This window comes from Sceloporus occidentalis, unplaced genomic scaffold, assembly GCF_023333645.1.
Source record: "Sceloporus occidentalis isolate IW3139 unplaced genomic scaffold, rSceOcc1.0.p SCAF_5, whole genome shotgun sequence".
Taxonomy (NCBI): domain Eukaryota; kingdom Metazoa; phylum Chordata; class Lepidosauria; order Squamata; family Phrynosomatidae; genus Sceloporus; species Sceloporus occidentalis.
In genome coordinates, this window is record NW_028316985.1 from 46387463 (window position 1) to 46459551 (window position 72089).

Genomic DNA, 72089 nt, shown 5'->3' on the forward strand with positions numbered 1-72089 from the left:
TCATAGAGTTGGAAGAGACCACAAGGGCCATCCAGTCCAAACCCTGCCAGGCAGGAAATCTCAATCAAAGAATCCCTGACAGATGGCCATCCAGCCTCTGTTTAAAGACCTCCAAGGAGGGAGATTCCACTACACCCCGAGAAAGAGTGTTCCACTGTCAGACAGCCCTTACTGTCAGGAAGTTCCTCCTAATGTTGAGGTGGACTCTCTTTTCCTGTAGCTTGCATCCATTGCTCCAGGTCTTATTCTCTGGAGCAACAGAAAACAAGCTTGCTCCCTCTTCAATATGACATCCCTTCAAGTATTTAAACAGGGCTATCATACCACCTCTTAACCTTCTTTTCTCCAGGCTAAACATCCCCGGCTCCCTAAGTCATTCTTCATAGGGCACAGTTTTCAGACCCTTCACCATTTTAGTTGCTCTGCTTTGGACATGCTCCAGTTTCTCAACATCGTTTTTACTGTATCTATTGCAGGTAACCCTCCAAGATGACTGAATTCATTAACCAACAAAGATGTATTTTGTACCATTTTACCACCTGCAACTGTAGTTTTGTTATTTATGCTGCATAGTGCAAGTGTCAAAAAGGTTTATGTGGAAAAACAACCAAACCTCTTAAGAAACTTATAGAGGAACATCTACGTAATATTAAGAACAACAAAAACAGGTTTTCCCCTGGTAAGTCACTTCTTGAATAACATTAATTTTATTCATTTAGCCCACTTTTCTCCCCAAATGGGATACAACTGATTTAGTTTTTAGATTAGGGTAGGGAGAAATAATACTAATGATGGAGAGTTCTCCTGAAAAAAAGGAGGTGCAGTGGTTTCTAATTTAAAATTTTTAACATTAAAATATTTGGTCCCTAAAAGCCTGAATTTACAACTTGACCTCCTCCCATTCTTGTAAAAATTTTCAGAGTTTTCAGGGTAGTCCACTCAGTATTATGATGATCAGGGGCAGGGGACAACCAGACAACATTTCCTCTGTTTTTCATTGATACAATAGTAAGTGTAATGCACTGGCAATTAATATTCCAGCAAGATGCTTTTTGGACTGCACTAACAGGCACAAATAATGACTTGTTGAGTGACCACATACAAATAATGTAACTAGTTCCTTTCAGAAAGCAATAGTTCAACACTCTACCCCTTCTCATAGTACTGTGTGTGTGTTTCCCCACTGTGCACATACCACTAACAATTAGACTAGTAGCTGTTCTACCAAATTAGTTGTTGATATGTATTGACTTTCATTCCACAGTCATAGCCCTGGCAATCAGTTATTCCCCTGCCAATTTTATGTGAAGTCTTCCTACATCTGCTTTTCCCCTGTCAATATTCTGGTTCCTTGTTTACAGGGGTCTTGAAGCTTATGGGGGAGAAGTAAAAGGAGAAAGAGGGGTTTCATAGGAAAGAGAATGGTAGGGAAAGACATTTTTTCCAGCTTTTCCTTCAAAGCTCACCACACACCTACACACACAAAGTTTTTTGCCACACATGACTCTGTGTCATCTGTCCTTCCTAAAGAATTTTGGCCCCTAAAATGTCTGTTTGTGGTACTATGAACAGGGTTGTTGCTGTTGGCTGCCCTCAAGTCAGTTCTGATTCATGGCGAACCTGTGGATGAGCCATCTCCAATCCATTCTGGTCAATGTTTGATCCTAGATATGGGAATTCTATATCAATTTTCTCATTGTCTAGATTGAATTTGTGTATTTCTTCTGTGATCATTATTTTTGTTTTCTTTATGTTCAGCATCAGGCCTGCCTTTACACTTTGATTTTTGGCCTTCATTTTTAACTGTTCCAATTCCTGAATGTCTTCTGCTAATATTACAGTGTCATCTGCACATCTTAGGTTGTTAATGTTGCTTCCTCCTATTTTCACTCCTTTTTCTGATTCTAATTCTGCTTTTCTTATGTTTTAAGCATATAAGTTAAACAGAGCAATAGGATACAGTCTTACTTGACCCCTTACCTTGCCTGAACAGGGTAGTTAGTCAATAATTCCTGTAACAAATGGAAAAAAATGTCCCTCATAATAAGAAGAATATGGAGAAGTATTGCTTGGTAAACCCAAATGCTAACTATGATTAAACAGTAAGATCAACAATGAAACTGGAAAACTGAAATGAAGCTCAATTGCATTATTTTGTAATTTTGCTGCAGAAATAATCTGGTTTGAGACCGCTTTAACTGCCTTGGTTGAATAGTAGGGAATTCTGGGAGCTGTCATTTTGTGAGACATGACACCTGCTTGGTCAGAGAGCTCTGGGGCTAGACTAAAGTACAACTCCCAGGCTCTCCTAGCATTGAACAAGGGCAGTTAAAGCAATCTCAAACTAGACTATTACCGCAGTGTGTTTTGGACCATAATCACTGGGGTTGCTGACCCTGTAGTTTCAGCTTCTGTGCTACCACACACTGATGTGGTAAAGGAAAATATACAAAATACAGTTCTTTCCCCATCCCCCAGGCTGTTTTCTGACATTTTACCAATCCAGGTGTAGGGAAAAAGTAGAAACATCTGTTTACATGATCACAGGTGAATATTTTATTAAGGATTGCCCCATAGAGAGGAGCACACCACAGTTCCCAGCATGCAGAAGATAACACACACGAGAGAGTATTTCTGGCAATGCTTTGATTTGCTATTACTGCCACTGAGAAAGTATCTGCCATTAATCAGTGACAGATAGTAGTTTCCCTGCTAGTGGAATGGTGAAACTCCTCTGGGATTTAGTCTGAACTTGAAAAGAGCTATCAAAGGCAGGCATGGAAAGAATATTTGTAATTCTTCATTACAATGTCAAAACATGGTTTCCTGAAATTTGGGAACTCTAATGGAAAGAAAAATAGACTGGCAAGAACTTTGAACAACTGTCTCCTGATATTAGAAAGTCCTGAATTGTGGTGAAGGAATTATTTTGCAAAGAAAATAAAAAATGGATTGTTTTGTGTGTTCATGCACAAAAAGAGAGAGGCCAATCAATCTATCAACCATTTTATGGCTAGAAAACACTGTACAAGAAACCATTTTTTCTGTACAGTGCCGGCAGGTGTGTGTGTGAGCCAAAACCTGTAAGTTTTCTGCTGCAAAATAATTCCTCTGCAACACTTCAAGATGTTCAAATACAGGAAACCAAGCCATCACCTGACATGTTCATTATCTTTGGAGGTAGGGAATCACTGCTTATATATTGGTTGTCTATAAAGGGTGTTGTAGTCCACAGCCATATTAAGCTCCTGGATAATAGACACTGGAGTCCACTGAAGTCACCAGAGTGCCAGTTCTCCTACCATGCACATAACCATGTACACTAATGTATATAACATGCTACACATAACATGGCCTTCAGAAAGGTGTGTTTCCCCCTAAAACTATCATTTTAAGGGAGTAATCTCATGTCTAATAATTGCTAAGAAAACATTTAATATACTGTAGTGTTCTGTCTGCTGCCTTCACCAATAAGCATGTGAACATATGAATAACTTCATTTTTATTTGCTCTTCCATTTGCCTGCAGCTACAGGCATGCTGATACAATGCACTGAAGGGGAAAAAAGGAGAAGAAAATAATGTCTTATTTAATTTACAACTGTTGCCTCACCCATTTCACACCTGAATTTCTCATCCCTTAGGGCAAATTAACTTATGTGTAGTGAAGAATATTAGGGTGGTATTTCACTGATACAGCTGTCAGGTAATAGTTCTCCACGCCCAGCGCACGCACAAAGCTTGCAGATTTCTCCCAGTGCCACTTCTTTCACTGCAAGTGTTAACTTTCATTGCCTACAGTGCATACAATCCATTTTTGGTTATTTGATTTGTTCTTTCTTTTTTAAAAAAACAACATAGCTTTCCCACCGTTCCTCAGCCAAAATCTCAGTGCAGTATTTCAAGGTTAGTGTCAGAAAAAGGAATGAAAGTAGGGGGAAATACCTTTATGTTTCTCAGTTGAGTTACAGTTTGTTCTTGAGTAAGAGCAAAAGACCAGTCTCTGTGCTCTACTACAGCAGGGAATGCATGGGTGGGAAAACCATTGGATGTCATCTTGCATTAGACATATTTCCACAATGCTGTGGCTATGGCCCATTTCCCAATCTGAACCCACAAAGACATCTTAAAATCCAGGCGTCTATACCAAAGGAGGGAGTTCTGCAGCACTGGGAAGTGACCTGTTGAAGGATGATGCATTTAGTCCCCTCTCACAAGTGAGCAGCCCACCAGACGCAGGGACCTCTGATGGACCATCAAGGGTCCCTGGTGGTTCCTGCTGGTGGAAGAGGCTGGATGTGTAATCCTTCAATGTCCTATCACCAGTGCCACAAAACTTTCTACCTCATTATGTTTGCCTGGATTTTATGGTGGCTTTGGGAAGCATTTGTGGTTGTGGCAGTGGTGACTAAACAGTTACAAGGTCATAAGCAGGGTGACCAGATGTCATAACCACAAAGGAGGACATGTCACCACAAAGTGTAGGACATTCAAGAAAAATGGAAGACATTACCAAATAAAAGCTGAAAGCACTAACATAAATATAAATTCATTTCATATGGTTTATTTACAGCTATATTACATGTAATGTATTCTGTTATGCAATTCTGTTATGTATTTTTCTGATGAATTTATCTTAATTAAAATGTCTTGTTGGCTTGGAATATACTTTTAAAACCCTGAGCAAAATAAATGCTTAAAATTGTACTTTACTAACAACAAACCCTTGACTGAATCTACATTTAAATTATGACTTTCATTTGTATTTTACTCAATTGTTCATCCCTCCTGCTTCTTCCACAAGCCAAATCTCATACCTTCACTCTTCCTTCTCCTTGGTACCACTGGTCTGCTTCAACAACCCAATTCCTCCTTTCTTTTCCACACCTTCATTAGAAAACACACACACACACACACACACACAAACACAAACACAAAACTACCACATGGTCAGCGACCATCTTGTCACCCCGCCTCCTCTTCCCATACGGTGGGCTCATGCTGTTCAACAGTTTTTATGTAGTCATTAGAGAGTATTGTTGCAGGCTAAACATTTTGATTATGTTTATTGCTTGACAAAAATTGTCAAGCCCTTTGCAGCAGCAGAGGCAGTAATAAATCTCTTGAGCTACCTCTTGCTTGTCTGATGAAGCACCAGATGAAATAAGGACAGGTTTTATGGCTCAAAATAGAGGACATTTTGGAAGTCCTCTTGGATCCCTGGATATAAGGTTGAAATGTAGGACATGCTTGGGAGAAGGAGGAGCTTTTGCAATATCTTACAATATCACACCTGCTTTATGGGGTGCCAGCCATAGTTTTTAATTGTACTAAAGCATATTCCCCCTAAATGAATTGACCTTTTCTAATAACAGATCCATGTGCATCTCAACTGTGCAAAGTCAAAGAAGATCATAAGCCTAGCATACAATGAACTTTATCGCACAGGGCTCCAGGCAGGGAAGAGAATGGGACAAAAGGAGCCTGGCAGGGAATGGAATGAGGGGGGGGGGAATGCATTTTTCTGCACACAAGGAAATCCCTTACTCGTTCTGTTCCCCTCTCTTCTGCTCCCAATCTATTCCCAGAGGGGGCAATTTTGAGAACTGCTCTGAACAGTTCTCAAAAATCACCCCCTCTGGAACGGATGGGGAATGGAACGGAACGAGTGAGGGACTTCAGTGTGCAGTAAAATGCATCCCCCACTTGTCCCCCATTCGTTCCAAAAACTTTTCTCTAAACCTGGTAGCTTTTGTCGCAAACACAGCTACCCTTTGGATCACATATTGATTTGCCCATTGTAACAAGTAACTAAGTTTCTCTTTCACATCCCAGTATTTCATTTTCTTTTGGAAAGGCTCTAAATAACTTTCTCTAATACCAGCATAAATCTGGCACTCAAGTATATAATGAGCTAAATCCACCAAAGCTGGCTCTCCACAGTTACACAACCTTTCTTGAAATGGAATACCATAAAATCCTAGTGCTCATTCCCACTACAAAATATTTCGGTGTGGAAACTGGATTATTTTGTAATCGAATCTCTCCAGGGCCGTTTGCTCCCATTTTCCTCCCCTTTGTTATTCTCACTTAAGGGGAGAGAGGGAAAATGGCTGCCACAGAAAGAAGAGGAGGAGGAAGAGGAAAGAGAAGGCAAATTCCTGAACAAACCTTGTCACAAGAAAACCCCATGACAAACTTGCAGGCTGGTGGCATGGTGGGAAGGCTTGGCCCTGGCGGCTCCTCCTCTACCTCCTCCAGATGGGCTGCCCTCTAGTGCACCTTTTGCCTTGCTGCTGTTCTGCCAGAACCCTCCAGGAGACCCTCTGCATGGCAGTGGTAGTGGCGGTGGTGCCCCGTGTCCCTATCCTCCTCCTTCCCCTGCTGGCTTGCTTGCAAGCCAGCCTGGGGCTTAGTTGCCCTGGCCCTGTTTCAGCTCCAGAGGTCAAGAAAGGTAGAGGATGAGGAGGAAGGCAGTCAGGATGGAGGGAGGAGAGGAGCCAGGAAGAGACCCCCGGAGGAGCGGGCAAGCAGCTGCCTTGGAGGAATCAGGGCCACTCTGCTGACTCAGCCTTGTCCTCTCCTCTGGGACCGGAGGGCAGTCCATCTGGAGGAGGCGGAAGAGGAGCTTCCGGGGCCCAAACCTCCCCACCATGCCATCAGCCTGCAAGTGTTTTCATGGAGTTTCCCTTGACAAGGTTTGTTTAGGAGTTTGTCCTTCCTTCCTTCCTTCCTTCCTTCCTTCCTTCCTTTCTTTCTTTCTTTCTTTCTTTCTTTCTTTCTTTCTTTCTTCCTCCTCCTCTCTCCGTGGCAGCCATCTGTCATGGATCACAGCAGCCCCAAAGCTGGATCCCTAAAAGCAGGACCCAGGCTTGCAAATGAACATCAGATCCCTCATACCCACTCCCCTGAATCACTTCCCCCCCAAAAAAAAACCCTCTCCTGAATTGATTTTTTGCAAAAGAACCCTAAAAAAAACTAGTGTTTAAAATAAGTGAGGGGTTTTTTTTGGATTTGCCTCACTTTGACACAAATCCATGTGAACGCAGTTGTGTCAGAAATGGTTCACAGTGGGAACCACACACATATAAATCAATCAGGAAATCAATGTGTTCTCCAGTGGGAATGAGCCACAAGACACATTGCAGAAATAATCCAGTTTAAGATTGATTTAACTGCCCTGGTTCAATGCTAGGGAATCCAGGGAACTGTAATTTTGTAAGAAATTTAGCCTTCTCTGTCAGGGACCTCTATGCTTGAGTGGGAGAAAGGTTCCTCCCATTCCTCCTCCAGATGTTTCCTTCCAGCTGTTCTAGGCCATTGTTACCAATGTTGGTCAGTCTCTAGGACAATTAGCACCAGTAAGTGGCCTCAGGATCCACCCGGGAAGAGGTGCCTGGCTGGGGTAAAGGCAGTTGTGGCACCCGAGGCACCAGTTTCCATTGATCTGGATGCCCAGCCTCCCACCCCAAAACAAGGTGGCCAGGTGTTTTCTTTGTCCTCTATTTCAGCCTCCTGTCCAGGAGGAGTCCCAAAATCTCCTATTTGGAGTAGGACTCAAAAGCCCATTGAGTAACACAGTTGCTGTTTCCCTTGGAAAATAGGACATGAAGCTGTAACTGGACATGACATTTTTACAAGCTTTAAAACAGTGATTTTCCCAGTTTTTCGGGACAAATGACAACCCTATTCCTGCCCAACCTAGGAAAATTGAGGGTGGAAAGAGTGGGGATGATAACACCAACCCCATGGCCCCTCCATATTTCCAATTTCAAAACCTTATATTGAGCTTTAGATGTTTGTAGTTTGGCCCCTGATCTCAATATTGCTCATTCTTTTCCTGTTCTATATAGACATAGACTGGAAAAACCTTCCTGATGGCGAACCATTGTCAGGCAAAAAGATGGAAGCTGACTTTTGCCTCCGATCCTATCTAATTCTTAGAAACATCAGAATTAAAATTCTAATGAGTAAAGGCATATTAAATGATTTATGTAGTCAGGAACTGATTGAGATAAGAATGCTTTACATACACAGATGTCCACTGGAATAGAAATGTGTTAACTACCAGGCTATCTATTGGAATCCACTGGAATAATGATACAGCTAAGGGTAGAATTTGAAGAAGATGAGAAAAGGACAGTTATGAATACCAAAGTAAAAACAAAATGTTGGCGGGTTATAGACCACCGAAAAGCGGCGGTCTGGCTCCGCCACCACTTGCAGCGTCCGGGGAATGCAGCCTTTAAACGGCGCGACTCCCGGACGCTGCAGAGAAGGAGCGTGGAAATCGCGCTCCTTCTAGGGCCCTAGAAGAGGCGCCGCAAGTGCCAAAGGGCGCACTCACGGCATCACTTCCAGTGCGCCATGTGCGGACGCAGAGCGTCCATTACATCAATATGGCGGCCCCCATGTGGAAGGGGCGCTGCCATATTGTACGTATTCCATACGTACTAGGGTTAGGGGGGTGCGGAAGCACTGCCCCTTCCTAACCCTAATACGTATGGAATACGTATTTTTTGGCGGTGTGTAACCCGCCATTGACTCCCAATTTGATTTCAGCTAATTCAAAAGGATTAGCAGAATCACTGAAGGTGGCACAGTAATTGGAATCTAAAAGCAGCAGGGGAAGAGTTAACCTTCCTCAGGTCCTTTGGCAATTTCTGAGAGGTATTTTCCTCCATACCCTCCCCTATCTTGATGTTACCATTAAGGAAAAAATCTGTGTGGCAGAAAAAGATATGCAGGAATATATTAAAGCAGTTTTCTGCAACCAGATATGATGATTTATAGTATGACTTTCTCCAATGAAAAGGACTCAGGAGGACTTTCAGTAAAATAATATAAATGCCTAAAATGACAACACATAAAAATGTAAACTATAATTTAAAAATGCATCAGTGAAAAAAAAACCCAATCCAATTGAAAGTACCTTGCAAAGCAATCAAGGCCAGTTGCCAAAGGTCTGCCTAAATAAAAGGTCTATACCAGTTGGCAGAAAATGAGAGCAGGGAACAGGTCACTCTAGCCCTCTTAGGCTGCAGCTCTCATTATCCATATATAGTAAGGTCATCTAGGAGAGACCAGGTTCAGTCAGGCTTGTATTAAAAGTATTAAGACAAACACAGATGCCAAACTAGAGCCCTATTTAGTTATTTACTTTGTGTGTAGATCAGACACCCAGAAAGAGGAAGAGTGTTAGCCATGTTAATTCCATTGTAATTCCCAGTCACCCTGGAAATTATACACAGGGCAACAACTACCCATACCTCCACTCTCCATAGAGGCAGTCTGTGTGAACTGGAATTCTGGAAAGCCCATGTTGCATCGTTGATCTGCAGAGAATGACTGAATAGGGCTTTGGTGGAAATGGGAAGGAACAGAGACTGAGGACCAAGGAATCTGAAGAATGAATTTTGAAAGTATTTTTTTACCAAGGTATTTTGAACAAAAGTATTTTTAACAATGATGCCCATATAGCTTGCTCATTCGGCACACACATATAGGTAAACTGGAAAACATATGAAATATAATTATCCTCCTCAAGTCTGCTTCCTGTCTCACACTTTACCAAAATACGTGTAGACAAAGAACACAAGCAATCTGTTTAGACTTTTGAAAGAAATCTAAAATATGTACTATATTTTTAGTGTTTAGCCTGCTAGAGCTAATTAGAGCTAGACCCACTAATTAATCAGATGCTAAGGCAAACCTGAAAGACTTAAAGGGATCATAACCAGCTCACTCTTTAAACACACATAAAGCTGGCTCTCTGGGGCAATTCCCAGATTAAAGTAGGGAGCGTATCCTATGAACAAATAAGACGTTTTACCTCTTCCAGCTTGAATTCAGGATCCAGGATGCCCCCGAATGTTATCATAATCACTGCCTACCTAGCTGGGATGCCACTGCCCGGATACATCCTGGATCAAAGCCTCACTCAACCAGCACCTTTTTGAAGTCAGGGAGCTTCTGACTTCAAAAGTTGGCCAGCTGAGTGAGGCTTCAACCCAGGATGCATCTGGGTGGTGGTATCTCAGCTAGATAGGTGGAGATTCAGGTATAAATACATCCAGGGGCATCCTGGATCCTGAATTCAAGCTGGAAGAGGTAAGACGGCTTATTTGTTCATGGAATAAACTTATAAGTTACAAACCAGTGATGTGAAAATATTAGATACTGCAAGGTGGAATTATTTATCTTGGTGATCCTGAAAAGAGAATTTGATTAATTGATAATGCTGTATATAAAATATACACAGCTGGGAACTTTGGCCCATTCCCTCCCTATTGACCTTACAAGGTTGCTGGTGTGGCAAAGAATGAGGGGAGGAAACTATGTACACAACCTTGAACTCCTTGTATAAAAATGAAGCAAACAAGCAAATTAATCATGTCCCAAAATGAAATTATAGATTAATCCCGTGAAGAAGAAATTTTATGAAAAGATACAGCAATTAAGATATATTAAGTAGCTTTGAACATGTTAAGGAAGCTATGTCATGCAAGCAGTTTTCAGACCCATTACTTCATCCTCTTATCTCCATTTTCTTGCTAGCAACCTCACACTTCCGCTTCCTATTCCCAATATGTCATATTAAATCATATGCTGAAAAAGAACAAGCCTACGTTAACAAGTAAGTAACTCAGCTTGAGCTCCCTTGGTTGCTGCTAACTGCTATTTGGAGACAGCCTGTTGTCCAGACAACCATTAGGCTGTTACCCAAATGCAATCTACTGATGCATACACCAAGGGAATTGCCAGCTGTATTATTGAGAAGGTTCTCAGGAAATCCTACAGAGGTGAAACAATTACAGGAAGCTGACATAGCCATTAAGGAGCTTAGAAGGGAGTCAGGCAGGAGAGGGGGAGAAGGAGCACACAACACCCAGAATAATGCAGCTTTGGCTTGAGGCCATAGTTTTTTTCCTTAAGGAAATACAAGTGGGGATGGAAAGAGTATTTAAAAAATTAAACTCTACCTTTATATTTCGGTTGTCTTATTTGAGACCAATACCTGAGAACAAGTAGAGAGAGACAAGTAGGGGTATGGGGTGAAAAAGTCTCACATTCGCAAAAAATCAAACTTACATGACAAACATTAGGAAACTGGACTCAAAGCATGCATCTTAATTCCTTATGTTATATCCTTTGGGGGAAAGATAAGGAATTCCCTCTGGGATGGAGATAACAAAATTGATAGCCATTTGGCAGACCGGTGCTACTTAAGACATCAAAGCAAGGCATATCTCCTTAAGATAAAGCAAGGAAAGGCTCTAACTTGCTCAGCAGTCTCTTTGGACCTTTTAGGTGCACTCCAGAGGGAATAAAACAGTCTTAAACTGTATTGAATCCAAAGGAACTGCAACTGTTTAGTATTTTAAAATGTGCCTCTCATTTCAAAGGTCCTTGAGTTCCTTTCATATCCTTCAGTCTGCCCATTGGCATTAGGAATAGCTGTGCAGTGACAGCCTTTCACCTGAGTTGGTAATAGTTTAAATTTAACAAAACAAGGCAATACTGATTGGTGGACCAACCAGCCCTTTTGTGACATGACGCCTCATTCTTTTCCTGTGGTACCCATAGAGCAGAGGTGTGATTCTATGGCTCTAGCAGATACTGTTGTAGTCCAGTTCCTACCAGTCCTATCCATCAGCAGGGATCATGGGAGTTGTCATCCAGGAAATCTGGATGGCAACTCCCCTGCAGTAGAGAGAATGGGGATAATCAATGTCTAATTCTTATTCCTCCTAATATTTCCACAAGACAAGTGTTTTCTAAAACTGCCTTAGGATCTATAGTTCAGGAGAGTGTAGTAGTGCTATCTAGCAGAAAATTCAAAGCCTCTCCCCAAAATACAAATGTGGTATCAACCTGGTAGAACTCTGTAGTGAGACACACTTTTAACTTAGGTCTGTATAGTCTCTTGATGCAATTCTAATTGCTCTTAATTTGCAGGGTTTTTTTTTTTTTGGCAACTTTCAGGAAAGCCACCGAAGTCATCAAAATGACATGTGTACTGTGGGCAGCCATCCATGTTGCATAGTTCACCTGTAACGAAAGAGAAAAGTAATATCTCAGGTATTACTTTACACGGAGAAGGTCCCAGATTCAGTGAGACATCCCCAAGTCAAGCTAAGAAAGGCTCCTGCCTGAAATCCTACATAGCAACAGCCAATCAATAACAACTGTACAGTATGAGTGATAAATGTGTTGTACATAGGCCACACATGCCCCTATGCTCTCAGGAGCTTCCCACCTCCTCAAAACATTTTTCAGAGGCAGATTCTGTACAACTATGGATGATGGTTAATGGATTGTGCTCTATATGACATCACCCTTGTAACATTACCAGGGCTCTCTATCATGGTTTCACAACTGTCATCCCTAGGGCTTTGGTCCTGAATTCAAAAGGCCTGGGATAGTCATGACCTGACAACCCTGTGGATCAATGGTATTATAAAGCAGCTTCCTATGACTTTTCCTTCAAGAATGAAAAAGAGAATGCAAAAGAACAGTAGAGAGTGAGAGGACTGAGAAATGAAGATGGTGAAAGATTTCTGGGGTAAGTAAGAACAAAAAGAAGGATTAGTAAAGATATGTACAGTTGAGCCTCCTTTATTTGGAGTTCTGAAATCCAAAATATTCCAAAAACTAAAACTTTTTCATGAGTAGCTGAGACAGTAACACTTTTGCTTTCTGATGGTTCAGTGTACACAAACTTTGCTTCATACACAAAAGTATTTAAAATATTGTATAAATTATGTATATATGATATATATGAAACATAAATGAATTTTATGCTTAGACTTGGCTCTCATCTCTCTCTCTCTACACACACACACACACACACACACATTCTAATTTTTTTTAAAAAAATCCAAAATCCAAAACACTTCTGGTCCAAAGTATTTCAGATAAGGGAGACTCAACTTGTAATGGTATGAAGTGAGGTTAACTCACTTTCTGGTAGAGGGAGCCAAAAAAATCTTGATTAAACAAGACTTACAGGTAGAGAAAGGGTAATTGAGAACTGTGACTGTAGAATGAGACAGAAATTCATTGGCACAATTATGCTGTAGATCTTATGATTTTATTCATTTAATATTCAGTGGGAGTTTAATATTCAGTGGGAGTTAAGGAAAAGTTTAGAATACAGCTCTCAGAATCCCCACAGCCAGCATGGCTCTTGCTCCTTCTGCATTAGAAATCATATAAATAGTAGACCAAAATAATGTTTCCAAGTTCTGGGTTTTTTGTTTGTTTGTTTGAGGTTTTTTTTTTTGGAAGGGGTAATCCATTGCAAGAACTCCTGTACTACTATTACTGTACTACCATTCTTAACCCAAATACAGGCTGCATCTCCCTTATCTGTAATTCTGAAATCCAAAGTATTCCAAAAACCATTTTTTTCATGAGTGGCTGAGATAGTGATACCTTTGCTTTCTGATGGTTCAGCATACACAAACTTTGTTTCATGCAGAAAATTATTTTAAAATATTGTATAAAATTACCTTCAGGTTATTGGTATAAGGCGTACATGAAACATAAAAAAATTGTATTTACACTTGAATTATATCTCCATTATGTATGTATATGCAAATAATGATATTCCAAAATCCACCCCCCCCCAAAAAAAAAAAAAAAAAAAACCCAGAGAAATCCAAAACCCTTCTGGTCTCAAGCATTTCACATAACAGAGGCTCAACCTGCATAGCTATTAATTGTTGCATGTCTTTAGTGGAGAATGTTCTGAGTCTTTACTAATTTCCTTGCTATTCCTTTTTTTTAATTTCTCATTTTTTTGAGATATAATTATGAGATAGGCAGTAACTAAATAATAATGAAAAGTATAATTGCACTGTGTATCTAGCCAAGAATCTACAACATTTAAGACATATTATTAGCATTTAATTTGTAGTAGGGAGTGCTCTGTAGAATCCCCCCCCACCCCAAGTTAGCTTGCGGAGAACTGTGACTCGTAGCAAACTTTTAATGTAGGAAAAGAAGAATGAAGTTTATTAGGGGATTTTTCACCCCTATTTTTGTAAAGAAACAACTAATTAAGCCATTATTGGCACTGGCATTTCTCATTAATGTAAAAGTAAAAGTGCAAAAAGTAATATAGATCCACACAGCATTAATTATGTCAATTCAAAAAGTAATCTAGTATGGTATTTTTACTGCCTTTAATTCAAAATAGGCAGGATGGGGCCCCCGGGTGGAGAGCCCCACCTATTCAAAGGAATCTTTTTAAAACAGGCTTTTTCATTAATGGCATGCCAACTTCCATTTAACAAATATAATCTTTAGTGTGTATGTGTGTGTGTAGGGGATTTGAACAGCAACATTTGTAATGTATTATTTTTTTAAAATAGAATCCGCAGGAGTCAGTCAGCTCCAAAATGATTGTTACAGATGATATGCAATGGACCATGCCAGCTGATACAAGATGTTAACTGATTTATCGCAGAATTAAGATTGTCATTCCATACACCTTTACCTGAAAATGTTCTGTTGAAGTCAGTGGATCTGCTCTGAAATTTGACATGGAAAAAGTCTTCTTTGGTGTGTGGGAATTAGGTTTTACTTCTATAACTATGAAGAAGAGTGGGTGCAGAGAAATCCATACCCACCCACTTATTTACCCATTTATACAATTAGTTTTATTCAAGATCTTTGTTTATGAACAGGGTTTACCTAAAATATGTAAATGTTTTGAATTGAAATATATTTTAGATAACATATCATTTCAGTAGACTCTAAATGGATAATGTAGTCAAGAAATCAGAAAAAGATTGAAATTTGGAAGGGCAGCAGTGAAACAACTAGATAAGATCCTCAAGCGTAAAAATATTTAATTGAATACCAGAGGCAGGGTCATATATGCTATTTATGAAGTGAGATCATATATGCCATATTTCTGATATCTAAACAGGACTTGAAAATCTGAAAGTTAAAAAATCTGACAAGAAGAACATCCACTCATTTGAAATTTAAGAAACGTATTCAGGGGTAGCCGTGCTGGACTATATCAAAGTAGAGTAATATCCAAAATTCACAAAACAGTGATATCTATATTTGACCAACCAAAATGCACACAATACATGACACAAGCTTTCAAAGCTGCATTGGCTTCTTAGAAGCATAGAATCATAGAGTTGGCAGAGCTCACAAGGGCCATCTGGTCCAACCCCTTGCCATGCAGGAACTCTCAATCAAAGCATGCCCGACAGATGGCCATCCAGTCTCTGCTTAAAGAAACTCCAAAGCAGGAGACTCCACTACACTCCGAGGGAGTTTGTTCCACTGTCGAATAGCCCTTACTGTCAGGAAGTCCATCCATTGTTGAGATGGAATCTCTTTTCCTGGAGCTTGCATCCATTTTTCCGGGTCCCATTCTCTGGCGCGGCAGAAAGGAAGTTTGCTCCCTCCTCAATATGACATCCCTTCAAATATTTGAACAGGGCTATCATATCACCTCTTAACCTTCTCTTCTCCAGGCAAAACATCCATAGCTCCCTAAGTTGTTCCTCATAGGACATGGTTTCCAGACTCTCCACCATTTTACTCGCTTTCCTTTGGACACGATCAGGTTTCTCAATATCCTTTTTGAATTGTGGTCCCCAGAACTGGACACAGTATTCCAGGTGGGGCCTGACCAAAGCAGAATAGAGTGGCACTATTACTTCCCTTGAAGTAATTGCACTGTTGACTCATGTTCAACTTTTGGTCTACTTGGATTCCTAGATCCTTTTCACATATAGTCTCATTAAGCCAGGCATCCCCCATCGTATATCTATGCATTTCAATTTTTTGCTCTAAGTGCAGTACATTTCTCCGTGTTGAAATTCATTTTGTTAGCTTTGGCCCAGCTTTCCAATCTATTTAGGTCATTTTGAATTTTGATCCTGTTCTCTGGGGTATTAGCTATTCCTCCTAATTTGGTGACATCTGCAAATTTGATAAGTATGCCCCTAATTCTGTCATCCAAGTCACTGATAAATCATCAGGCAAACATGTTAAAAATCAGACTAAAAAAACTATAAAACTGCAATAGCCTGGTACATACCTTTTTTCCTCTGGAGGGAAGCCGCAGTCGCCAAACCATACAGCTTCCCTCAGTTGGAAAAAGAACCTGCAAAAAGTGGATTCTTTTAATGCCACAGGGGCGGCGTAACAAGTGTGCCACTGGCATATTCATTACGTAAGCGCCACATGGCAACATGCAGATTCCACATGGCACTTACGTAACAATGGCAGCACCGTGTATACAGGGTGCCGCCATTGTTACACCACCGTTATGTTCTAGGGTTAGGGTCCATGTGGTTGCCGCGCAATCCCTAACCCTAGAATTGGCCCTGGTATGCCGCTTATTGGCTGTATATACCGGCCCAATGTTAGTCAAAATGTTGCAATGGCCTCATTTGGCCTTTAACTTAACCACTACATTGGGTTCTTGGTATCCACTGGGGTTTGGTTCCTGGATTCCCAGTGGAAAGCAAAATTAGTGGATGCTGAAGTCCCATTATATACAATGCTGTAGTAAAATGGTGCCCTTTAAATAAAATGGCAAAATCAAGGTTTTCTTTTTGGATATTTTAAAGTCATGGATGATTGAATCTATGGATACAGAATCCATGGTTATGGAGTGCTGACTGTACTTTAGAACTTTACACGCGGTTAGATGCTTAGTGCAAATTCAAATGGTGTAGATGAGAAGAAGATAATTATTGCCCATGGATCTTGTGCCACCCCAAGGCCTTTACTGTAGACTCTCAAGACCCACAAGACTCCTCCCAAAAACCTGAATTTGAGGGAAAAATAATCATAATCTGAAAACTGCCCCCAAAATGCACCAACCCCTCCCCAAAACAAGGAGGAAACAGCCAAAAACAAAGGTAACTCAAAACTAGAAGTAACAAAAATGAAACTAAATCAAAAGTGCTTCACCGCTTACCCTTGCCTTTGGTGCAGTTGCTCATCTGGATGTCAACAAACAAAAAATGGGCAGGTCATTCCATGTAATAGTGTTTGCAAATGCTTCATTAATGTGTTCACGGTGAGAAAGGGAGTGCTGTTATAAAATCCTAAAATGCAAAATGGTGGGCAGGGAATGTGAGGATGTGTTTCTCTAACTACAAGTACTTCTAACTGTAAGTCTGATATGCCAGCTGTGCCCTTTTCTGGAAGTAAGGGATCTCAAGACTGTTGTGCACGCACTGGTAACCTCACACCTTGACTTCTGTAATGCGCTCTACATGGGGCTACCCTTGTGCCTGGTTCGGAAACTACAGCTGATTCAAAACATGGCAGCCAGGCTTGTGTCAGGAACATCTAGAAGGGACCATATCACTCCAGTTCTGAGGTCCCTCCACTGGCTGCCTATTGGTTTCCAGACCCAGTACAAGGTGTTGGTTATTACCTTTAAAGCCCTAAATGGCTTGGGTCCAAGCTATCTCAGAGACCGCCTCTTCCCATACAATCCTCCCCGCGCTCTTCGGTCCTCTGGGAGGAACTTGTTGCAGCCTCAAAAATCGAGGTTTGCAGCGACCTCCCGGACGAGATCCATCAATTAACATTTTTGGACAGCTTCAAAAAGGCTGTCAAGACAGATCTCTTCAGGCAGGCCTTCCCAGACTGAAATATCCCGGCCTCAGGATCTCCCCCCTCCTCAGTAATGTCTCCAAAGCCCCCCCTTTCTTTTCTTTAGAACTGAAGTTGCACTGGTTTATTGGTTGGTATTATTCTATTTAATTTATTGTTGTTTTAACTAGTTATTGTGGTTTTAAATTAGATATGCAGTTTAATAACTTTTTAAGGGGGGGAGGGAAATATATTGTTTTTATGCTGTATGCCATTTTAATGTTGTAAACCGCCCGGATTGGTTCGCCACAGGGCGGTATATAAATAAAAATTTATTATTATTATTATTATTATTATTATTATTATTATTACAGACAGTGTAGGGTCTTTCAATGGTTTTGAAAAGTACATGAAAGTTTAGGCAGAGCCCAGAAGTGGCACTCTAACCACCCCCTCCTTCTTAATTTTATGCATTCATTCACCATGGACCAAGTGGAAAGGTCTACTGTGAGAAAACCTAAAACTGTATAATACCTGATGCAAAATGTTTGTGCATCTCTAGGCCATGCATAATTGAAATCCCCATTCACAACTTGGAACAGAAACAAACATAATTATGGGAGCCACAGAGCAAAAATATATTGAAATATACTGGAAGCACATCACTGCCTTCAGGCGATGACCACAGCACGTAATCTCTTCAACAATACAATTTATAGTTTCCAACAGCCTCACCTTAAAAAAAATACCAACCACTAGCCCTCAGAAACTAATTAATACAACCCACATACAATAATGTTTCTTTGTCTATTTTGTCCTGGCAATTATGTTTCCATAATATCTCCCATTCTTTGTGTGTCATCTTTTGGTGTGCAACCTCTGGTGTGTTAACCCCTTGCAAACAACATAAAAATACCATTAAAATGAAAACCATTCATCTGTGGATAGGCTGCTAAAAAGTCAAATGAATGGAACCTAGAGCAAATCAGACTCAAACACCCACTAGAAAACAAAATGACTATACTGAGACTGTCTGTCATGCTCTGCTTCCAGAACATGAACACTGACTCAGAGGAGATTCTGGAGTCACATGTCTCAGAGACACACCAGAGTACAGTACCATTTGGTGGCACAGTGGTTAAATACCTGTACTGCAGCCACTCACTCACAAACCACAAGGTTGCAAGTTCAATATCAGCCAAGGGCTCAAGCTTGACTCAGGCTTGCATCCTTCCGAGGTTGCTAAAATGAGTACCCAGATTGTTGGGGACAATTAGCTTACACATTGTAAACTGCTTAGGGAGTACTTAAGTGCACAGACAAGCAGTATAGAAATGTACTTGCTATTGCTATTGCTCTGGCAGAGAGTCCTGCCCATTCAGATACAGAAGACCACTTACCCCTATCTACCTTCACCAAGTGGAGACAACAAAAGGAGGGCTTGAAAAGTTCTCAAGAGGATTTATAAGAAGCAGTAATTAATTAAGCAGCAACTGCATTGAGTGCTGATCTATAAATTACCAGTCCTGCACTCCAGGAGTTGTTGGAGATTATGTGACCTACCTGTTTCCCTGTTGTATTTCTGAACTCTGTGCTTGACCTGCACTATATTTGTTGACTGTGGATGCTGTTTATCTGGCTTGGATATTGCTGGACTCTGTTTAGAACTTAAGGGTTGTATTTACTAAAGTAAAGTAAATGCTGAACGGTAAAGCTATTCTGTGATTGTGCTTGCTCATTAGCTGCTGACTATCGTCTGTGTAACAATCAGCCTTTGGCTGGTTGCCTGGACTGTGTTTGGGACAATGTCATACTTCATACATTTCATGAAATGACATGACTTTACAACAACAACAACAACAACAACAACAACAACGCTTAGAAAAGATGAAGACAGCATTACCAATAGGTTGCTTCAATAAAGTAAGCCATGGCCCTGAGTTTGCAAGACCTGAGCAGGGTGTTCAGCACCAGGACTTTGGGAGGCTGCTGATTCATAGGGTCACCATAAATTGAAGCCAATGTAATGGCAAATAACAAAAACAATGTTAATAATAAGTTATAAATAATGACAACAATGATAACGTTAATCAATACTATTATAGCCAACTCATGCTTGTCAGGCGACATCCAGTACAGTACTGAGACTGTGCATCCCCCTATGCCTTCCTGAATGCAAGGACTGTAGTGGCACAAATGTGTCATATGCTTCATTTGGCTTGGGTGACTGTACTGCATTCCTTTAAAGAACAGCAAGGTTCAAAAACCATGTGACAATCTCTCAAACAGTCTTCTCATTTGAGAAAGCAAAATGAAAGCATATCCTGAGTTTCTGGCCAAGATGACAGCACAATTTCAGCACATTCCAACACCACCTGCTTTGTTCTTTATCTCAATAACTGCTTAATCTCCTTCAGTCAATCTGAGGACGGGTGATAATTTGCTTCTTTTTGATATTTCAGGTGTTTGTTGCTGAATTGGTCCAGATGGCACCCAAGACAGGAAAAAAGCATGTTCTTGAAGAGTTGCTGAAGAGACGAGAGAGAGAGAGAGAGAGAGAGAGAGAGAGAGAGAGAGAGGTATATCCAGTGGCATTATTAGGCTTGGTGTCACCTGGTGCAGTAACTCATGGAGTCACACACACACCCATTGAACCATACCACACAATTTGTTGTTATTGTGGGCCTTCAATTCATTTCCAACCTATGGCAACCCTAAGGCAAACCTATCAAAGGGTTTTCCTGGCAAGTTCTTTCAGAGGTGGTTTATCATTGTTACCCTCAGAGGCTGAGAGAGTGCAATTTCCCCAACCTGAACCCTGGTCTTCAGAAAACACCTCTATTTTCCAGACCGACTACTCTGGCAGTGAGGGAGGAGCATGTCTCTCCACCTCCCTCAGCCGCACACACACACATGGAGGGAGGGAGGGAGGGAGGGAGGGAGGGAGAGACCTACCTCCCAAACAGGATGCGGGGGGGGGGGGAATCTCCTTGTTCTCTGCTCTGACTGGGAGGGAGGACGGTCCCTTTCCCCACTGCCTCAGCCATGCGTATGTGCATAAACCTAACCCCCCAAACACCCCTCCTATCTTCCAGCCAGGCTGGGGGGGGGGGGGAAGGAGGAGATGTCCTTGCTCCCTGCTCTGACTGGGAGTGAGGAGGATCTCTATCTAACAACTATCAGGTCAAAATGCACAGGGAAGCCATTGAAATCCACAAATACCTGGACAACTTCAACATGAAAGAAGTAATCCTTAAAATGAACAAAATTTTGCTATTAGTCCTGAAAAACAGCAAAATCAAGACTCTTCAGATAGCCAAATGCATCCTTGTCTGCCTCCCCTCCCTCAGGTGTTCTCTGGACCTCTGGAGGACCAATTGGGAAGACCATGTGAGGGCCACCCAAGAGATCCCAGAACATGTCTGATGATCTTGTGTCACAAATCAGATGAGCCTTGATTGCTTTTTTCTGGCCACCATAAGCATGACCATCTCACAATGCTACGAAAAGTGTTGGGGAGGGCTGGAATACTTCTTTGAGTCTACTGGAATACTTGGGTGTGGGGGATGGGAGACAAAGAACAGGCTTCTTACTGGGGCCAGAACATTGACCAGGTTCACATCACTGAGTTTTTCATCCCCCTTCCAAGTTTTCATCCCTATTTCTTACCCAGTTGGGCACAGCTTATACAATGGATATGTTCACAGTAGTTTTTTAGATTATACTCATGAAGCATGGACTTTTAGAAGAACGCAAAAGTCTACGTTTTCCATGATTCATGACTGGGATATAAAGAAATGGACTGTAAGGATGGGGACAGAGTTCTTGGAGATATGCAGTCTACCACACATGTCTTTGCTCATTGTTAGCTCATATGAGAAGAAACCTGAGAGATGAGGCCTTGAGGCAGTAAATTTCTCCCTCCAAGGCTGTGGCTCATTCTTATTGCTCTTAAAGAGTTTAAAATTAAATTTATTAAATTTATTAAATTTAATTAATTTTATTTTATTAATTTAATTTAATTGTAATTTAACTGTTCTAAATAATGATTTCTATTTTTAATTGCATTTTATTCTTTTAACTTGAGGCTGAATCTTTTTAATACTTTAAACAGTTTAATTGTATTTTAATGTTCATTCCCTGTATGTGTTTAACTGTATTGTTCTTTCAAATTGTGAGCCATTTGGGTCCCATTTTTGGAGGGAAAGTGGGATACAAATAAATACTTAAAATATTTTAGAAGAAGCCTTTATGAAGACCTCCTTGAAGGAAAAATCTCCCCCTGCCCCCGAAAGAATTTTCTTGTTACTCACATCCCTTCTATTATTCCAACATTTACTGTTTTTCAAACACATATATTTAATTTGTTTCAGCAGCCAAGCTATACCATCTGCTCATATCTATATTAAGACATTTCTGTAATAACACCAAAACAGTCCATGGCACCGTAAATATCAAATTTATTATGGAATAATGAGAACTAGCATGCTGGAGTAGTTTGAATATTGGACTATGATTCTAAAGATGACCACTGGACACACTCAGCCTGAAGAAAAAAAACCCATGATAGATTCACCTTAGGATCACCATAAATCAGAAATAACTTGAAGGCACACAACAACAAGAAGAATTGGTGGACTACATACAGTAACTTCACCAGATGTCTAGATATTGTAATTATGTTGATTTAAAGTTGTACATACCATAGTACTGGTAGTTAATCTGTCTTGATGCTTATGTGTTCATGGCATACTTGTATTATTTTACAGATGTTTTAATTTTGAACATTGATATTTTAGATTGTACACCATGTGGTAGGTTTTTCATTATCATTTTTATTGTATTTTGATTCCTACTATGTAAAGTGTTGTATAAATTTTATAGTACTCTATACATAAATGTTAATCATCATCATCATCATCATCATCATCAATAATATCATCATCATCATCATCATCATCATCATCATCATCATCATCATCCACACACTTATGGTTTTACTCTACATTCTTCATGATCAAAGTGAATTTTTACTACCATTCCAAGGGACAAAAAAGCAGGCTTGGGAGACCAGGTACACCAGACCCTCCCCTCCCCCTGAGACCAGAAGGGTGCTGCTGCACAAAAAGACAAAGAAGCAGTCTTGGAAGACCAGATACATCAGAGCCTCCCCTCCCCTGTGAGACCAGAAGGGCAACAGACAAAGAGGGAGGCTTCAACAACACAGCCCAGGAACACCAGAGCCCTCCCCAACAAGAAGACAGAAGGCCACTGATGCTGCCAATGGGGACAAAGTGGGAGGCAAGGAGGAGGAGGGAAGGGTGGGAAAAACATCTAGGAGTGCAAAAAAGAAAGGAAAAAGGGAACCGAAGAAGGGAAAACATCAAGGAGTGTAAAAAGGGAAAGGAAAAGAGAACTGAGGGAGGGAAGAAGGGAAAACAGATATAAAATACAGCAACAGCTACTGGGCTGCAGCAGTAGTGGTGGTGGACACTGAAGTCAACTCTCACAGAGACAACAGTAGTGTGTCACCATGTGTCTGGACTGCGTGAAAGGAGGCAAAAGGTGACGCTCCTTGCCAGACCATTTCACCAAGAAAACCCTTTAGGCGAGACAGCTCAGTAACCAACAACTAGAGAGAGGAAGGCCAGACAGAAAACATGTCCAATAAAAAAAGCATAGTTAGAAGCAACACTACATGTGCAATTGGAGCATAGAATGTGAGAAGCATGAGCCAGGGAAAACTAGACATAGTAAAGAAGAAAATGGAACGCATGAATATAACAATACTAGGAGTGAGTGCTTAAAATGGATAAGTTGTCTGGGTCACTTTGAATCAGACAACTAAACATTAATCTAGTTAGGAAATGAAAAAAAACAAGAAGAAAAGGGATGGGTTTCATACTAAGGAAAAGATATACCTAGAGCACTCAAAGGATAAAACTCAAAGTCAGACTGTATATCACCAATCACCTTTGGGGGTAAACCTATAAACATCACACTAATCCAGGCATATGCACCAACCATAGATGCAGATCAAGAGAATATTGAGAGATTCTATGCTGCAGTGCAGGTGGTATCACCTGACAACTATTTTGTGATTGGCCTCTGTTGATAAAATAATTCTGCATTCATTTCTCTCTGTGATCCCAATGAAAGTGCTTCCACAAAGCTGCTACTTGAAGCTTTGATCTATGTGAATGGAATGTATGCAGCCAGGGTGACCAGATGTCATAATGCCAAAGAAGGACAAGGCACCACAAAATGTAGAACATTCAAGAAAAATGTAGGACATTACAAAATATAAGCTAAAACACCAATATAAATATAAATTATTTCAATATGGTTTATTTACAGCTATATTATATATGAAAGGGATGCGGTGGCTTTGTGGTTAAGACACCAGTTCTGATGATCAGAAGATTGGCAATTCAAGGCCGAATACTGCATGATGGGGTGAGCTCCTGTCACTAGTCCCAGCTTCTGCCAACCTAGCAGTTCGAGAGCATGCAAATGCAAGTAGATAAATAGGTACCACTACTCAGTGGGAAGATAACAGTGTTCAGTGCAGTCATGCTGGACACATAACCACCATAAATGTATTTATTATGTACACAACCATATTTTTCTGATGAACCTATCTTTGTAAAAATGCCTTCTTGGCTTGCAATATACTTATAGAACTCTGAGCAAGACAAATGCTTAAAATTGTACTTCACTTGCCACCAACCTTTGACATTTAAATTATTCCTTTCATTTGTCCATTGTGCTAAAATTAAGGTGGGGGGGGGAATCTTTCAACATTTGCATTGTGTCCTCAAGCAGCTCTTTGTCCAACACATTTTCTGGCCTTTTCTCATCCAAGAAACAAACATTCCCTGTGCTCTTGTGACAAGTTTTGTCTGCTACTACCCCTATAAAAATAACTTTAGAAGTATCCATCCTGTCCCTGTATTTGCAGTGAGGACAGGCTGCCAAATAGATGAATTTCTCAAAGGGGATCAGCAAATGTGGTGTTAGTCAACAAGCTTCTTAGTCATTCTCAAAATGGAGGACATTTTGGAATTCTTCCTGGACAGAAGGTTGAAATACAGGATGTGCTGGAAAAGGAGGATGTTTCTACCCCCACCATCTATCACATAAGAACAATGTACCAAAGTGTGCACAAACAAAAGCCTGCAAGGTAAATAGATAATATGCATACATGTAGCTTATTACCAAGGAATCAAGCAACTATAAAAACCCTTGAGAACTATCATGGTCTAGTAGTTTGGGTGCTGGAACCACAACTCAAGACCAGGTTTCAAATCCTTACTCAGTCATGGAAACTCACTGGTTGACCTAGGGCTCTATCATTTTCAGAGGAAGGCAATGGCAAACCCCCTCTGAACAAATCATGCCAAAAAAAACCTCCAGGATAGGTTCACTTTAGCGTAGCTGTAAGTCAGAAATGTCTTTAAGGCACACACCACTATCATCAGAACAAAGCGTCTTTAGAAGAAAGGGTAGAAAAAAAATACCCATTTTACAAGTTATGAACACAAATGATTTTTTAAAAATGTATTCCCCCCATATTCAATACAATAAAAGTTTGATACTAAAGGCTGCTGGTGAAGGTAAATATGGTGATGTCAGTGGTGGTAAAGAAAGGAGGGATAATGGTGGTATTTACACTGATGTTGTGGGGAAGAAGGCTACTGGCACTCTATTTGTCAGATACCTGGCTTCTGGGTCCAGCTCAGGCTAATAAGAAGCTTGTAGAATCCTCACACTGTTCATATAACTCATATATAATTCATATAACTGAATAATAATAATAATAATAATAATAATAATAATAATAATAATAATAAATAACTCACTAGTATTAATGGTGTGTTATTACTGGATGCCAGCCTAAGACCCTCAAATAACCCTAACCCCCCTTTAATTTTTTAAATAAATGATAAAATTACACTGTAAGACTGCTACTGAATTCCAGCTTCATTCCCTTTGTCAAATTTTTTTCAATAGAAAGCACCCTGTTTCCGTTACGTATCATGTCTTTACTCTCTCCTCTTTCACAGGCCACTGTGTGTTGAGTGAGTTTAGTTTAGAAAACATGCCATTGTTAAGAATATCCTTCTGCTACACAAAACAAAAAGGATAAATTTGTGACCTTCATCCAGACAGTACTGGATTTCTGCTTATCACATCTGCCCTCTGAGGTTTGTGGTTCTGGAAAGAAGTGCTACTGTATACCTGCTATCTACTGCTTGAGAGATCATCCCACTCTGCTAATGGCAGGGCTGGCCTTGGAAATGCTGAAGTGCATGTACAGTAGTCATAGTTAATGGTGTTTCTAATTCACAGTAGAGATGTACTGTGTTTGTTATCCCCCTCCCCCAAGCAACTCCCTTCTGTCTCTCTGTGTGTTTCTCACATTTCCTTTTTGGCAGACTTGCTTGTTTTAGCTTCAGAGCTGCTGCCAAGCTGATAATATGTGTTAATATACCATGAGATGAGAAACTCATGACCTGCTCGTTTTATAAAATATACTTGGAAGTCAGCTGCAATACATTTGCTACCCTACTGAAATGTTTCCAAAATCTTGGCAGCTTGGAAAAAGTTCTTTTTAAAAGTTATTTTGCTGAATTTCAGCAATTGATTCTTCCAGGAAGAATGGAAAATCATGTGGAAATTTACGTTACCTTTCCTTAAATGTCCATGTGTGCACGCGTACCTGCACCTTCAAGTCACTTGTCAACTTATGGCAGCCCTATGATTTTCATAGGGTTTTGTTAGGAAATGAATGTTCTGAGGTAGTTTTGCCATATTCCTCTGAAATATAACATATAGCACCTGGTATTAATTGGTGGTCTCCCCTCCAAATATTAACCAGGGGTAACATTGCTTACCTTCCAAGATCAAACAACATACAAGAAATGGTGAAGACTGTCCTCTTTCACTATCAATATAATGGTGTGCATCTTCCATTGCTGATGGTTAATACCAATCAGTGTTCAGTTTGGTCTCCTATTGTCATAGAGAACTGTTTTCAGTAATGCCATGTCAAGCATTAACATCTACTGTGTATGCAGAATGACCTGGAACATGTTGAAATACTTAACCAGTCTATATCTTTCTAAACATAATTTACCAATATGATTAAAATATATACCAACAAATCAGAAGTTGTCATTATACATACATTTGCCCAACAAGCTGAACTTCACCCTCCGTGCACTTCTCCCATCAGTAAATCGTCATGGAGGCATTGGGGCTCGCTTCTCCTGTGAGCAAATCATCTTGGAATGATGATCCCGTTATTACCAAATGGCAGCTCTAAGGACACTTTACTAATGGAAGAAGCAAGCCCTAATATCTCCATGAGCATTGTGACCATTTCCCACTGGAATAGTATCTTGTGTTTTTGTCCCCCCCCACTCCATTTTCCACCCCTGGGGGTGTAATGAATAGATTCAAAATGTCTAAGCCTTTTCTTTGCTAAGTTTGGCAAGCTCAGCCTTTGACGCAAGAGGATTGTTGTGTGGAATCTTAACCATGACTAAAGAATGATAGGAAAGTATCACCAAGAAGAAATTGTTCAAACCCAGTTTATGAGGTGGGTAGAAGTACCTATGAATGGTCTGGCCAAGGTGTAAATTGGAGACATCTATTTATCAACATTTTCTACCGGAAGAGGAAGCCCCAGGAAGCCCTGCCCTGGACAGTCAACGAGAGGAGGCAAGCACCCTCCATCCAGCTTCTGCTGTTAACTGCTACTTCTTGTTTTTAATCTACCAGTGGAATTGTAAGGGGAATGAACTATCCTTTTGCACACCACCAGCTGTGAGCAGATTCTGTCAGCCAGTTTCACCTATTTCAACTTTAGAGTTGAGGGAGATGGCAGATAAAAGCATGGATCCAGTGGGGGCAAGGTTGCCACCAAAGCGGTAATACTAAAGGGATATTGTCACTTTGGGAGAGCCACTTTGGAGGACCCACTTTAAAGGGACACAAGGGTGAGGGCCTATTGCGTTGCTTGAAATATAGGGAGGGCTGCATCCTGTTAATTTGCATTTTACTGTTATAGTATACTCAACTGTAAGTGTACAGCTAAAAGGATGTGTTCTGAAAAGAGGAACTGAGGGGGCAGAAATTACAGTGGCACAGAGCAGAGGAAGATACAGAAAAAGGAGACAGTTACATTTTAATCAAAGGAAAAGGGAATTAGTTGTGACTAAATTGTCCCCCAGCTAAAATAACCTGGATGGTCTTGGCAACAAAACCCCTGGGTTGAAAATGCCACTGGTGAATGCCAGGTCAGTAATTTCATTTTAGATGAGGATGCTGACCTGGCATGTTTCACAGAGACCTGGTTAGACGGAGGCTGAGGTGGTTGGATGTTAATGTTTCTTAGCTTTGTCCACCAGGTTTCTCTGTACAGCAGCAGTAAAGAGGTGTGGAAGTGGAAATGCAGTGGTCTATCAGAATTCCATCTCCCCTGACCCGGTGCCCTATTTTATCTGAAGCTGGGTGGCCTGGACAGATTAGGGATTCTATTGGTGTACCATTCACCCTGCTGACCTCCCTGCATCCCACCATTTTGGATAATTATTGGCCAATCTCTAAAATTCAATTTTTAGACAAGGGCCTGGAACATGTGATGGCCTCCTAGTTCCTGAAGTTCCTAGATGAGACAGATTATCTGAATCACCTGCAATTTGATTTCAGGCTGGTTACAGGACATATGGCTTTGGTAACCTTGGTAAATGATCTATGCCCCTAATGTGTTTCTGTTGGTTTTGCTGGACCTCTTTACAGCAGCTTTTAATACCACTGACCGTGGTATCCTTCTGGGTCATCTTTCTGGGATGTAACTTGGGGGTACTGTTTTACAGTGGCTTTGCTCCTTTTTGGAGTGGTGAACCCAGAAGGTGGTGCTTGTGGACTCTTGCTTAACCCCCAGGTCTGTGGGGTCCATTAGACCTTGATTCTATTCCCCATTTTATTTAACAAATACACGTAACTACTGGAGTTTTGGGGTTTGATGCCATTCATATGCAGATGACACCCAGCTCTTTCCACCTCAAATGAAGGAATATGTTTTGCATCTAACCCAGTGCCTGTCCTCACTAATGAACTGGATGAGGGTGAACAAATTGAAACTAAGGGCTTTATCACAAACTGCTTTTAAATCACAATTTCATTGGGAGTGAAGTATCATCAGTGGTGATCACATGATGCCACTTCCCTTTCAGACCTGTCTCGTCCCCCAGCCATCCCTTCTCATTCACAGGGGAAACCTGTGAATGAGCTGATAATCATGCCATGCCACAGGTGCAAAAAGCCATTTACGCAATTGGCAGTTACATGGTATCACTGTCCCCTCCTCCCCCTTCCCCCTCTTTTTTAATTTTTAATTTTTGTCCCCAAGGTTTTTGTGTCATTCCGGGGCTCTGCAGTCTTAAGTTCTTTAAAAATTAAAACATTAAATAGGGACTGCAAAACTGACAAAAGTTAAAGAAAAATAAACAAAAAAAGGTATACCAAGGAGGGAGGGGGAGCAGAGTTAGGGGACAGGATGGGAAGGGAGTGTGATGGGGGCAGCAGCCCACAGTCACGTGAAAGACAATCAGTGCAATGATGGCTGCAGTAACAGAGGTTGGTTGCCATTTTATTTTTAATTTTTCCTGTGGTTGCAGTGCAAAAGGGTTTCGTGTGGTAAAGCCCTGAATCCAGATAAGACAGAGGTGTTTCTAGTCAACCTAAAGGCAGATTAGGGAATACTGATTCAGCCTTTGCTGGAAAGGGTTACATTCCCCCTGAAGTTGCAGGACCACAGCATGGGTGTGATCTGGATTACATTCTGAGCCTGGAAGCTAAGGTTTCAGTGACAGTACATTTATACAGTTAAAACATGTGTGCCAGTGATGTCTGTTCCTTGGTGACATTTGATTTAGTTACATCCCGGTTAGATTACTGTAACAAGAGGACCTTATCCCACAGCTTTTATAACATGACTTACTGCTCCCAAATTGAAGCCTAATTCAGGCTGCATCCTAGTCCTATCGCATGGCTTTTGTCTCCCAATGTGCCATCCAAATACAGCCTGGCTGCAGCCCATGACCCTTAACGCACTTCGGCTGCCATTTCTCAAAGCTGGAAAGCTCCTGACTTTGAAAAGTGGCCACTGAAGCACGTTGAGGGATACAGGCTGCAGCCGGGCTGTACTTGGATGGCTGACTGAGAGACAAAAACCATGCAATAGGACTAGGACGCAGCCCAAATTAGGCTTCAATTTGAGAGCGGTAAATCACATTATAAAGCTGTGCAATAAGCCCCTCTGTGTGGGACTGCCTTTGAAGAATGTTCAGAAACTTCAGCTGGTCTAAAGAGCTGCAGCAAGAGTGGTAACTGGGATGGGTTACAGGGAAGACACAACTCCCTTGTTTCAACAGCTTCACTGGCTGCTGGTCCATTTCTAGGCATAATTCAAGATGCTGGTTTTGACCTATAAGGTCCTATACAAGTCAGGTCCAAGATATTTGGAGGACTGTGTTATCTCCTAAGAACTAGCCCCTGTTTGAGATTTGAAAGGGAGTCCCTTCTCTTTGCCCTACCACCCTCAAAGGTAGAATATGGGCAGGCTCTGGAACTCTCTTCTCAGAGCAGTTAGACTGACACCCTCATTATTTTCTTTTCACAGACAATTTTTTTTTTGTTTTGACAAGCATTTGATGAGTGATTCTATAAAGCCAGTCTCACCTACATAATGCACAGGATCCTACTATTTGATGTGTGTGTGTAATGATATTTTCATCTGGTTTAAATTTTTTTGATCATTTAATCTTTAACTTTTGTATCTTGTGAATATTTAAAAAGGCAGCATAGAAATAAATATAATTTAGTGTTGCTGCTGTTGTTGTTATCAGCAGTTAGAAAGTAGCAGTGCACTGCAGTAAGAAATCCAAGTTATCCAAGGAGCAAGATGGAAAGGGAACTGGGATCAGTAGGTCATATGATCAAAGTTAAAGCAAGATAGGGTAGATAAGTAAGAGACAAAAAGGTCTAGAAATAGTAATTGCTCAGTAGGGCACATTAATATTTTCAACATTTTGTTGTTTTGTTTTGGTATTTGTCTTTGGAAGTTAAATAAGGTTACATTTTAAAATCTGATTACTGAAGCATGTATCTCTGAGGAAATTCCAATGAGAAAGAAAGCACATGGTTTTGAGAAATGCATCCCCCTTAACATCTAGTGTTACAAACTAGATATGATGCTAAATGATATTAAAAAATAAATAAATTAAATCACGTTGTGGTTGACAGTGAATGGAATAAGAAAAATCATTAACCTTTCCCCCTCAGGTAGGTCTTAAGAAAAATGCCTCTTCTACAAAACAAATAAACAAACAGCTTCATTTATATACCGCCTCATAGTGAATTAACAGTGTCTAAGCGGTTTACAACTGTAAGATAATTGCCCACAACTGTCTGGGTACTCATTTTAGTGACCTTGGAAGGATGCAAGCCTGGGTCAAGCTTGAGCCCTTTTGCTGGTATTGAACTCACAGCCTTATGGTTGTGAGTGAGTGGCTGCAGGACAGACATTTAACCACTGTGTCACCAGGGCTCTGCTATATGCACTCATCCTACCAGTGGTGGATTATCTGATAAAGGAACAATATCAGGGATAAGGAAGTGTGTGTTGTGAATTTATTAAATCAAGTGAATCATAGGTTGGCTAGCTGTGGCTGCTATTCACTTTTACTTGTGGGTGGCATTTGTCACTACAAAATGTTTTGTTGAGGCAGTTCTCCTGTTTGTCCTTCCTCCTTTCTTCTCTCCCTTTCTTCCTTGCATGTTCCTTTCAGAAACCATTGTTCTGCAAATGTGAAAGCTAGTTCACTGTCTTATGATTTTGAAAGTTTGGAAAAGTTACTTTTCTGGATTGCAACTCCCAGAATCTCTCACCCAGCATGGTCAGTAACTATGCTGGTGAGCAGATACCAGTAGTAAAAGGAAAGCAACTTTCCCAATTTCTGGTGATTTTTCATTGATTTAATTTTGGTTAGTGTTTAGTTTAGTTTATTTTAGTTTAGTTTAGCTTAATGAATATATACTGACTGTGCTCCTGTTTGAATTGTTTCTAGTGGACCAGTTCTGCTAACTACATCTTTTAAATTTATGCACTGAAATTTTTAGCAAGGCTTTGAAGAATATATCCATTATGTGATTGCCTCTGTCCCTGTGGCATATTTCCAGCTAGAAGTTTAAACTGGACTTTCAGCACATTATTACAATGTATTTTATACAAAAGTTGAAGAATGTAATTGTGTTTTGACCACAGTCCTACTCTTGATTTTCTTCTGTTGCATCACATACATTTTTAATGTATCACAATGGTATATGACAGAATATCTTAGTAGTATAGAAGATAGACACACATTAAGATTTGCATATGTTCTGACAAAACTTCTATAATTGAGACAGGATGGTAGTATTTTGTAACTGGTTATGAAGGGCAAAGCTCTGACAGTCACAACTAAGGCTGCAATACTGTGCAAACACATTTGGGAGTATGTCCTATTGAAATCACTACACATTTAAGTGAAATCAGTGACATCTCATCTCATTCCATTCCAATACTATTCAAGGGGCATGATCAGAATTAACCTTTGAAGGGTGTCCCAGAACAATACAAAGGGTAGTCCAGTGACTGTGCAAAGAAAGACTGGTTGGTAGTTTGTTTTGTTTTTGTTTTATCTTACAGAAAGTAAGATTAAAAGAAAAATAGTATAGCTTTCGTTTTAAAAAAATTATTCTTAAGGATGAATTTCTGGCTGGGATACAAATTATGACCAGTTCAAAATCCTATTGAAAAGAAATTGCCCTGCTATCCTTTGCTTTATGTGTCCACTAAACTAACCTCAGTATCCCAAAGAATTTATTTTCCATAAAATGTTACAAAGGCCTTATTCCTTGGCCACTATGCAGCCCACAGACCACCAGCTAATAGAGATAGCATCCCCTGAGGGCTGTTTCAAAATCAGTGAAGTATAAAGTTAGTCTGTGGTTTTCTCTGATATGCACAAACAGATACTTTGTACAAGGTTGATGCTAGACCAAAAAGCACATTACACTTATGACCGACTTTGGACCCCAACCTCCCAAGAGAGGCTGTGCTATTCCAGTCTTGGCAGGAAAGAGTTCATCGCTGTGAGAATCAATGCTTGAGTCAGAAAACGTGAAAATAAATGAGACGAGTACTTACGCTCCTTCTTTGGGAAACACCATGCAAGTGGTATCCCAAGGCTGCAAGCCAATAAGAGGCTACCTGGGGGAAATCCCTGCACAGCCATGCCTCCATCAGCACTGTCTGTCCTGCACATTCTGGCAAACAGTCTCTCCACCCAGCATCCCTCAGTCTCATGCTCATCTCCTCAGAGGTCTTCCTCATCTCACATCCTCCATTAAAAGTGCTGATTATGACCTTTAAAGCTCTATATTACCTAGAATCATAAAGTTGGAAGAGTCTTCAACTGCCATCAAGTCCAACTCCCTGCCATGCAGGAATACACAATCAAGGCATCCCCAAAAGATGGCCATCCAGCCTCTGTTTAAAAACCTCCAAAGAAGAAGACTCCATTACACTCCAAGGCAGTATATTCCATCAGGAACAGGTCTTACCATCAGGGAGTTCTTCCTAATGTTGAGGTGAAATTTCTTTTCCTATAGTTTGAATCCATTGCTCTGGGTCCTATTCTTTGTAGTAAACAAACTTTGCTCCATCTTCAGTATGACATCCCTTCAGATATCTGGGCCTTGACTATCTGAAAGACCTAATTAACTCATTTGCACTTTTTAAAAAAAGCTGTACACTGTTTTAATTTACTATAAGCCATCTTGGATCCTGTGCCTGGAGAACAGCATTTTCAACTTTGACAGGTGACTCACTTCTCTTCCTCAAGGGTCTCCTGTAGGCTTGCCAACTTCTTCCTTTGGCACTAGGTGGGGGCCCATGAATCAAGAAAGGCTGCTGCTGCTGCTAGCCCCTGGGCCACCAGGAACTAAGGGCCTGAACAGACAGGCCAAAATAAAGCTGCTTTGGGTCACTTTGGAGGTATGCTGTTTAAATGATGCATGGGTCCTAAGAGGCCGGAAGCCATGCCAAAGCCATGCTCCAGTCCTAAGGACTGGAGTGCAGCTTTGGCACAGTTTCTGGCCTCTTAAGATGCATGCGTAATTTAAACAGCATACCTCCAAAGTGAGCCAAAGTAGCTTTATTTTGGCCTGTCTGTTCAGGCCTTAGTTTTATGCCTTGTAAAGAGCCGCCCCAAGAACATCAGGGAGCATCAGAATTGCTGGGTCTATCCTGCTACTGCCAGAAAGGGATACAGTTGAGTCTCCCTTATCCAAAATACTGGGACCAGAAGTGTGTTTGGTTTTTTATTTATTGAGATTTTGAAATATTTGCGCATATATATATATATATATATATATATATATATATATATATATAGTGAGATATCTTGGAGATGAGACCTAAGTCTAAACATGACATTCTTGTATGTTTTGCATATACCTAATACATATAGCCTGAAGCTAATGTTATACAAAATATTTTAAATCACTTTGGACATGAAACAAATTTTGTGTACACTGAACCACCAGAAAGCAAAGGTGTCACATGGATAGTTTTAGGTTTTGAAGTATTTTGGAACTGAGAATTCTGGATAATGAATATTCAACCTGCACAAAGCAGAGAATCACAGTCAAACTGCAGGAACATTAATGCACATTTACATCTGCATGGAGATATTGCAGGAGATGGTGTCTTGACTAGGTGGTTGGGATTTTGGAGCATATTCTCCAACATTTCACAGATGAAATCTGGGATACATATGACCAAGCAACATCAGCAGTCAGCCAATATGACAAAAGTTATCAATGAGGAAAAAGCACACCAACTAGGAGATGCTGTAGCAGTTTGCTCTTGCCTAAGTCTACAGAGACATGCAAGATGCTACCCACAGTTCTCTCCTTTCTGCTGAATAAATTGACTGTAAATTACTTTTGCACTTGAACTCAGTTTGCATCAATCTAAGTAAACTGAAGAGAAAGGGGGAAAGTGAGAGGAGGAGAGACAAATCGGGACAATTTAGAAGCATCTGAAAAGGTGACAGAGGATTAATCTGGATTATTCCTGCCAAGATTGTACAACTGGAGCGTATGTTGGAGTATTTCCCATACCTCAGTGAAACTAATTAAAATGGGAAAATATTACCATAATTTTGCGTTATCACACCAAACACAGGTCAATGCAAGTTCAGCAACATAAAAGGCACCATAATAACCCCTCATTTTTTAATTTGTCTATGTTCAAAGTGAGTGTCTTTATCTGTGAAAACACCAGCATAATTAAGGTTAACTATGTGTTTTGGTTACCTACAACAAGAAAGCAAACTTTCAACTGGGGAAAAATACTACAGAGATTTTAGATATTTTGTAACTGACTAAAGACTCAAATTTCAAGTTTTTAGCTGGCTAGAGCCAAGGTTCCAGTCAAGATGTTTCCCTGCGCTTCTCAGGGAATAAAGAAATGATAATTATAGTGACAAATGACAGCCTCTGGTTTCATTACCACATTCACAAAGAGGAGCTGTTCACTGGTAAAACCACTGTACTATTGCTGCACAAACCAGTGCAACTGAACATTCTGTTCAGAACAAAATATAATCTGTTCTAAGGAATGCTAGCAAGATTTCAAAAAATGTTAGCAAGACAAATGCTTATATGCTGAAGCAGAACTTGGTAAAGCTACTGTTAAAACATGCCATTCAGGCTGCATGTGCATTGCAGGAAAAATCCAGGTTGGCACCATTTTAACTGGCTCAATGCTAGGCAATTCTGGGAACTTTAGTTTTGTGAGACATTTAGTCTTCTCTGTCAGAGAGCTCTGGTGCCACAAGAAACTACAGTTCCCAGAATTCCATAGCATTAAGCCATGGCAGCTAAAGTGGTGTCAAACTGAATTAATTCTGCAGTGTGGATGCAATCTCAGGCAGGTTTTTAGAGTCAAAGGCTTTTACAGAAAGGGCTGTAAGAACTGTGTTATTTTCAATTGTATTAGCTTTTTAAAATCTTTTTTAAAGTATATGTTTTAATAATTTAAAATGTCATAGTTTACCTTTAATAATTTAATTTGGTTTTAATGTTGACATTTTGCATGTTTTTGATTGTAATCTTTTCAGTATGTAAGCTGTCTTGAGCCCCAGTCTAGGGGAAAAGGCAAGAAATAAATAATGCTTTATTATTATTATTATTATTATTATTAGTGGAATAAGTGGACTAGGAGACAAACAATATGACTCTACATATGGCAGCTTCCTACTGGTATATAATTGTGGCAACATGTTGGCTACTGATGCCCAAAGGTGAAGTCCAAGGACTCAACCATTGTTAAACGGCAAAGTTACCAACCATAAAGTAATTTTGCAATACCCAGAATCCTGGTAGGGAAATAGGAATGCATAACTTTGGTATTCAGAATCCCTATGTTTCCCTAATTTAAAGACACATGGGCGCCATGAAAGCTCCTAATCCTCATTTCCTGGGCAGTGGTGGCTGTGACTGATGGAGATCTGTTCCTCTATTGCTCAGGTAGCAGCTAACAGATGTTTCCTCCACACCCCTCACACAAGTAATCTCCACTGTGAGGGAGAATTGCAACAGGGACCCTGCTTCTACCTATCACATAGGGGATCACTCATGAGAGGGGGTGGAAACATTAGTCAGCTGCTTCCCAAGCAACAGGGGAACAGACCCCCATTGATCACAATGGATGCTTCTCAGTATGTGGTAATGGAAGGGACTGGAATTCACTGCATAGATGCATAACTATGCAGTTACACACTGGTAATTCCCCAGCAGAATTCTGGACTATATGGTGTGTGTATGTGGAGAAAGAGGGAGAGCATGAGGGAGAGAGAAATATATCTTTCTTTGAATGCCAGTTATGGAGAAAGATGGGATATAAAGTTACTACTACTGCTACTACTACTACTACTACTACTACTAAATAGCAGAGACCAGTAACAATGAAGAAAATGAAAACAGAAAGACCAGTAGATTAAAAGAAATAAAGAAAAATTGGTTCATCCTGCCTTGGCAAGAAGGCAATGCTCAACTGACCTACACAGTGATTAATAGTCACTTTCCAAGAAAATCTCAAAACATGCTTATCAATACATACAAACTCCCCCCCCCCCCCGTAAACACACACATTTTCTTTGAAATTTCATATGCTAGGGCTGTGATGGCAAACCTATGGCACACATGCCAGAGATGACACGCAACACCATTTTCCCTGGCATGCAGCAGGGAGGAGGAGGAACAGGCATGCACCTCTTTCTCTTCCTTCTGAACATTCCCCCAGTTTCCAGCTGACTCTCAGGAGGCAACTGGAAGCCAGGGATGGTGGTGGGGGATGCTCCCTGGCTTCCAGCTGCCTCTCTGGAGGCAGCTGAAGGCCTGGGGTGGTGTGGATGGAGGAGGAGGAACAGTCATGCTCCTCTTCTTTCCATTTCACCCCCTGGGCCTTCAACTGTCTCTGGAGAAGCAGCTGAAGGCCCAGGAGAGCAGGGCAAAAACGTCCCACCCTGGAACTCCCACCCCTGGAGGGCAGAGGTCCCGTCTCTGGCACCGGGTAACATCCAGTGTCATAAGACCTTTTAGTCTTTTATAATCAGATGGAAGCCAGGGAGTGTCAGGAAGGAAGAGGCCCCTAAAAGGTTTGCCATCACTGTGTTAGTGTTTCGGTTTCACAGATATGGTATTTTTGCTTTCAATACAGTTTTGCTAATATATTCATCAAAGTTTGGTGCTATTCAAGTTGAAGCTGAATGAGAGAATCTACTATGCATGTGTGTAATGCAATATGAGAGCAATGCTGGAGCACCAAAAGTGATGTAGATGGCAGATAGCAGCAGTAATGTGGCATCAGGAGGAAAAAGACTGAAGTGAGAAACAGTGAGGGATGCCAGTCAAAGTCATTGCTTCATTGTTTTTTGTGGATTTTTCAGGCTATGAGGCTGTATTCTAAAAGGGTTTATTCCTGATGTTTTGCCAATAGCTGTGGCTGGCATTTATTTCATTTTTATAGATGGTCACTTCAGTATCACCCCAGTTAATAGTGGATGTACTGCATCCAGCTAATAGTGGATGTACTGCCTCCAGTGCAGTGCATTCCCCCTGTGCCCTCTTAGTGATGGCACTGCCTCAGAACCAGGATGTTTTTGAAAGCTAGCATGGAAATCTAGTATGTCTCGTGTCATAGGTGATTTAACAAGCCAGCCTGCTGAGAATACTTTGGCTCTCAGGAGCCACCAGGAACTGGGTGCTGAAGAAATAGACTCATCAGAGCTGGTAGATTTCTCCTCCTGATATAAATGACTTTGTGTGCCTTCTCTTGCTGCTGGCATATGATCCGGGTAAAATGGAATCACTAGTGTAATGAATCATTACTACAACATAGTACCTCAACAGAATTTTATATAAATATATTACAATCTTCCATTGTTCTGCTTAGGTCCTGCAAATTAAGGTCCATTACCTCTTTTATTGAGTCTAGTCATCTAGTGTGCTGTCTTCCTCTCCTTCTGCTACCTTCTATCTTTCCTAGCATTGGCGCTTTACAGACCACCCAAAAAGGGCGGTCTGCCGCTGCTTCCATTTCCGCCACCAGGAAGCCTCAGCCTCCAAACCGGGGGGGGGGGGGGTGTCCTGGCAGCGGGAAAAGAAGCCGCAAAAAGCGGCTTCTCTTTGCATCGCAGTTGCGACGCACGCATGCACAAATGGCGCACGCGTGACATCGCAAGCGCAGGGGGACATGCGGATGCTAAGCGTCTGGCACATCAAAATGGCGGTGCCCATGTATATAGGGTGCTGCCATTTTGTACGTGCTCGGCATGTACTAGGGTTAGGGCATCCGGAAAGGATGCCCTTTCGTAACCCTAGTACGTGTCGAGCACGTACTATTGGCGCGTCTGGAACGCACCATTATTATCTTTTCTAATGAATCATGCCTTATCATGATATAGACAAAATGTGATAGCCTCAGTTTCGACATCCTGGTTTCCAGGAAAAGTTCCAGGATGATCTGTCCTAGAATGTATTTGTTTGTCTTTTTGGCCATCCATGGTATCCTCAGCAGTCTTCTCCAGCATGACATCTCAAATGAGCTAATTTTTTTACCCTATCTGCTTTCTTCACTGTCCATCTCTTACATCCATACATTGTGATATAATGGTTTGGACAATTCTAACTTTAGTGCTCTATTGAATATCTTTACACTTTAGAATATTATCATAGCTTCCCTTCCCATTCCTAGCCTTCTTCTGATTTCTTGACTGCAGTCTCCATTCAGCTTGATGCTTGATCCAAAGTATAGATCTTTAACTATTTTCTGATTTCCTCATTATCTAAGTTGACGTTATATAGATCCTCCATGGTCATTGTTTTTGTTTTATGTTCAGCAGTAAGCCTGACCTTGCACTTTCTTCTTTGACTTTCCTTATTAATTGTTCCAAGTCTATGATGTTTTCTGTTATTGTTATGGTGTCACTGCATATCTTATATTGTTAATATTCCTTCCTCTTATCTTCACTCCTCTTCCACCTGAGTCTAACCCTGTTCTTCATATGACATTTCCTGCCTATAATTTAAACAAATAATGTGATAGTATGTAGTCTTACCTGACCCCATTGCCAACTGGGAACAGTTCTGTTTCTCCATATTCTGTTCTGACAGTAGCCTCTTGTCCTAAGAACAGATTTATCATCAGGAGTATAAAATATAGTGCAATACAAACATGTATATATGTCTCTTTGTGTATATGTATCCATATTATATATAAATATTATAAAAATACATATACAAAGGTATATAATATAATACTGTGTAATAAATACAACATAATATAACAATGCAATATCAGTTTTACTAACCCTTGGTTATCAGATAATTGTAGTGACTCCTTACATTATTCACTTGCTATAGTCTTTGCATTTTTAACTGTTCTTTCTTGAGGCAGCTCTCAGTTCAACTGTCTAGATTTGGTAAAATATTGCTGCATGAACTCATGAACCTCAATGACTTTACAGAGTGGCTTGTCAGTCTCTGAGGGAGTGCCAAAAGCAGTGAGGCATTGAAAAGCAGTAAGAGTTTTTTTAGATGAAGGAAGGAAGCTTACTGTGTTTTAAACAGATATTCACATTGCTTCTTTGTGGTTCTTCTTTGCTGAGAAGCAATAACAGAGAAAAGAGCTAAGACAAATGTGACTAAGTGAACAGAGCTACCTACGATTGGGATGAGAGCAATTACTACAATTGCCAGACCTGAAGTCTCCAGGGATCAAGTGGCACACATGGGCCTCAAATGGCTGCCTGAGAAGGACAACAAGGCTGGTAGAAGGACAAGAGGAGAAAGACTAATCTTTCCCCTGTTGCCTAATCTTCCCTTTTTCAGAAGGCAGTCCCATCATCTTGGAGCAGCTGCCAAGAAGGCTGTCTATTCTACCCACACCAAGGGTGGGATGAAGAGAGGGGAATTTTCTGTACATCTCAAAGGCCAACTAGCCTCACATGGAAGAATGCACTATTTCAGATAGCCTGGATCCTTTGAATTATGTCAACACTTGGCATTTAAGTTCTGGATTCCCCCCCCCCCCCCCCCCAGTGAGTGGACTCTAACAAAATCTAGATACAACCACATAAATGTGAATGGCCTTTTAAAACAAATAATAGTGGTATACATGAAAGAGTTTATGAGAAGCAATGGAAAAGATTTCACACTGCAAAATAGCATCAATGACATCACTGGATGACATGGGTCAAAATGATCACCAGGAAATTAGAAAGCTTATTCCAGCACTGGTGAGATTGACTTCTATTACATCTGGGATCCTTTAGTCTTGGCCATATTTGGCCTACTTGAAGTTGTTGAATGAAGAAACATGGCAACTGTGGAAACCTAAGCAGAACGAATGTCCTCCGAATGGATATGGATATGTAAGCAAAATAAACTACCAAGAGGAAGGTATGTCCATTGCTCTGTTCTAAAAATAACAGGTATTAAAATAGAGTCAAGAGGGGTGTTTTTTTTCCACAATGTGTCCCAGCAACAAGAAGTAATATTGCAGTGAGTAGTAATTCCTAGGAATGTAGGGGAGTTGGCCAGATGTTCTAAACTTCCTAAATTATAAACATTGGCAGTATAGAAACAAATGTAGGAAACCTTTGCATCCCATAAATCTGAGATGCTAACTTCACCAAGTGAAGGCAGCAAGGAAAAAGATGTTGAAACCTTGAGGAGGAAAAAGAAATCCAAAATCTAAAATAACAGGGCACAGTTAAGAATAGCTGGAACAGTTTTCTCTATCAACCATTTTACCCATTCCACTTCTAACAGGCCTAAAATAAATGAAAATAACATCTTAAGCACTCATCTGTGATGTTTGGCATCACAACAAATATTAATAATCCCTTCCCACACAGGTTTTTTAAAATTACATTTAATTCCAGAAGGTCCTTCTGATACTGTGCAAAGTGTACCACAAATACATTTCCTCCATTCGTTTGGGAACTTAGGGAAGCTAATTAGAGCCTTGTTTATTCTGGAGAGCATCTGCATATATCTGGCACAACCAGTTACTACAATTTATTTTTCAAGATACTGTGTGTGGTCATGTAGAACCTTATATGCTCGGAGCAGTGAGAAATGCTTTTAACCTAAATGTTTTTGATGTATTAACACTCAGACATGAGAGTAAAAGAACATAATCACCCAGTAACCAGTTTGACAACTCTGATTCTGGCTGACAGACTGTATTTTATTTTCTTGTGCATGTCTTCTTTGTGAGACTACACTTTCAGTGTGTACTTCATCTCAACATTTGCTGCCAACCTCACAATCTAATGTGATCTGTTGAAGTCATAAAAGAGTCCACTAAGTTAGAGTCCAACCAGACTTAGCTAGAATACAGATTGCATTGATGGATATTTATACATCCATAAAGAAAAATGGTTTTGAACTAAATTTTCGAATGTTCTGCCAAATCAACTACTCCTTTAGACACTGATGTAATAACTCAGCCTCTGCATTTGAAGGTCCTCCTAACCCTTTGGTTGAGTACAACCCTGAACTTCCACTTGAATGTCTTACTTCATAGCATCTATGCACATCTGTTCACAGGCAGGACTAGGAAGCAACTCATTTTTAATAAGTTACTTTGACAACTTTGCTAGTTTTATTTTGTCTGTAAAATACATGTCTGAGATTTACTATTTTTTCAGTGGAATAGGAAAGGCTTGTTAAATTTCTGTAACTTTCCATATGTGTGTGTACAGTAATAGCAGTAGCTATTGTTGTTATGTGTGTGTAGAGTGAGCAATCATTAGAGGAAGGGTCAATTGGTGGCTACCATGTGCTACAGCTGGAAAGGAGTGCTTTCTAACTTCTTTCTTGTTTTTCTCAGAATTTCCAAGATGTATTAGCCACTTTGTCAAAACAGATAACATTTTACTGTGTTTTCCAAAGGCACAATGGTAAGAGTAACAATAACATTTTAATATCAAGTACCGTAACTATGAGAGTTATTTCTCTGGAATGCAGTAAAAGTATTAAGTAATTACAAGCTTAGTAAAATCCTAAACTCTGCTCACAGGTATGTAAACATTGTTGTTGTTATTGTTGTTGTTATCCACCTTTGAGTTGATCCCAACTCATCGTGACCCTGTGGCTGAAACACCTCCAAGACTCCTTATCCTCCAATGCTCTGCTTAGGTTTTGCAAATTCATACCCATGAACTCCTTAACAGTCATTCCATCTAGTATGTGGCTTTTCTATCTTTCTACACCCTGCCACCTTTCCTAGCATTATTGTATTTTCTGATGAGTCACGCTTTCTCATGATGTGCCCAAGGTATGACAGTAGAAAAGTAGATGCCAGGGCATAATTTATAATCTAGTCTTCCTACCACCACTAGTCTTCTTGTTGTCATGTGCCTTTCCAATTTATGGCAACCCCAGTGGGCTATCATGGGGTTTCCCTGACAAGATTTATTCAGAGTCAGTGCCATTGCCATAATCTGAGGCAAAGAGAGTGTGATTTGCCAGAAGTCACTCAGTGGGTTTTCATGGCTGAGCAAGGATTTAAACCCTGGTCTCCTGGAGTTCCAGACCAATACTGAAACAATTACACCACTCTGGCTCTGCACTAGTCTACTGTATGCAACATTAAAAAAAAAAAATAGCAAAATGCTCATTCCTGATTTTCTCCACATTGTCATTTTTAAAAGTGAATACAAATTAAATACAAATTAACAAAAGATAATCGACAGTTTTCCTAAAGAAACAAATGATTTTAAATTCAAAAGGGAAAGAAATTGAATTTTTGTTCAGTGTACTTCAGAACAACCAAGACACAGTCTTTTCATCCCAACAAGAAATAAGCCTTAGGGTTCCCCCCATGTCAACTACTTCCTACAAAATCCCATGCCCAGAACTCCTTTTCTGACTGTATAACCGATCCAGTTCAAATAAAGGCTTCTAAGGCCCTGTGCAGACCAGCCATTAAGGCTGGCGTGGGAGTGGAGTTGGGGCGTGGTGTCCACATGACACACACCCTGACTCCGCCCCCAGGGCACCATGACACCATACACTGCTCCACATGGCATGCGGCATCACAGCACTCCTCTGGTGCTGCATCCACATGACGCAGTGCCAAAGGAATGCCTTAAAGCCACAGCACTGCGGCTATTGTGCCCTTTGCAGGGTGCAAAAAGGAGCCACTTTTTGCGGCTCCTTTTTGCACCCTGGAAAGGCTAGATCGGGGCTGCAGCATGTGGTTGCTGCTGCCCCCTGTCAAATAAAAAGCTGAGTGTCTAATTAAGGGGAAGAAAGGAAAATTGATATTTACAGTAATTAAATACAAAGCTTGCTTTTGCTTCTAGTGTCTCACTGAAAAAGTTTAAGCATAAATCTTCATGTCAAGCAGTTTGTCCTTGGGATCAGAGGTTACAGCTAATATAAAATAGGAAATAGTTCTGGATAGGTTTATAGTGATATGTTCCAGGGTGTTTTATTTGTGTGGTAAAACTGTTTGTAAATGTATGTGTAAAGCTAATCAGATAATCCTAGCACTGTTAATCTTCTTTCTTTCTTCTTAGATGTTTTGAGCTGAAATTATACCTTTAAATATTTGTCTAGATACAAGCCTCTCTTGGTTCAGTTGGCTTATTTTTTTAGTGGACATGTGTAAGATTCTGCTGGGTGAGTTAATCACTAGCTACAAATATGGAAACTCCTTGTGTATATTAAAATTAAGTGTATCAGACTATGCAGCAATCCAATGTTCAATCTGTAAAAGACTGATTTAAAAAGTATAAGAAAGGCCTGAAACAGATGGGCTGAAAGCAGCGTACCGGCACCAAAATTAGGGTTCCAGAGCATGCAGCAACTGCACACTCTGGAACCCTAATATGTATGGATGGCGCCATCTTTATGTGGCGCTGTCCATATGTGATGCATGTGCACGATGCAAGCGCAGCGCCACATCCACACCACTGTGCTTCACGCTTGTGTCTTGGATGTGTCACAGTGCACCAATGGTGCACTGGTGACGTCTCAGTGTGCCAAAAACAACCCATTTTTTCTGGGTTCTTTTTGTTCCAGAGGGAAGCCGCACAGTTTGGCTGCTGTGGCATCCCTCCGGAGGGAAACTGAGTGCCTCCAGTCCGTCCCTTTGGGGTGGTCTGGATTGCCCCAAAGTTTTGTATATTGATTCTGTCCTGCACTACAGATACTTGAAGAATTTAACGTTTTCAGAAATGGTCAAATTTAATCTGGATGCTGGGAGATACCAAGCACTCCCTACAACTGAAGCAAGGTCTTTCCTTACATCTTCTTCAGAAGCCATATTTTGGATTTCAGTTGGTCTCATTTTAAACCATCTCAGTCAATCTGTACACTTCCCATCTCCCTCTAGCTCTCTCTTTCACAATATCAATACTAGCTCATGGATGATTTTAATGAACCATTTCATTTAGTGATAATGTACAAACAACAAGCCTTTTAGAGTGCTATAAGTACACCTGATCCCATTTGGTAAGTTACTGAGCCATGGACGTTTTCATGCTTGACAACTGTAGCACTATGATTCCCACGGCTATATTTTCATGGTTATTTTTTTTAACTTCCTACTACTTCATGTCTCTCCCTTATTGTTTTGTGGTCTTCAGCCAAGTGGCCAAACATTTATCTTGGTCCCCCCCCCCCCACACACACACACTACCTTCTTATAAAGAGGTTTTGTGTTTACACTATTGCACAAACTAAAACAAGAAAATATGTTTTTCAAAACCTATGAAAAATGTAAAGAAATAGTAACACAGACCTGATCCCATTGTTAGTCCCTACTACAGTAGACCAAGTGATTTAATAGCAATGTGCCCTTTTACATTTGCTGCATTTTAAATAGATTATCACACATACCTGCCACCATTTAATAGATGCAAACTGGGACATGTGTTGCCAAACAATATCAGAGTGTGGTCAAAAAGGCAAAAGTTGTTAATGAAGAACATACAAGTTAGGAGATGCTGCTGCATTTTGCTTTTGCCTGAGTCTACTAGGAAGGACAAGCTTCCATCTGTTCCTCTCCTCTCCTCCCTGATGAATTGAGTTCAAGCTACCTCTGTACTTTAAACTCAGTTTTTAGCCACTGAAGTAAGCTAATGACAAAGGAGCAAAGTGGGAGAAGGAAAGAGAAAAAGAGACATTTTAAAAGTAGATGGCAGTGAATTAAGTAGGACTGTTCCTGACAAAGTGGGACAGATGGAGGATATGCATGATTATGACCAGGCCTCTCTCCCCCTTGGCTATGTTCCCACGGCTGTCTGGTTGCCGGGGGAACAAAGCTTGCGGTGCTGCAACAAAAAGGAGCTGCCTAGAGCAGCTCCTTTGTTGGGGACACTGCAACCAGGAAGTGGCGCCTTCATGACACCACTTCCTGTGTGCCACGTTTTGGCACTCAGTGGCAGCGGCGGCATCATGTAAATGGGAGGCCACCATGATGACACTGCTGCCACGTAGTAGGGTTGCGGGGTGTGAGGACGCTCCACCCCTGGGCAACCCTACTACGTGTCCAGGCTGGCACAAAGCGCCGATCTGGGCCAGACCTTAGATAGTGAGGAATCGGGTGTTAATTATCACTCCTGAGAGGTCCACAGGAAAGAGGGTGACTCAAACAATGATGTTTATCACACTATACTCTTAAAGTGCTACAATTCCACTTTGACTCCTCTAGCTGCCTCCTGTTGCATTCTGGGATTGGCAGTTTTAAGGAGGGGTATTTAGAATTCTCAGGCAGAGAAGTTCTCTGCCTGAGAATTCAAAATACCCCTCCTTAAAACTGCCAATCACAGAATGCAACAGGAGGCAGCTAGAGGAGTCAAAGTGTAATAGTAATGAAATGAAATGAAATTTTATTTATATACCGCCGTCCCCATGATCACAGCGGTTTACAGCAAAAAATACAATACAATACAAATTACAAATAGCATATTTACAAACAGGATAACAAGTTCAATATAAGGATAACAGTAATACAAATCCAATATTACAATAGTACAATGGATATAAATCACAGAACAAACGCCGAGATGTTACTGTCCGTAGGCGGCATCTCTGGGACGGTGCGCAGCTGCGCAGACAAGCCCGAGCCCAGAGAGCCGCCCGGCCGAGGCAGCGGCCCCAGACCGCACAGTCCTTGGAGGAAAAAGGGGGCGGGACGGAGGAGGAGGCCAAACTAGCTGGCTTTATGCGCTCTGCTGCCACCGGAACGCCCTCCCTCCGCCTTCCCCCCAGCTGTGGCAAACACTCCTTGGTCCTGGCAGCTGGAGACGCCGAGATGTTACTGTCCGTAGGCGGCATCTCTGGGACGGTGCGCAGCTGCGCAGACAAGCCCGAGCCCAGAGAGCCACCCGGCCGAAGCAGCCCAGAGAGCCGCCCGGCCGAAGCAGCACTTTAAGAGTATAGTGTGATAAACATCCATGTCTGAGGATTACACAGAGAGAGTAGAATGAAGCCCTGCTCTATAAGCAAAGTGATTAAATCTGGGATGCATATTTATACCTCATTTCATATCCTTGAGGGGTCCTTTCTGCTGCCAAACAGTGTAACAAAGGCTTTGATTGTTTTCACATGAAACAAACAAAAAGAGTCTAGAAGGCTTGATGGTTTTGGCACCAGAGAGTCAATGCACTGATTAGATTTTAAACAACCCCTAAATGGGCAGGCAGGAATAGGTACCTGAGCTGAGGTGAAAGGTATGGTCTCTGATTGCTTTGCAATGAGACTCTTTTTGTCTTCATTGGAAGAGGAAATGCAAAGAGCTGGTGGAGGCTCTTTGCAGGTCAGTGACCTCTCAAAATGTGCCAAGTGCTAGAACTCCCACACCCAGTGGTAGTGGGATAGAGTATGCCAACACTGGTGATAATGGGAGGAGGAAAAGACCAGAGTCCAGTGCTATGCAACCCTTAAATAATTCAGCTGATTTCATAGTGCACCAGCAGGATTCTGGTGACAAATTCCTAGCATTTGAATCTAAACCCATTTATGTCATGGGAGAAGGACAATGGGGAAATAGTTTGAGCTGAATATCACATTATACTGCTATAGCATTATTACTCCACTTTAACTGCTATGGCTCCCTTTGTGGAATCCTGGGATTTAGGCAGCATCTAGAATTCTAGCCAAAGAGATCTTAGGCCTCACTAAACTACAAACCCCAAAATTCCACAGGAGGCAGTCATTGCAGTTAAAGTGGATCAATAGTGCTATAACCGTATAGTATTGGTTTGTTATATTGCACTATACAGTTCATTGGGGCTGGCCCTAGTTTTAGGCAAAAATAGGCAGCTGCCCAAATCAGACATGTAGGATGTCATGAAACAGCAAAAAGAGCTACTTAATTTATTATAATTACATTTCTAATGTTAGAGAGATGAGGTTTTCCTTATGGACTTTTTTTCTTTTGTATCAGAATCGTATGGCTGGCTTTTGGTACCCTGTACTTACTGGTTATATGGGTGGGAGAGGGGATTTCTTGCTCTTTCTCAGGAAGAAAAAAGTGGCAGACCAGCTCTGGCAGTCAAAATGAAACTAGACTATACCATGATTTTGGAGATATGATAAGCTGGGTTCATGCTGTGGATACCTGAAGCACAGCTTCAGTGTCTAATGTGGTCTGTTTTTCTAAAAAGAGCCAAGCTTGGAAACACTACCGTTTTGGACAACCAATGAAAAAGAGCTCTGCTAGACAAATGCCCATGTAATGGTCCACCTAGGCCCCATTTCCAATGGGTTATAAAGCGAATTAAGAATCAGATTATAGGGACATCGTTCCCATTTGAATTCACGTCCGATTCTAATTTGGTCGATTTCTCTAGTGAAAACAGGAATCAGCGGTGGATAACCCGAGTTATCCTGACACCACTTTTCAAGCGGTTCTTTTTATAGATGCCATGTTTGATATGGGGCAAACTAATGGGAATGACAGGGTGTTCAAATAGGTATTTTAGTATTTTAATCAATACTGTACTGTCGACATTTCTTCTTATATTCAGTCATGTTTTGTTTCAGTTACCTACCTGTAAAGAAAAAAATCTTTGTTTTAGTAATCATAAGGCGATTTTAACATTGATAGGTAAAGCCAAGCCAACATTTTTGTTCTTCACTATCGAAACCAGATAAATTTTCGTGGACCCCCACTTACAACTTGTGAACAACCATTTTTTTTCATGCCAACGTAGACCTCCGTTTAGTCTCCCATCCCGTGGACCCCTGGGGGTCCACCTGGACCACTTTGGGAATCACTGGTTTAAAGTAACTCCTTTTTGATCTGGTCCTTTGGATGGGAGCACAGCCTCGGTGTGGCTTCCAGCCACGTTGTGGACATGAATCATCTAAACGCCACGCCCCCAAAATGGCTTTTGGTTTCTGTGTTGTTGTTGTTGTTGTTGTTGTTGTTATTATTATTAATTTATATCCTGAGTTTCTCTCAATATACGAACTTGAGGCAGCTAACAAATTTTAAAACAGTTCAAAAAAAACAAAACACAAACCATTAACATGTAGATTCAAACTTTGAAAAAAATAAAGCAATTTTTAAATGTTAAAAACATTACACAATAACATTTCACATATATTAAAAACACTATACAAAACTCTATACAAACAGTGTTTAAAGTCCAACCCTTGTCAGTTTGAGAAAGCCTGGTGGCATAAAAATGTTTTTATCTGCTGCCAGAAGGAGCACAGAGATGGGGCCTTCCTGGCCTCTCTAGGGAGGAAATTCCAGATCCTGGGAGCAGCCACTGCGGAGGCCCTCTCCCTTGTTCCCACTAAACAAGTCTGAAAGGTTTGTGAGATGGAGATAAAGGCCTCTCTTGATGATCTCAGTGTTCTTGTGGTCTTGTAAAGGGAGACCAGGTTAACTCTCAGATAACCTGGACCCAAGCCATATAGGGCTTTATATGTCAAAACTAGTACTTTGAACTGTGCCTGGAAATGGACTGGCAGCCAATGAAGCTGTTGCAACAAGTAAGTTGTGTGCTCCCTATAGCCAGGTCCAGTTAACAACCTGGCTATAGTTCTTTGGGCCAGCTGAAGCACTTTTCAAAGGCAGCCCCATGTAGAGCACATTAGAATAATCCAAATGGGATGCAACTAAGGCATGTACCACTGTGGTCAGATCTGACTTTTCCAGCAATGGGCACAGTTGATAAGGCTTTCCCATATCAAATGGGAAAGTCCACAAAACTTTAAGGACAGCTATAACTTCTACCATATCACAAGGCTTTTACCAGCCTGGAGAACTCCGGGACCGGCCTACTCAAAGCAGTAGTTCATGGACCAATGTCAGGCTGCTAGAGTTTGCACAAAAGGGAGGGAAAGGTAGCCAATGGGTACAAATTTAGTAGCAATTCCCGATACAATGGAGAGAGAAATGGCAGGTTCCTCACATCACGCAGCTTGAGATGCAAAGCCCTACACCCTAACATGCTAGCAGGATGGTTGGCTAGAAAAGCCTGCCCCCTGCCCCATATTACACAATGCAATGAGATGTTTCTCACAAGCCCATTTCTTTGTTGTTGTACAAATGAGAATGAATAAATTGTGACAGTAGCTAAAAAAATGTGCAAGGCTTCCATCTCAAAATCTCCTTCATAAAGATATTACAGCTGTTTCACACCTACATCACATTATTAATCCTAGCTTGATTAGACACACAAAGGAGTTTGTATAAGCATTGATTTATCAAGATCCAACATTCAGTTTCTCTACTGTGGTTGGGAATAGCAATTGGATTTAGGCCTCTGGTATATCTGGTGACATCAAACAGTCCATAAGGCATAATGGGATGACTATTTGGATTGGACACAATCATTTTAGGAGTTCACAAACTGTGCAAGAAGTTTAGTTGAACACCTAATTTTTCTTGGTGACATAGTACAATTTGTGAGAAAAGCCTCTGTAATTGTAATGTGACTCTGCTCAATCACTTTTTTAAAAAAAGAGAGAAAGAAAAAAAGAAATAGAAAATGGTAAAATCTCACATGGACCTTATAGCAAGCCAAAGATACACAGAAGCAAATGTGGGGTTAAACAGAATACCAACATAAATCACTTCAATTGTTTTTGGATTAATATTGAGCAGACTCTTTGAGGAAATTTGAATCTCTTCCAACATTCATCCACAGGAAGATGCAGATGAAGAAAATAAAATTAGAGCTATAAACAGTGTTTGATTAAGCTGCCAATTTTTTTAAACTTGTAAACCCACTCAGAGAAATTAGAGTGGGAAAGTTATAGAAAAGAAAATCTTTGCAGATTTTTATCGCACAACACGTTCTACATCAGTTCAGTATAGTACAAATATATTTAATGCTATGCTGAAGTATTACATGAAGTAAGGTACTTTAAATTTCAAAATATTTTTTCCTCACTGGTTTTAAGCTGAGTTGTGGCATTTAGTAGTTACTGGCAAAAATAACTTTTTGTGCCAGTCACAATGTATAATGCATTGCCTCTTTAACCCTGAGCCAACTGATGTTTCCACAAGGTCATTTTCCTACAGAAGCTACAGCAAGCATACAATGGAATTGCATTGTGTCTTTGTAACAACTGTGAGAGCATGTAACAGGAATTCTTTTCAGTTTTTCCTATAACTAACATGGTAGACCTCTTATAAGAAGGTTTCCTCAGAAATACACGGTTTAGGAATGAGTGTGCAAATTAAACCCACATTTACCTTCAAATGACCAAGCACAAAACAAGGTACTGTACACTAAAATGCAAGCTACACACCTGAGGACAAATAGATGTCTTTTGCCACTTGAGAGAATACCTAGTAAATATATCATCTGCTTCAATTTGTATGCTGTTGCAGAAAAACAAAAAATAACAGAAAAAAAATGCAAGCACTCATGGACTGAATGAAGTCCATCTGATAATATACATTTGACAAAGTAGACTGCAATTTATGAAAAATCGTGCTACAATAAATCTGTGTAGCAACTGTTTCTTTGCTGCACTGAGGGTGAAACTAGAGGCTGTACAGAGTTATATAACTTTAACCCAACTCTTTAAGTGGGGAGGGGGGGAACTGATGTCATATGATTTCATAGCAAATGTCCAGGGCCTCATTCAGAAGAGCAGGTTCCCCCCTCTACAGCAAGCCTGGCTTCTCACTCATAGAAATAACTCAAGTAATACACATGACTATCTAAAGAGAGGATGTAAGGTCATTCAGTGCAGCTGACAGTCTTGAGCAGAAAATCAGTGAATGGGAAAGAAATGCTCAACCATTTCCCTCCTGAGCAGTTTTCCCACTGAAATTCCCCTTCAAGCTTTTTGAAACCTTATGGATGGCTAAAAAGTCATTTCTGTTTCAAGTATATAATAATTATTTCCCTTTGTGATATTGTATGGATTTGCTCCTCAAAACATGATCTCTTAGACACATGATCTCTTCATTTATTTAACTTGACTCCCTGTTATGAGGTTGATAGGTTTGTTTGTTTGTTTGTTTTTTAAAAAAATATATCATTTTCACATTGTGTTGACAAATTCAATAAAAAGAGCTATATCAAAATCCTTTCCAAGCAGCTTTTTTCTTCTCATGGAGCAGGGAAAAAAATGCAGCCAAGATGTAGAGGCCAATTAATTTCTTGAACTTTAGGCAGCAGGGTGGGAAGGTCTCATCCCAAAGCCTGATAGACTTAAATGTTGGCCTGTATGTGAAAAACCTTCAGAAAGAATCTTCCATTTTTAATGTTTATTTTTTTTTAAAAAAAAAAATTAGTAATATAAAACAAAATATAAGTTGGAAAACATACACATCTACACGCTACACACAAAGCACTAGCCATACTAACATACTTCATATAATAACAATACAGTGACAATAAAATGGCAAAGAAAAGAAAAGGGAAAGAAATATGACAAAGTTATGGTTCCAGCTGTTAAATGTTTTGACTTCCTCTGAACAACTATAGGGCTGTGCAGACAGCCCCTAAGGGGCAGCCTGCAGCCACCACTTTTACAGCCAGATCGGACCTGCGGCAACTGCATGCCATGGCCTCAATCTGGCCTTTCCACAGTGTGAAAAGGAGGGGCAAAAAGTGGCTACTTTTTGCACCCTGGAAAGGGCACGATAGCCATGGTGCTGTGGCTTTATGGTGCTCCTTTGGCCCTGCATCCTGTGGACGCAGCGCCAGAGGAACACTGTGATACTGCATGCAGTGCAGTGTGGCATGTAGCATCATGGTGCCCTAGGGGTGGAGTCGGGATGTGCTTCATATGGATGCCGCCTCCAACCCAGCTTTTAAGACCGGTCTGCACATGGTCTAAGGAAAATAAACTACAACTTATTTATCCAAGCTACTGTTCTGCCAGTCTGCTTGACCAAGCTCTTCAAGTGGTTGCCGCAAACCCTCTTAGATCAATGGGAACTGTTAGAGTCCTCCATTTCCCCCAGGACCCTCAGCAACTGAAGCTGCAATCCTTCAGGGGAAGTGGAAAAAAAGATGTCAAAGGAAGAATTCAACAAGATAGATCACACGAGAATGATAGATATTCAACATCTTCCTGGCTAACTATTTACACTTAACAGCTTGAGCTCCAGCCCTTGATCCCAGGGTGGAAAAGATGTTTGTTCCACTGGAAATTACCATGGCATCTGTCTCTATCCAGCCTGGAGGGAGAGAAAAGACAGGCCCAGCGCCATTGGGCCTACCCTCAAGAAGATGAAGAGCCCTCCCTTCAGTCCATCTGCTTTGGTCCAGGCCTCAGAGGGAGAGAAGAATTGCTGAACCTGATCCCCTTCCCCACCACCATTCCATAGAATCATAGAATCATAGAGTTGGAAGAGACCGCAAGGGCCATCCAGTCCAACCCCCTGCCATGCAGGAAATCCAGATGCAGGAAATTCCCTTCTCCTTTTGTGTCGTATCTTTTTAGAGTGTAAGCCTGAGCACAGGGAACCGTCTTATTAACAAGATTGTATGTACAGCACTATGTAAATTTACAGCGCTATATAAATCAAGCGTAATAATAATAATAATAATAATAAATCCTAAAATTGTTATTTTGCCCTAATAATTTATCATAAAGTCAATTTTCAATTCCCATTCTTTTAGAAAGCTGCTCACCGATCTTTCTTTAATCAAATTTGTCAGTTTATCCATTTCTGCAAAGTCAGACAGTCTTATCAACCATTCTTCTTGTGCTGGAGTATTTACACCCTTCCATTTCTGTTCATACAGAATTTTTGCTGCAGTAAGCATATATTCAACATTTGTCCCCATTCCTTCTCTATCTATTCTTCCAGTTTTCCCAACAAAGTTCTGGTTTCAACTGAAATTTAAGCTTCAGGATATCTTCCATTGTAGAATGAATCTAAATCCAGTATTTTCTTGCTTTGTCACAAGAAAGCAGCCTTTTTTGTTTACATTTCCAGCATATGTTAGTGGAACTCATACATCTAGAAAGAATCTTCCATTTCATGCTGGGGCATTAATCTTTTACTTATAGATGTCACAATGATTTATGTGGGGCCCAGTCTCACAACCTAATTATAGTGTCATATTATACTTCAACTGCCATTGCAACATCCCATGGAATTCTTGGATTGTTAGTTTAGGCAGGAGCATTTAGAATGGCCAGCCATAGAATTCTAGCACTTCACTAATATACGGGATTCCACAGGAGAGGAAATTGAAAAATAAGATACTAGTGTGTGACAGTGCTGAATTAGAACATATCAACAAGTTTGTTTCTGTTCATTTAGACTTGAACACTGAGACAATGGTTTCCTGTCTGACTACATGTGTCATCAGACCTATCAATGCAGGAATATTGTTATTTATCAATTGCTGCTGTTGTGAAAGGCCACTATGCTTATCTTGTATGCACTCTATAGGATTACCACAACTTTTCCTTTTTGCATTGCAGGACCATCTTGGCACATTTTTACATTTACCTTGATTTTATTTTATTTAAAACATTTACCCCCTCCCTTTTGTTAGGAACCCAAAGCAGCTAACCAACATAAGTGAAAAGGGACAGCAATAAAATCAATAAAACACCTATTTTAAAAACACCCTGATTTAAAATTATGGAAGCAACCATTAAAAATAATGGTTTTAAATAAGCACAATCACCTCAAAAAAAGGAGCATCTGCTCATTGCCTAACAACTTTCTTTAAAAAGGAAGACTTTGACTTAGCTACTCTAGAGAGTAGCTAAGATGGCTCTCTCTCAGGAAGGAGTTCCATGGCACAAACATTGTGTATGAGTGTAGAATATATCTGTGTGTGGGTGTGGGTGTGGGTGTCTATGTGAGGAAGAGGGAGGGAGGAACCTACGCTTGAACATACCAGCACTGATTCTAGCAAGTTAATGTGAAATTGTCAGGGTAAATCAATTCCTTATTGCTGTGTTATTAATGCGTCAGTTTTAAAGTTTTTAAAAAACCCATTGGATTGCTAAAAATAGTCCAAGGTAGCCCAAATTCTCAGAATAACTTGAAAACCAATGGATTAAATTAATGCAAAATGCTAAATCATTACTTTTATAAGGTTAACATTGATGGTGTATAACAAGTAAAGTACCATGCCCCATGTACCCAGTTTCCTTCTCTGTGTTCCACCAATAGTGGCAACCTACTCTACATGAGTGCAGGAAAGGATTTTCTCTCTTGTGGTGATCTAACTATAGCATGCCCTACTGTTAGGAGGCCTAATTGGTGCTGATGTTTGCTTCTGACCTATGCCTGTCAAAACAGAGCTTTTTAGCAATGTCTTTAGTGTGATATTGCCTAAATCTGTGCAATTTTTAAATTGTCAGTTGGCTTCAGTTTTATTTGGTTAATATATTTTTAGACTTTTAACACTACTCCGTATTGTTTTGATTTTTCTTCTTCTAAATTTTTGAATTTTAATGATCTGGGAACATGTGATATAGAGAGAAGTATAAGTATGTTAAATTTTAAAAATAAAAATGCCAGTTGTTGAAAAATTTAACACATAAGGGCTAATTTTAGTAAATTATTTCCAAGTGATATGATATATAATTACTATGAAATAATATTTTATGGAGTAAACTTTATTACACCAGATGTATAAGATATTATCCACAGTTCTCTCTTCTCTCCCTCCCCCCTCCCTCTCTGTCTGTCTATCTGTCTATCCAACATTTTATGCATTTGATGTAATTGACTTTATCCATAAAAGATTATAGAACAATAATTGTATCATACTTTAAGGAGCCATATGTTATGTATTTTATTAAAGCAGGTTAACCTGTTTAGTTATATTTCTGGCAGAAAGGATTCTTTCAGATCTCACATGGTTGCAGAAGTTGAACTGCAAGTTAGAAATTTGATACAGAAAAGAGTGTTACATTTTCAAAGTGACCAACTGGTTTCAACGTCTCAGCCACCCAGCACTTCCTGGCTTTGTGTGAGTTGGCATCAGCACCTCAGAGCTACTCAGATCAAACAATGAGTAAGGAGAAAACATTACAAGCCATCTTCTTTTACTGTGAATAGAAAATTAAGGGCTGTTTTTTAAATTACGTTTTTAAAAGAACTTGACGTCACCATGTTGCTGCCCTCTGTATTTGTGAAAGTTAATATTTAAGGGTAACTATATATATATATATATATATATATATATATATAGTAAGAGAAAGTTACAGTCTAATGAGCCTTTAAGTCCTCTTTTCAAGGCTTTGCAACATCTGGCACCAAGTACAGCCTGGGTGAAAGATGCTTGTAGAACATTCTGAACTTTAGAAGGGCATCTATATTTTTGTTCCTTTTAATCACTCTTTTTTGTACTGAAAAATAAGGTAATGGTGTGTGTGTGTGTGTGTGTGTATGCACAGGCACGTGCGCACACACAGAGATTTCAGTAAAATTTGAGTTCAGAGAATATCTGGCCCATCAGTGAACATCAACTATTGCTTTGTTCAAGAGGTCGCTAAAATGAGTACCCAGCTTGTTGGGGGCAATTAGTTTACACATTGTAAACTGCTTAGCACGTGCTTAAGTGCACTGATAAGCGGTATAGAAATGTACTTGCTATACTTGCTATTGCTATACTCTCTCTGATGTCAGTGATTTACCTAGTAAATCAGAAAATTAGTTAAGGACAGAAATACTAACCATATGGCTGCTCCAAACACATTTACATCTCAAAGAAATATTCCTCTTGAACTCAGGTAATGCCTACTGAAAAAATAAAAAGGTGAAATCACCCTTTTCAAATATGACAGACATGATGCCACAAATTTAACTGGTGTTCTGGGGCATTCTTGAAGTTCAGAATATGAGTCAATAGTGTGATGGAGCAGCCAAAAAACCCAATTTGATTCTAGGCTGCATCAATTGAGGTATAGTGTCCAGACTGAGGGAAGTGATAGTAGCACTCCATTCTGCTTTGGTCAGGCCTCACTTGGAATACTGTGTCCAGTTCTGGGCACCACAATTCAAAAAGAGGTTGACAAGCTGGAGCATGTCCAAAATGGTGAAAGGTCTGGAAACCATGTCCTATGAGCAGCAACTTAGGGAGTTGGGTTTGTTTACCCTGGAGAAGAGACGGTTAAGAGGTGATTTAATAGTCTTGTTTAAATATGTGAAGGGATGTCACATTGAGGATGGGACAAGCTTGTTTTCTGCTGCTCCAGATACTAGGACATGGAGCAATGGATGCAAACTACAGGAATAGAGATTCTATCAAAACATTGATCGAACTTCTTAGGAAGTGGAACATACTCCCTTGGAGTGTGGTGAAGTCTCCTTCTTTGGAGGCTTTTAAACAGAGGCTGGATGGCCTTCTGTCAGGGTTTTTGCTTTGATTGTGTATTCCTGCATGTAAGAGGTTAGACTGAATGGCCCTTAGGGTCTCTTCCAACTCAATGATTCTACGATTCTGCTATATAAGGGTTTGTCACAGTATGTAACCCCAGGAAAGACTGATATTATACAATGCCACACCAAAAAAGATGGAAAATTACTTATACTGTTGTTTACTCTCCTGAATTTTCAATTACTTCTTTAGGGCGGAGAGTTATTGAAATTGTTTTTGTTTCTTCTGTTGATTTTCTGGTCTGTTCCCCAGTTTCTACTTCTCTGGGGGAAACTGCTGACAATTGATGGTTTTCAAGTAGTCACTTGAGTGCTGTGTTATGTCATTGCTTGTTAAAGTGACATCTGTATTCTCTCTTCAGCTCCAAAGCATTAGATTATATAGATCATGAAAGACTATGGAATGTTTTTAAAGAAATGGGTATGCCACAACATTTGATTGTCCTTATGCATAACCTGTATTCAGGAAAAGAAGCTACTGTGAGGACAGACTACAGAGAAATTCAAATGTTTTGTTTGCAAGGGGGTCAGGCAAGGCTGAAATTTATCAATTTATCTGTTTAACTTGTAAACTAAAGATATAATATGTAAAGCAGGATTAGGTACAGAAGAAGGAAACATGAATATTGGAGAAAGGAACACCAACAGTCTAAAGTATGTGGATGAGAATCATATCACTGGCTGAAAATAACAAAGACTTGGAGCCATTACTGAAGAAAGTCAAGGCAGAAAGCGCAAAGACAGGTGTACCGTTGAAAATTAAGAAAACAAAAATAATGACCACAGATTACATACATAATTTCAAAGCAGACAATGGAATTTATCACATGGGGAAAGAGCCAGGTGCAGAAAGTGGTCTCCTTCTCACTCGGTGGCCACTTTCCCAAACCACCTTGGCCCTCCAGGCGTTGGGCAGGAGTGAAGCAGGGCGCAGGGGCCACCAGGGCCTGTATGTAATACATGCTGGCCACCATGGGACTCACTTTCCCAGTGGCGCTCAGGCCCTGGCATACACAAGCCCTGCCCCCTCCACCGCAGCCAATCGACATGTGACACGTCCATTGACTGTGGTGGAGGAGTGTGGAGTGTGCGCATACCAGGCCCCAAGTGCCACTGGGAAGGCAAGTCCCCATAGCAGCCAGCACGTATTACAGGCCCTGGCAGCTCCCGCACCCTGCCTCACTCCCATCTGGTACCCAGAGGGCCAAGGAGGTTCAGAAATGAGGCTGCCAAGTGAGAAGAAGATTGCTTTCCATATCTGGCTCCTTCTCTTCCTTCTCTTCCTCCTCCTCCTCAGGGAAGAAGAGAAGTGTGGTGTCTGCTTCATCTGCCTCAGTGCTGGAAAAGAGAGCCCAAAAGGGGGGAACAGGGGGAGTATACCTGCAAGGGACCCTCTGAGTCTCTCTCTCTCTCTCTCTCTCTCTCTGCCCTCCTCCCGGACTGAAGGAAGGCCCCCTCCCAGCCCCTGAGGAAAAACTAAGCCCGGGGGAAGAAGGAGGGAAGGGAGGGATGGAGGATTTGTTCCATTGTTCCATTTGCAAAATTTGGTATCTGTGTGTGTTTTGTGGAGGGGGGGGGGTGTCTGGAAGGGATCCACCACAAATACCGAGGGATGGCTGTACTTCTTCCACCACAAATACCGAGGGATGGCTGTACTTCTTCACACTGCACATACTAAAATTCTGTAATATACTGCCAGAAGATCTGGAAAAGGCCACCAGCTTAGAGGGCATCAAAAAAGGATTATACAATCATGAAGAGTCCTTCTCCAAACAAGAGTTGCTGGTGAACAACTTTGTTGTTTTTATTTCCTGCTTGTGGTTTTCACACAGGCATCTGGTTGGACACTATAAGAAACAGGATGCTGTACTAACACAAATCCTATGTCTGCTTCAGCAGCATTCTTATGTTCTTCCAATACAGTTTCCATCCCAAAATTCTGTTAATGCCCTTCATTTAACATTTTCAGCTACTTAACAGGTTTCTTCTTATGTCCGTTGTGTTTCCATTCCACATATGAATTAGTCCAGATAATATGTCAGTGTCAGCCACTTAACATGCTTTTCTTAATCATTCCATTGTGTTGCATTTGCTTTCCAGTGCTGTGAAGCAATCACATTTACCTCACTAAGAAGATTCAAGAAGGGTCTTGTTCTTATGACTTGTAGATATTATAATCATTTTAAAAAATCAAAAATATCACCACACTTAGAGTCATTACTAAACAATATCTTTACTCTCAAACTCACTGATCAAGGGACACTTCCACCACTTGATTAAAGTGGTATTTCTAATAGTTAAAATAATCTTCATTACAAAGCTCAATGAGTATAGGAGAAGATAAAGTCTCCACATAATTTTAGATTGTAGCATCCACACTGCAGAAATAATCCACTTTGAAACCATTTTTACAGCTATGGCTCAATGCTATGGAATTATTAAAAGTGTAGTTTTGTGAGATAAGACTTTTAGCCTCCGCTGGCAGAGAGCTCTGCTGCCCCTACAAACTACAGTTCCCAGAATTTCATAGTACTGAGTTATAGCAGTTACAGTGGTATTAAACTGGATTGTTTCTGCAGTTCAAATGCAGCCTCAGTGTGATTTGGTGAAAACAAAGCAAGGACTGATAATTTAACTTAGGCCCCATTCGCTAAGCTGGTACTGAATCTCCCTGGAAAGAAGTTCACACTACCTTTACCCTGATCAAAGCCCCTCGGTGCAGTTATTCTACAGTTATTACTAGAGGAAGTTATATTTCCTACTAATTCCAACTTTTGTTGCCTCCTATAGTTTCAAAGGGAGGAACAGCATTCCTTCATTCCCAAGTAGCATTCATTGCACCCCGAAATTGTTTATTACCTAGTATGGCCTTACCTAATTAAATCTAAATTTAATATTGCCTGTATTTAGGGTTGCCAGATGTCCTGTATTATAAGGAATGGCCCAATTTGAGGGTCAGAAAGACTAAAAAAGGTGCCCCCCAAAATCCTGTATTTGAGTATGTAGCCCTTCATAAAAACAGAAGTGTAATTTATGGATGTGGGCAATATTCTACGTTTACAAAGAAACACATGGCTAAATTAATAGAAATCTGTACATTCATTTGGTATTTTGGGAGAATGCTAGCTTGCTAATAACAGCTTCCTGATTGTCAAGCATGCATGTCATAAATGTTAACTGTCCTTTGCCACTTTTACAAAAGCCTGGCAACATTATCTGTACTCCATCCAAAACTATTACAAATTACAGTTGGTAGGGATTTTTCAAATATTTTACTTTTTTAAAACAAGAATTTAGTTTGAAGAAATGTTCTGCCAAATTCAGAAATGTGATTGCAACTTTCTAAACGTTTTAGTCCATTTTAATAAAACTAATTATACACTGCTGTTCCTGGTGAGTTTTATTGTTGCTGCTAGACATTCATTGGCTACCTGCAGGAACCCTCAAGTTCCAAGCAGGAAGCTTAAAAGTTGCTGATGTTTAGCAAAATAAAATGGCAAGCTCTCCAGTTATGAAACATACACGTTATATTTTTCACATGAACTAATTAGGGAAAACTCCAACCCATTCGCTAGAATATTGTAATTCCTGCAAGAAGTTTCTACATGCTAGGTTTTTGTTTAGCTTGTGAAAGTGTTAATTAGAACCCCTTTGAAGTCAATGAATATCTTTCAATTTGCCCTGAAGACATCACAAAAATATTTGTAAGGCTAAAAAAAATATATTTTCCCATAGACCCAATTGAATTATAAATATAACTGCCTACCCACTGGAGCTTTTATTTATATACTCTGTAAGCAGAAGGTTTATGTTCAAAGACAGAACTCAGAAATATTTTAATGTTTAAAGCCATGCCAGTAATTGCTATATTGGTTCCATCATAAAGTGGTTCCATCATTTGTAACAGAATTATCCCAACGAGAATCAGATTTATTCCAGAAGTGGATGTTGGGTTTTGTGTTTTTTGTGGAGGGTTTTTGTATTTGGGAAATAATTGAAACCTAATTATTTCACAGCAATAGATTTGTCAAGAACACACACACACACATTTTAAATTTAGTAACTTCTTCAGCGGTGGCTGGTCACTAAGTCCATTCAGGGAGTTTAAAGCCAAAAATACTTTTATAAGCTCTGCCTCCTCCCACCCCATTGCTACCTTTGACTTTCATTTACCTGTCTGGCCTGACTGTGTTGCTGTTTCTATGCCTCTGCACTGAGCACTCCCTTGCCTGATACCAGTGTAAGAACACAGCCTCTTGGTAGTGACACACATAGTTGTAAATCCAGCATATATTGTGTAAATTCTTCTGTGGTCATGCCAGAAAGACCATATCTTCCAGAACTTCCAGAGGACTCCCAGGAGGTCCTGAAGAATGTCTTCATTGCTGTGTGTTCGATTGTAGGAACATAGCTGGAAGCCTCTTGACTGATCCGTGCCCTTTCCAGGGTAGTAAATAGCAATGTTGGCAGGGAAATGGAGGGTAAGTTGAATTATTCAAGCAAGTAGAAGGGGATAGGTTGAACTTCTATCTGGTACCAGATGATGCAGGATTGTGGACAGAACATTATGAATCTATGGAGCAGGCATGCATGCTCAGAATGGTTCTGTAGACTGACAAGTCTGTGAGCATTAGCAGTGGTAAAGAACAACCATAAGCTTTCTAGTCTTCAGGGGGAAAAAAGAGCATTTTGAGCACATCGAGACAACACATCTGAAACTAGTAAACATATTTTGCATTATGGGATTTTTGTGTCTGAAAGATTCTGTTTGCTCTCCCCAGGGACATGGCCAAGGGGGGGTTCTTGGGGTCCGGACCCCCCCTTCCATTAGAAAAATGAATGGTGTGTGCTGCTGCGCCGCTGCGCCCAAGCCTCATTATAATGGTGGCACTTAGTCTGGACCCCCCCTTCCTAAAATCCTGGCTATGTCCCTGCTCTCCCCCAAAAAACTTATGCAGAAAATAGTGTAGTTGGGAGGAGACAGTCTATATTTTGTGAAGAATCACTACACAAGTATATCTCAATTAACAAGTAGATGTGTTTCTAGATTTATTTCTTTTTTATTACCTTTATAAAATTTATTTAATTGCAGTCTTAATTTCCAACAATGTAGGTTCTCAGGATGGCTTACAGTAAACCTTACAACATAAAAGCAATATGGCACAAATGGGAAATCAAAAATGCACAAACCAGCATTCAAAGATATATACACAGAGGAAGAAAGGAAACACCTAGCAATTTCTGGCATTCAGACATGTGCTGCCTAGCCCCATGCTATGATATTATGTGATTAAATTCCTGGGAACATTTTTTAAAAGGAACAATTGGTGAGAAAATGTAAGGACAGTGTGGGGAGAGTATGGAAATCTGGCTGAACAGAAAGAACAATTTTGTTTTTTAAAAAGTGCTAAAGGAAGGAGCAGCTGGGGAAAGAAGGATGCCAAACAGCATCTGACAAATGCAGATACCAGGAATGATAAAAATTCATGCCTATTTAGCACTGTACTACAATGGATGATCTGGCCTCCAAAAGAGTGGTTTCTATGGCTTCTGATCCCTTCAACTATTATTTCATGGTTCTTGCTACCTTGTGTCCTATTTTTAGTAGAGAGATGGTAAAGAAGTTAAACAAATACAGTTTGAATAGAGCAGCCCAGCACAGTGGGGGAGAAATGTTCACAGCAAATGTTTATAATATCCTATAAAGGTGAAGATTTTGACTGAGAATAGATCTGTAAGATTTTTACAGTGAATGGCTAGAGAACAAATGAAAAAAAAAATCAGTTCTTTCCTGGATGAGTGAAAATTCAGAAGAGAATGGACCTCCCAGAGAGATGCAAGCATGCACAAACTTACTGCTTTCCACTTTTCCACAATGTCTAAGGAGTCATAAGTTGAGTCATGCATGCCTGAATGACCAGTATTGTACATCCAAGATTCAACAGGCTTTGGTCCCACCTTCAAAAAATCTGTTAGAACAGCAAAAGGCTGCAAAAGATCATACCAAACTTGGTTAAAGGCATCAAAATAACAAATGTAGTTTAGTGGAAGCAAATGTAAACTGATTTACACTTGAGCAAATAAATAAATAAATAATCCCAACCACACATATCTGCTAATGAGTGACTGACTGGCCTGATTTTGGGAGATGTAGCCCCCAAAAGTAACTTTCTCAAACATGAGCATCAGATGAAGTTGACAGGTGTGAAATGTAGGAAAGAAACAAGAAGGAAGGGCACTTCAGGACTATACATTTGGGTGGCGAGAAACCACACCTTTTTGCCCTGGATGGAGGCTGTGACACCACTTCTTTTTGCATTCTGGAAGGGGTGTCATAGGAGTGCCGGCATGCTATGATGATGCCCCTTCTGTGCTGCTCCACTTGGGCACTGCGCCCAGCATGTGTCATAATGGCGCACACCTTATGGATGGGCATGCGCCAAAGTGGTGCCTGGGTGGCGTGGTAAGGGCTTTGAGCGTGCGGACACTTGGCCCTCATCACGCATACAGGCCAACACAAAGTGCTGGTGTGTACAGCCATTTAGAGTTGGAGCTAAAGTAGTCAGCTTGATTAAAACACCAATTCATTTTTGGTGGCTGTACAAAAGGATAATCTCAAGATGTGGGTCATTAGAAAAGTTATCAAATATATTTTTGACTACTACAAAATACATCATACGGCTACACTTTTGAGTATTGTGCACAGATTGGTTACTCGCAGCAAACAGGATATGAAGGAAATGTAAAAGATGCAGGAATTATAAAAGATGCAGGACAACCTAGGGCCCGAACAGACAGGCCAAATGACATGGCTTTGGACCACTTTGGAGGTGTGCTGTTTAAACGATGTACATAACCTAAGAGATCAGAAGCCACGTGGCTTCCATGCTTCAGTCCTGAAGACTGGACCGTGGCTTCCACAAGGCTTCTGGCATCATAGGACATGAGTATTGTTTAAACAGCACACCTCGAAAGTGGCTCGAAGCCACTTCATTTGGCCTGTCTGTTTGGGCCCTAAGTCTACGTCTGCAGTGCAAAATTAATGCAGTTTGACATTGCTTTAACAGACATGGTTCAATGCTATGGAATCCTGGGATCTGTAGTTTTGTGAGATGTTTAGCCTTCTCTGAGAGCTGTGATGTCACAACAAACTACAAATCCCAGGATTCCATAGGCTGAAGCCATGACAGTTAAAGCAGTGTCAAACTGCATTAATTCTGCAATGTGGCAACAGCCTCAAATGACCTTCTGACTAGAATCTAGAGCAGGAAAATGAAAGAAATTAAAATTGAATGAAATTAAAGAATGAGAATATGCAGTCATCCCTCCCAATTTGGGGGGATCCATTGTGGACCCCCTGCAAATCCAGAAGAATGCCAATATTCAAGTCACCATTGATTTCACCCAAAATTGTCCATCCCTATCTTTGACTGGTTTGACTGTTTGATTATTTTAATTGTTTTAACGATGTTTTATCATGGTATAGCTCAGGGGAGGGAATAATATAATATATTTTTAATGTTTGCTGTTTTTTATATTGGATTTTATTTGATGTTCTGAACCGCCTCAATCCTGTGGGAAGAGGTGGAATAATAATAATAATAATAATAATAATAATAATAATAATAATATGTCAATGGTGGCGTTCTCCCACATGCGCTGCTTTGGGCATGCCTCAGGCACACACACCATTTTGTCCCACCCTGCTTGCTGTCTGCGAGTGGGCGAGACCAGAGTCTCCAAGTCCGCGAATCAGTAGGGATGACTGTCTTCTTATATGTACTCTTAAACACCATTAACATGTAAGACATAGGGTAGGCCTCTTAGGGGCTCTGCCATAGAAATAAGGTCTCAGCAAGAAAAAGGGTTGGTAACCTCTCCTCTAGAGCATTCTACGTGGATAGGTTACACAACCTGGGGCCTTTAACAAAGGCAAATAATATATACAGAATTATGCATGGTGTTGAGAAAGTGGCTGTGGCTTTTCTCCCACAATATTAGAATAATCTCAGAACTTAGGGAAGTTACATTTTGGAGTTACAACTCTCAGCAGCAGCCTTGAAGACAATGGTACTAGTCCTCAAGGATTTGGTTGGCAGTCATGAGTTTCTCTGGCACCTCCAGTGTCAGAGGCAATATGGCATAATGCCTGTCTATATCAATTGGCTAGGAACATGAATGTGAACATGAGTGTGTAGTTGCACTCATGTCACCCTGTGGCCTATGCATAGGTATCTAGTTGGCCACAGTGGGAAAGTGGATGCTGAACTGGACAGAATTTTGATCTGTTCCATCCAATATAATTTCATAGAGGTTCCTAATGAAAATCATATTTACTTTTCTTAAAACTGGGCAATCTATTAATGTATATTTAAGGTAAAAATGTTCAGATGTGACAATGTCTGCAGAAGTCTAAACTGGCTACAGCTGGAGGCCAAAAGCCAGAGCCGCAGATGGATGTTCAAGGTCAACTGAGCAAGACTAAATGTAAATTCCCTTCAGTCTGAACAGGGATTGGTTTCTATGTTTGATAAAGTTACCAGCTTGTTAGACGAAGGGAATGCTGTGGATATAATATATCTTGATTTCAGTAAGGCCTTTGACAAAGTTCCCCATGACATTCTTGCAAACAAGCTAGTGAAATGTGGGCTAGACAAGGCAACTGTTACATGGATTTGTAATTGGTTGACCGGATGAACCCAAAGGGTGCTCAACAATGGCTCCTTTTCATTGTGGAGAGAAGTGACCAGTGGGGTCCCACAGGCCTCTGTCCTGGGCCCAGTGTTATTCAACATCTTTATCAATGACTTGGATAACAGAATTGGGAGCATACTTATCAAATTTGCAGATGACACCAAATCAGGAGGAATAGCTAATACTCCAGAGGACAGGATCAAAATTCAAAATGACCTGAATAGACTAGAAAGCTGGGCCACAGCTAACAAAATGAACTTCAACAGGGAGAAATGTAAGGTACTGCACTTAGGGTGGAAAAATGAAATGTACAGATATAGGATGGGGGACACCTGGCTTAAAGAGGCAACATGTAAAAGGGATCTAGGAGTCCAAGTAGACCAGAAGTTGAACATGAGTCAACAGTGTGATGCGGCAGCTAAAAAGGCCAATGCAATTTTAGGCTGCATCAATAGAAGTATACTGTCTAGATCAAGGGAAGTAATAGTTCCACTATATTCTGCTCTGGTCAGGCCCCACCTGGAATACTGTGTCCAGTTCTGGGCGCCACAATTCAAAAAGGACATTGAGAAACTGGAGCGTGTCCAAAGGAGGGCGACTAAAATGGTGAAACGTCTGGAAACCATGCCCTATGAGGAATGCCTTAGGGAGCTGGGGATGTTTAGCCTGGAGAAAAGGTTAGGAGGTGATACGATAGCCCTGTTTAAATATTGGAAGGGATGTCATATTGAGGAGGGAGCAATCTTGTTTTCTGCTGCTCCAGAGACTAGGACCCAGAGCAATGGATGCAAGCTCCAGGAAAAGAGATTCCACCTCAACATTAGGAAGAAGTTCCTGACAGTAAGGGCTGTTTGACAGTGGAACACATTCCCTTGGAGTGTAGTGGAGTCTCCTTCTTTGGAGGTCTTTAAGCAAAGGCTGGATGACCATCTGTCGGGGATGCTTTGATTTGGATTTCCTGCATGGCAGGGGGGTTGGACTGGATGGCCTGTGCGGTCTCTTCCAACTCTATGATTCTATGATTCTATGGTTACATAGCAACTTGTATAGAAGGAGGCTGGATTTAGTAGTCACATCATGGGAATATTGTATATAAGAAAACAAATGCTGTTCTAGTGAATTGTGGGAGTTTTGGAGTCTGAGAGTTGGAGGTAGTGTGGTGTGATGTCAAGTAAGAGTTTTTGTAGAGTAGTGACTAGCTCGTGTTATTTAGAAGCAAAGAAATAAATCCCTTTATGGAGTGAACCTGCTGGAGTGTGATTCTTTAATTAAACAGCTGTTTCACTAGACATTGTTCCAGCAAGCTGAAAAGGCTGTTTGGCGTTTCGATTTGTTCCTGAGTAGGAGAGAAGCCGGCATCTTCATCCAGTTGGCACCAGACCGGGACCACGGGCAAGGTTCATCACCCAAAATATCATCACAGTCCTCAACCTGCAAGAAATCTTACTGAATCATTAGGAATGGTTGACTTATAAAAAGTATTTATTTTTTGGTTTTGTCTGATACATCAAGCTCAGCCCTGTTGTTTAATAAGTAAGAGTGTGTGTGTCAGAGAGAGAGAGAGAGAGAGAGAAACACTCTTTGAAATCATGCAGATGCTGACACATACTTGTGACTCATAGATGATATGTGAGATTTGCATGAGCAATTATTTCCTTCAAGTGAGTAAAGTACAGCTCATGTCATTCGTTATGGCAGCTGCCTAAGAATAATCTTCAGTCCCTCCAAAATGTTATAATCTTACATGAAATGAAATTTCTATTCTGGAAGGATATGGCTTTTTTTAATCAATTAACTCCAGGCTTCCTGCATGAGCACATTTCCTAAAGATGCAAAAATGTATCCATTATGTCAGATCTGTTCTAATTTACATGGCAGTTCTGCAGAAGGTTTCTCACATATTCACCTCTTCACAGCAATGTGCCTTTTAAAAGGTACAGTATGATGAGGATGAGGATGATGATTAGTAATTGTCTGGGGTCCCCACTGGGTTTTCCTAGAAAGATTGGAGAGGCATTTTAGTTAAATGGCACGTAACATAACAGCAGAAAAAGGAGCAGAAGCAACAACAAGAGCAATTATTTGTAATTACTAAAACATGGCAATTTGAATAGAAGAGGTTTTGATTCCTCCTCTCAACCACTGGATCTAAAATGCCAAATTTAATGACAAATAAATGTTGGATTCCAAGACCAGGGTTCTGAGACATTCTCCGCACTGCAGCAACAGCCAGTGGCAATGCTCTGGAGTGCTCAAATATAGTCACTAACTAGTTAAAAACAATTAAATTAGCTATTCAGCTGGAAATGTTTCTAGTAAAATGGGAAAAAATTAATTACATTTCTTTTTAACTTAATTGTTTAAATTTGAATTTCAGCATTAATTAATTCCAAAATTCAGTTATTGATTAAATTACTAATTAATTAAATGAAAGGTAGTGCTAAGGAGCTAACAAATTTTATGTTTCCAAGATTGTTATTTAGCCAACCCCTAGTTCTCTTGGATTTCTGTAAAAATAATTCTTGCTTTTTGTAAGGGAATTACCATTTTTGAGGTCATAGGATGCAAAATGCCTAGTATAGTTCATGGGTAGAGTATAAAACTTTAGTTATTTCCAAAGTTAAAATTTTTTAAAACCAACCAATAGTAAAAACAACTCATGGGGAGGTGCGCCCCTTTGCCTCCAGGTGGTAGTTCTGTGTTTTATACCACACAGAGATGCCTCTGTCCCAGGAAATGGAATTTTAAAATTCATAAACATAGGAATGCATGTTTCTACATGAGATGCATGTAGAAATCACTAAACTAAAGAAAGAGGGAGAGTAAGGAGATGAACCACAAAAGGGGAAGACTGGGAAAACAAGAAAAAAGTTTTAGGTATGGAGGATGAGAAAATGTTTTTTTAAAAATATCATGCAGCTACTTCCTTCTCTTCCAAGCTCAAAACATGTAAAATTAAAACAATGGATTACATTTTCAGTTTAGTGCTAGTAAATTACAAGTGAATAAAATGTAATATTCATTTTTTTAAAAAAATTAAAAATCTAATTAATTCTGTTTGTGATGGAGGAAAATTAACTAATTCTTCTCCATCATAAACAGAATTGATTTAGATGTTTTAAGTTTATAATTAATTAAATAAATGCATTAACACTTGTCTACCGATTTCCCTCTTTTTGCATGTGCTCTTCTTTATATTCTTGTTGTGGCTGTTGTGTGACTTCATGTTAATTTTGTCTTATGCAACACTAAGCCAAACCTATCACAGGGCTTTTTGGGGCTGAGAGTGTGTGACTCACCCAAGGTCACCCAGTGAATTTCAGTGGCTGAGCAGGGAACTGAACCCTTTTCGCCAGAGTCGTAGTCCAATGCAGAAACCACTACAACATGCTAGCTCTCTTCTTGACTACTTTACCTATTTTACAGCTACAGCAGTGTTGAAACTAGGAACCAGAGATGAAAGTGTGTGAAATTAATCATAATGGGGGGAAAACACTATAGAGAAACAAATTTGTTAAACTTCACCCACATTTCCACCATTTTAATTTTTTAAGCTATTGTCATTTAAAATCAAGCATTACCTTCATTTTAGATCTCTTCATCCTTGTGGGTCCTATGGCAGGAGAAACGTAGGGTACAAACTGAATAAAATGAATGAATGAATGAATGAATGAATTGTATGACAGCAGGGTGCTAGACATCACTTTCACATGTATTTGTATCCTTTTTATTACTCATTTCACTCACTGCTCTTTTGAAGAAAAAGCCACTGACATACCCTGCCTTTTTAAAACATTCCTTTCTTTGCAGCAATATAGTCTTCACTTATAGATGATTTTGACTTTATAATCAATTGTGGGGGTTTTTTCTACATAAAGCCTGAAGCACACAAATTCTGTAAATACCTTAATAAGAGTTTGTGGGTGAGGATGGGACTATATTCCTTAGAATCTTCCTTGGTAGCTGTGGAGTTCTGCAAGCTACAGTCTAAAAAAGCAACTTTTAGACTCAATTAAATGCAACTCAGTTCTGCATTGAGACTCTTCTGATGAAAGAGAAAAAATCTGTTTTTTTAAAAAAGTGTGTTGAACAACAGGACATATTCAAAATAGTTTTAAAATTTTCAGTTTTATTTCTTTCACAAAAATAAAACAAAAAAAAATCCCTCCAACACTAAGGCTGTGAAATCCTGAATTCTATTTGTACAGAACTACTCACAGTGAAGTCACATTTTTAACCAAGTAATAGGTTTGAGGTGAAAGAATTTTCACTTGAGAGGCAGAGATGATAATGTGGGTGAAAATGACTTGAAGGCATACAACAACAACATCAACAACAAGAAGGTTTTTTGGGGGGAGTTTTCATAAGCAAAGACAAAAATAACCTCCAATTAATGCATTTTAATTAGTATGTTTTGAAGTTTCAAAAAAAGCAAATAAATTTAAAACACAATATTTTCTGCCTACAAAACAGTTGTATAAACTGAATAACAGTGACTAGGAAGTATTGCATATTGTGCAAATATGATCTGAACTGTTAATAAATTCTAATGAGGCAGAACTTCTCTGTGCTGAAACTGATTAACTGGATATTCTTTCAAAATCCAGGGTTACTAAGGACCGTTACAAATGGGCCAGAAAGTATGCGCAGAGCGCGTACTAGGGTTAGAAAGGGGTGGTGCTTCTGCACAAAATGGCAGTGGCCATTCCACACAGCCGCCGCCATGAGGACGTCATGACCGCGCTGCCTCTATACGGGAGGCGCGGACGTGACGTCCTCGCTCCGTGCCAGGGTGCTTAGTGCTCCCTTAGCGCAGAGCAGGGAGGAGCTCCATTTCAGAGCTCCTTCCTGGTTTGGTCCGCTGGGCGCAGCCTTCACACGGCTGCGCCCAGCGGACCAAAGGAGAAAGGGGCCAAGCGGACACCCCTTTCCAGGCTGCGGGGAAAAGGCCTTTTGCCACTTCCCCACAGCCTGAAAAGCGGCGGATCGGGGCCTCAGCGGCTGCTGCTCTCGACGCTGAGGCCCCGATACCCCGGGGAAAGGGGCGGATGCAGCTCGCCCCAAACCAGCGGTCTGTAACCCGCCTAAGTATACTTTCTCTGATGAAACACTGAATGCCTGAAAGGTCTCAACACATGTGTCAAAGTTGTGAATGAAGTTTCACACACAGCTGTAGACACAGAATCATAGAATTGTAGAGTTGGAAGAGACCACAAGGGCCATCAGTCCAACCCCCTGCCACGCAGGAAATCTCAATCAAAGCATCCCCAACAGATGGCCATGCAGCCTCTGCTTAAAGACCTCCAAAGAAGGAGACTCCACCACACTCTGAGGGAGTTTGTTCCACTGTCGAACAGCCCTTACTGTCAGGAAGTTCTTCCTAAAGTTGAGGTGGAATCTCTTTTCCTTCAGCTTGCATCCATTGTTCCGGGTCCTAGTCTCTGGAGCAGCAGAAAACAAGCTTGCTCCCTCCTCAATATGACATCCCTTCAAGTATTTAAACAGGGCTATCATATCACCTCTTAACCTTCTCTTTTCCAGGCTAAACATCCCCAGCTCCCTAAGGTGTTCCTCATAGGGCAAGGTTTCCAGACCCTTCACCATTTTAGTCGCCCTCCTTTGGACCCGCTCCAGTTTCTCAATGTCCTTTTTGAACTGAGGTACCCAAAACCGGACACAGTATTCCAGGTGGGGCCTGACCAGAGTACAGTGGCACTATTACTTTTCTTGATCTAGACACTATACTTTTATTGATGCAGCCTAACATTGCATTGGCCTTTTTAGCTGCCACATCACATTGTTGACTCATGTTCAACTTGTGGTCTACTTGGACTCCCAGATTCCTTTCACATGTAGTTTCATTCAGCCCCATCCTGTATCTGTGCATTTCATTTTTCCGCCCTAAGTGCAGTATCTTACATTTCTCCCTGTTGAAGTTCATTTTGTTAGCTTTGGTCCAGCTTTCCAGTCTATTCAGGTCATTTTGAATTTTGATCCTGTCCTCTGGAGTATTAGCTATTCCTCCTAATTTGGTGTCATCTGCAAATTTGATAAGTATACCCCCAAGTGTCTGGAAGTAAAGACCTGGAGGAAATCAGTCCTTTCTGGCCTCAGCGGAATGTAAGAGGAGCAACAGTCACAGCTGAGTGTGATCAACTTTGCCAGTTGACTGTCAACTCCTCTTCTTCTGAGAGCAGATCCTGAACTTGTCTGGGTTGGCTGCCACAGGAACGGTGATGTGGAATGGGGAAGACATTTGGATATAGGTCAAAGGATAAAGTCATGCGGGGGGGGGGGGGGGATGATGGTTGTGGATAGCAGTGATTATGACC